General features: G+C 40.9%; 6 protein-coding genes and 1 pseudogene across 7 annotated transcripts; 2 read left to right on the top strand and 5 right to left on the bottom strand.

The window, feature by feature from the left end:
• Positions 1-8,142: 8,142 nt before the first annotated feature.
• On the bottom strand, positions 8,143-14,350 carry LOC115674439 (TMV resistance protein N-like). 2 transcript variants are annotated; one of them, XM_030596833.2, is made up of 6 exons: positions 13,850-14,350; positions 13,269-13,750; positions 11,857-12,976; positions 11,414-11,698; positions 9,783-11,339; positions 8,143-8,855 (listed from the first exon to the last, which is right to left on the bottom strand). In XM_030596833.2, exons 1-6 carry the CDS (start codon positions 14,318-14,320, stop codon positions 8,295-8,297), a joined length of 4,476 nt encoding a protein of 1,491 aa, XP_030452693.1. In that variant the 5' UTR covers positions 14,321-14,350; the 3' UTR covers positions 8,143-8,294. The 2 variants fall into 2 exon arrangements, with proteins under 2 accessions (XP_030452693.1, XP_030452694.1); XM_030596834.2 differs by having other exon boundaries at positions 11,857-12,973; positions 13,850-14,349.
• Positions 14,351-21,418: 7,068 nt separating this feature from the next.
• LOC115674466 (uncharacterized) lies at positions 21,419-21,927 on the bottom strand (annotated as a pseudogene).
• Positions 21,928-28,130: 6,203 nt separating this feature from the next.
• Positions 28,131-33,519, top strand: LOC115674467 (probable ADP-ribosylation factor GTPase-activating protein AGD14). The gene is made up of 14 exons (XM_030596857.2): positions 28,131-28,230; positions 28,399-28,581; positions 28,900-28,961; positions 29,136-29,223; positions 29,322-29,383; positions 29,459-29,555; positions 29,690-30,154; positions 30,558-31,157; positions 31,370-31,519; positions 31,599-31,706; positions 31,793-31,876; positions 32,433-32,622; positions 32,701-32,746; positions 33,022-33,519. Exons 2-14 carry the CDS (start codon positions 28,483-28,485, stop codon positions 33,161-33,163), a joined length of 2,193 nt encoding a protein of 730 aa, XP_030452717.1. The 5' UTR covers positions 28,131-28,230; positions 28,399-28,482; the 3' UTR covers positions 33,164-33,519.
• A 306-nt stretch (positions 33,520-33,825) lies between these two features.
• Positions 33,826-35,582, bottom strand: LOC115674280 (molybdate transporter 1-like). The gene has a single exon (XM_030596630.2). It carries the CDS (start codon positions 35,371-35,373, stop codon positions 33,991-33,993), a length of 1,383 nt encoding a protein of 460 aa, XP_030452490.1. The 5' UTR covers positions 35,374-35,582; the 3' UTR covers positions 33,826-33,990.
• Positions 35,583-40,154: 4,572 nt separating this feature from the next.
• LOC115674279 (molybdate transporter 1-like) lies at positions 40,155-41,809 on the bottom strand. Its single transcript, XM_030596628.2, has one exon. It carries the CDS (start codon positions 41,649-41,651, stop codon positions 40,329-40,331), a length of 1,323 nt encoding a protein of 440 aa, XP_030452488.1. The 5' UTR covers positions 41,652-41,809; the 3' UTR covers positions 40,155-40,328.
• A 15,826-nt stretch (positions 41,810-57,635) lies between these two features.
• On the top strand, positions 57,636-62,959 carry LOC115664633 (uncharacterized). Its single transcript, XM_056311007.1, has 4 exons — positions 57,636-58,560; positions 62,088-62,292; positions 62,371-62,508; positions 62,600-62,959. Exons 1-4 carry the CDS (start codon positions 57,749-57,751, stop codon positions 62,606-62,608), a joined length of 1,164 nt encoding a protein of 387 aa, XP_056166982.1. The 5' UTR covers positions 57,636-57,748; the 3' UTR covers positions 62,609-62,959.
• Positions 62,960-67,351: 4,392 nt separating this feature from the next.
• On the bottom strand, positions 67,352-69,024 carry LOC115674278 (molybdate transporter 1-like). The gene has a single exon (XM_030596627.2). The coding sequence runs from the start codon at positions 69,000-69,002 to the stop codon at positions 67,620-67,622; it is 1,383 nt and encodes a 460-aa protein (XP_030452487.1). The 5' UTR covers positions 69,003-69,024; the 3' UTR covers positions 67,352-67,619.
• Between the last annotated feature and the right edge of the window lie 525 nt (positions 69,025-69,549).

Below are 69,549 nucleotides of genomic sequence, written 5' to 3'. Positions count from 1 at the left end.
GAGATCATTGGACTGTGGTGAAATGGATCCTTCGGTACTTGAAGGGTACCTCTGATATGGCTATTCATTATAGTAGCCAAAATTTACAGTTGGTTGGATTTGTGGATGCAGATTTTGCAGGAGATCGTGATAGACGAAGATCTACCATTAGGTACTGTTTCTCTTTAGCTAGTGGAGCAATTAGTTGGATGTCTAAGTTACAATCTGTGGTGGCATTATCTACTACGGAGGCCGAATACATCGCAACAGAAGATGCTTGTAAAGAAGGCATTTGGTTGAAGAGATTGCTTGATGAGCTAAGAATCAAACAGAAAGTCATCACTATTCATTGTGATAGTCAGAGTGCATTACATTTGGCCGTTAATCCAATGTTTCACTCTCGTACAAAACACATTGATGTCAGGTACCATTTTATTCGTGATGTAGTGGAAGATGGAGTTATCTCTTTGCAGAAAATTCACACCAATGACAACGTATCAGATGTGCTGACGAAGCCTATTGCGAGAGAGAAGTTTTTATGGCGCAGAACTTCTCTTGGGCTTGTAGTTATCACTTGATTGGTGATGGTTGGGCAAATCGGAGTTGTGAAGCCTATTCGAGAATAGTCCTTAGGTGGGAGAATGTGACACCTAAAAAATAGGGAGTAACTGTTGATGCCACTCCTCCACTACTTTAGTGCGTACAACCACCCCTTTACTTCTTTGGGAACGTGAAAAGGAGAGAGAGACTGAGAGGGAACAGTTAAGAGTTAATGTGCTTTAAGTTATTCCTCTGTTTTTTTCTCTACGTTCTGGGTGAAATAGAACTTGGGGGTATGGGTTATCTCTTGTAAGGGAATCTTGGGTGTGCAGTATCTCTGTGATTGTGAGAGTTGTACTGAGAAAAGATTCACAGTTGAGAGTGCGACTCACTATTTGGTGTTTGTCGGGTTGAGGGGTGTGCGTTGTAATTTCTCCTGTTATACAAGTGAGTTCCGTGTGCTTGCCCCATGGATGTAGACAGACTTATCTGTCGAACCACGTAAATTTATGATCTCCTCTTTATTTTGCTGCACTTGTTTTGCTTATCACTTCGTGCAACGTACGTACTGGTTACGTGAGGTGAATTAACACAACAAAACCATCATAACATCATTTCTCCATCTTCTCGACTCCAAGAAGGCCGTGAAGAGGAAGTGACCAAGCCTTGTTCAAAATGAATATACGGTCTCGGTCGACGAGTGAATGGAGTAACGAAGATCCTCGATGCGTTAATGACGGATGATCACACCGATAAGAGCGACTCGAACAGGAGCTGCACGCCTCAATTTCTCAGATGTGTCAACGATGAGAAATCGGCACCGGCGAAAGAGTCTCGATCGGGAACTAGGACGTCGAGCTCCTTGGCCAGAAACAGAGCCGAACGGAACGATACAGACGCGTTCATGGGAGCGGTGGTTGGCGACAGTCAGTGCTGAACGGCGTCCAGACGGGGATGGGAAAGAAAGTCGATGAAGAAGACTCTGGAAGAGGCTGAGAAAAATCGGTGCGATTGACCGAATGAGAGAAATCGGAAATAGAGATCAGAGAAAGAGAAGAGACTTAACTCCGATTCCACCGCAACGATCGGACGAGGAGCAGAGAATGAAGATCTGTAGCTTCCTTCAACTGGATATAACGAATCCGAGAGCAGTTGAAGCCGGAACCACAGCGGAGATTCGTCACCCGGACAAAAAGAACGACGGTGCCGAGAGAACCAGAGATCCAAAAAAGAATCGGCGAATTTCCGGTGAACGACGCGAGATTTCTGTGGATGAGATCGACTCGCGACCTCATTGCCTCTGCGGAATTTCGCTAAACCGACCGAACGATGAGCGCGTCCGCTTTTTTTAGGCAGGAGATAGTGCGGAGCGAGGAGACTGGAACCACGTTCCGATGGAGTCACAGCAGCGCGTCTCTGTTTCCTGCCACCCTTCGATTTGCTTGGCTAACGCGGGCTCCCTTGCTTTACCGTTTGCGGAGGCGAGGGAAAGAGTCGGAGACGGAGCCGGCTTTCTTGTTTTTTAGCCGCATGGGGCTCTTGTTTTTCTTTGTGGGCTTTTAACTCTCTCTTGGCTCAATTTTATTTTTCTTCCGAGTGGGCTTTTTGTTTTTTTTGCTCTTTTTGTGGTATCATTAGGCCTGTCAAATGGGTCGGGTCGAATTTGGATCGGGTCGTTTGATCCGACCCATGTTGACCCATTTATTCGTAGTATAAATTTCTCGATCCATACCTGACTCGTCCAATATCCTACCCATACCCGATCCATATTACTACTCAAATGCTTTCATATTTAATTCAATTTAGGAAAACTTGTTTATTATAATTTTTTCTAAAAAAATGATATTGCTAAAACACTTTGGATAGTTTTATCATTTTTCTAAAAGATTTCTGAATTTTTTTCTTTTTTTTTTCTAAGTCCAACGAGGGTCGCCGGCGGACCCTCGCCGACCACAAGCAAGGGCCGGCGAGGGCGACGAGGGCCAAGACCCTCTCTTGTGGCTGGCGAGGGCTTCACAACCCTCGCTTAGTGGCCAATGGCCCTCGCCTGCAATTAGCAACCCTTGCCGGAATTCGTAGAAAAAAAAGAAAGAAAAAAAAAGAGTAAAAAATAAAAAATAAAAAAATAATTTTTTTTTAATGATAACCTATGATTTACTCAAGCTTAATAGGTAACTAATCTATAACCCATTTAAAACCCTTTTAAGACCCATTAAGTTGTTAAGTAACCCATTTTATGACCAACTTAAGCTTGTTTTTAAAACTTAAAGCAACTCATTTATGACCCACGCCATTAAATATGAGTTAATAAAATATGGGCCATTAAATATGAGTTAATAAAATATGGGTTGTAGACCCATTTTTCCACCTTTAAGATTCTAGGCCGCCAAATTGGAGCTAAGAATTAATATGAGCTGATACAAAAGCAAAAGTGGGTTTGATCTGAACTTGTGTATTATTATGCCAATTTTATTTAATTTTTTTGAGAATAAACCACCAAAAACCCCAAACTATGCCCATTAAGACACATTTACCCTAAAAAAAAATTTGTGGCATCAAAAATCCAAAAATATGCACATTGTGACACATTTACCCTCCGTTACTGTTCCGTCCAAAATCACAATTAAAAAGCTGACGTGAATCCCACGTGACACTTTTAGAGACACGATGTGCCGCCACGTGAGCACCACATTGGAAAAAGAACAAAAATAAGAAAGAAAAAATTGCACTATTCATCGTCTTCTCCACAACTTTATGAAGTACCGTTCATCGTGTTCATCGTCTTCAATCGCTTGACCAAACGCCTCGGATGCTCTTGCTTCGTTGGCCACTGCTACCTAGACATTCGGCGGCTCTCGTCGACGCTTGCCCGACCATCCACGAGCTTCGAAGATCGAGATTAGACCCTTGTTGACACCTAAATTTTGACTAACCATTTAGTGATTAATTGCATAGAAAATTAGGGATTAAATTTTAACCCCTAAACAAAAATATCAAAATCGCATAGCATATAGTTTAGGTTCATATAGGTTAGTCGCATTCCGCATCGGACCGGCGGTGACGAGAAAGCTGAAAATTCATCGCGTAAACCGAGCTCGAGCACTCGGCTCACTCAAGGGATTGGAGGCCAAAATTCACAAGTCTAAAAGGTTTTGGTTGTTTTGATTTGAGCTTAAATTAGCCCGAATTAATTTAGCCCATTTGGAATTAAAATAAAATTAAATGATAAAGCCTAAGTCTAAGCCCATTAGGACTAGGAAGCCCGGTTAATTAACCTAGGGTTGCGATATAAATATGTCGTTATGCGTCATAATCAAAGGAGGCCTCTCATAATTTTCAAGAATACAATTCCTGAGAGCACGAGAGATACACGTGAGCGAGAGTGAGAGCAAGGAGCAAGAGAGAGTCGGTCACGCACGCACCCGCCTCACCGTCGCGCCACCTTGCGACCGTGCCCCCTCGTACTTGCGCCATGACACACCCCGGTTGGCCTGACGAGCAGCTGCTGTCTTGACGAATTGGTTTACTTTGGTCAAATCCAGTAACCATCCCTGCAATTCCAGCGAGTAATCGCAACAGAGCCGACAACCCTGCTACAATAGACTGAGACGACGGCACTTTTTCCTCTCCTCACTGATCCATAGCTGGTTACCATGAGTCCTCCATCACCGAGAAGCCGGCTTATCCAAGTCGAGAGCTGAAAGCCGTGAGTCCAAGAGGTGGGTTTTGTCGCTTTATTCATCACATCTTGGTAACCAGTCAGCAATATTCAGTCAAAGGAAGCCATAGCCGTGACTCCAAGAGAGAATTCCGAAAAAAGAAAAGACAACCAAAAGGGAAGTTGCAATTGAAGACTTCGGTTGGAGCAAGCAATGTCAACATCCACAAATCCGTAAACCCATACCAACACCGCAATACTGGCGACACAGCAGGTTTCCTCGGCGATTGTTTTTTGGTTCTTTTTGCAGGTTCTTTTGGTCGAGCACTCCCCCATCGAGCCATAACCACCGTGAGCCACCACCGCGGCTAGCCGTGTTGGTCATCGTCGGTCATCCGCCATTGGCCATTCCGCGATCCCGATCCGCCGGTGATTCAAATTTGGAAAGTAATCCGCAAATCAGGTAAAAATCTCTATCTGGTATATTTTCAAAATATTTAAATTCTTAGTTTGAATATTTTGAATATTCCGTGAATATTGCGTGATTGATTAGATACCTTAGGATAATATTTGCGATATCCACAATATTCTAAGATACCCTAAATTAGGAATTTTTTCTAATTTGGCAACGTATCTGGACGACTATCCGACCTTATTCATAAGGTAAGATACGCGGCGATATGAAAAATCGTTATCTTATCCATAATCACTTGGATACGATAATAGATTTTATTTGCTTTTCAAATTTGAACAATCAACTTTCTGTCGATATCTATAACCCTATAGATATGACCGTTAGTTTGATTTCTTTGCCTTATCTGAATTTGAAGAATCATGTGGATTGCGTGGATTGTTTGAATGTGATTGTTATCTTTGTTTGATTGTTTTCCTTTTAAATAAAGAAAATCCAAAAAAATTGTTAGTTAGATTTAAATTAGAAATTTTGCATGCTTAAGGAATCCTAAATATATCCAAGAGAGTAAGATAATTATTTGATTTAAATTGGGATTTAGAGTAGCATATTTCCTAGTTTAAATTAGAAATTATTTTAATCTTTGTGGATTATTTAGGATATTTAGATTTCGAATTTCCATGAAAATCCCAAAAAAATGAGTCACTTTAGGACAGATTAAGATAGATTGCATGTTAATTTAGACATTTTTTTAATTCCGAATTTCATTTGAAAATACCAAAAATAAATCATTTGTCCGTCATTAAAATTAGGTCACGTCGTCGCATGACATATAGTTCGTATGCTAGATTGCATTGATCGCATATCATTTTTGCACGTCATTGCATATAGGTTAGTTTGCATTTTAATAAAACGCAAACCCTAAAGAACATCTTGAGTGCCTTGCTTTGTTAATTAGAAATCATATTAGGATTGTCTGTGTGATTTTCTACTTACAATGCAGATGCTAGCGTTGCTCCAAGGTACATCATTCGCCTAATCTTGTAATTTATTTATTTGTTTTCTTGGATGTTAAATTGGTGGTTTGCGCACCCGCATGAACACCTCACATGTTAGTGATTAGGTAATAAAATGGATCCAGACTGCCTGCATAAATATTTTTGAAAAGAAAAGGTACCGAAAGGGCGTTAGACTAGATCTAGCGTAATCAAGTCCCCGAGCTTAGAATCTCTGGTTCGTAGGAATAAAACATATCTCCCTATGTTTTATTTAGGTTTCTAATCGACCTACCACAAATAGATTAGTGGCGACTCCAAGCATGAAAACTTTTGCATGTTAAAAAACTTAAACCTAAGTTGCGAATTGGTAGGGCTTGGGAGGGTCCGAGTTAAGCTTAGTCTTAATAATCCATTAGCCTGGAGAAATTGGAGGTCGCGACAACCCTCAAGCCAAGCTTCGAGCTTGAGTGGCCATGGCTGCTGCGAGCTTCGAAGCTCGACCTTCAAACTGCTTCGAAGCTTGGCCTTGGCCGCTTGCGATCACCCGCGAGCTTCAAAGGTCGAGATCAGACCCTCAAGCCAAGCTTCGAGCTAGAGCGGTCATGGCGGCCATGAGTTTCGAAGCTTGGCCATGGCGGCTTGCAACCACCCATGAGCTTCAAAGCTCAACCTTCAAGTTGCTTCGAAGCTCGGCCTTGGCGGCTTGCAACTACCCGCGAGCTTCGAAGGTCGAGGTTAGACCCTCAAGCCAAGCTTCGAGCTAGAGCGGTTATGGCGGCCGTGAGCTTCGAAGCTTGGGCATAGCGGCTTGCTACCACCCGCAAGCCTCGAAGGTCGAGGTCGCTGGAGAGGCCATGGCGGCCGCTCAAGCTTGACCTTCTTGAAGCTTCGTTTTCTGAGCAAGAAAGTATTGTTCTTGCTCTCGAAGAAGACAACGAACAGTATTTTTTTTTTTCCAAGGCCAAGCTTTGAAGCTCGTGGCCACCATGGCCGTGAGAGCTCAAAGCTTGGCTTGAAGGTCGAGCTTTGAAGCACGCGGCTGCCATGGCCGCTCGAGCTCGAAGCTTGGCTTGATGTTCTGACCTCGATCTTGAAGCTCGTGGATGATTGGGCAAGAGCCACTGGAGGTCTACGTAGCAGTGGGTAGCAAAGCAAGAACGTCAGTGGAATTTGGCCAAGCGATTGAAGACGATGGATGCGATGAACAGTACTTCGCAAAGTTGTGGAGAAGACGATAAACAATGCAATTTTTTCTTTTTTCTTTTTCTAATGTGACGCTCACGTGGTGCCACATTAGAGCCATGTGTCTCTAAAAGTGCCACGTGAGATCCACTTCAGCTTTTTAACAGTAATTTTTGACAGAATTATAACGGAGGGTAAATGTGTCACAATATGTATAGTTTTAGATTTTTGGTGTTATAAAAAAAATTGAAGGGTAAATGTGTCACAATGGGCATAATTTGAAGTTTTTTGTGGTTTTTTTTCCTTTTTATATACTTTTACAAATAAAACAAGCCCAAAAAATTTATAGGAAAAGATAGCTTTTTTAACGGAAAGATGCTTGCCACAAAATGAAGGTCTACTGTTATGAGGAACTAGCATCTTGGACTTTAGCCACATTTGGGACATATTTATAGACAAACCAATTTTTTTTACCACTCATAGCTAGAATTACGGCGAAATGAGACTTTTTACCATACTGTAAGGTACAAAAAAATCTGAAAAAAGAAAATGCAGTCTATGCTTACCACACAATGATCTTTTTTGCCACATTTGACAATAAATTTAAAATGGAATGAGGCTCTTTTTCAATTGGTGAATTAGGTATGTTACCATAAAATTATGTTACCATAAAATTAATATTCACGACGATCGATACAAAATTACCACTAGTAAACGTATTTACCACTTTTGAAATAGAGTTACTACAAAAAAAAATGGGTCGTCTTGGAATGAAAGGGAAGTTGGGACATTCATGCCGTGAAAACAATGAAACTTATCACTATGTCATATAAATAATTTGCAAGGTAATGAGGCCTTTTCTGATGATTTGGACCGGTACACCATGAAGTTCCCCATCAACATTTTTTAATGTGAATTCCAATGTAAAGTTTTCACTATGTATACTTCTAAAACTCTCTTTTTGGTCGAACGTTAATTGAACTAGTGAAATTATGTTGAACATAAACAACTTTTTAACCCAGTCAAATGTTTATAAACTCTTTCTTATAGGTAGTCTTTTATACACGTAAGAGTATTATCTAGAAAAAAAATCACAAGTACATTCTCCAATGCGAAATTCAAAGGACGAATATTAATCAAACCAAAGATTTGTATAAATTATAATGACGGCTAAATTTCATTCTTTTGGATTAACAAAAATCAACATCATTTGTGGGGTGTTCACGAAAATAAATATCAACGTGTCTTAAACCCGCATTGGCGATGATCCATGATTAAAGTCAAATGTGGAGTCCATTTTGAATTAACAAAAAAATCAACATTATTTATTGGGTGTTTACGAAAAAACATATCAATGTGTTAATGTCCGTAACTCTTTTATGTACTTATTTTTTGGGCCGGGCTTTTTTCCATTGAATTTTGACTATATTATTCCTTATGAATCCCAATTTTTAGCAAATTATACCCGCACGGGCGACGATTAAAATTAAGCCCCCAGCAAAAGCACATAGCCTTTAGTTTTACTTTACTCGCCACTCCCTCTATCAAGCATCTCCTTGTATCTCATGAAGGAATTCAGCCTCTCCAACTTCAGTTCCTGCTTGAACCTGTTGATGAATTCCTTGGCCCTCGCGTCAATTTCCTGTTCGTCCACCTCGTCACTCGCCTTGCCCTTCCCTTTTCTCTCCGTTGCTAGCAGACGTGACTCCACAATGTCGTCCTCTTCAACTTCTACTTCTTGCCCTTCTGGTTCTTCACATTCAGCCTCAGCTTGGGGAGGCGCTGAGGGAGCGGAGGCTGATGCAGATAAAGAAAATGGCGGAGAAGCAGAGCTTATCCATCTCCCAAGCAGACGAAGAAAATGGGGAAGCTCCACGGTGGCCTCTCTCGGATGATCATCGAGAACAACCGCAGGCTCGGGCAGTCGACGCTGCGGCGGACTGGGTTCATGGCCCAGGACGACGTGCTGTACCTGCACCTGACCATGTGGGAGAAGCTTGTGTTGTGCGTGCTTCTCTGGTTGCCGCGGGCAATGGGGAAGAGGTCCAGGGCCACAACCTCCTTGTAGATCTTCGACCTCCACGGCCTTGGCCACCGGAGAGAGAGAGAGAGAGATATAATTACTTACATCCTCTATGTAAAAATATGTCAATAAAATCACCAATTCTTTGGTATATAAAGAGATGATTTTTACTCTACGACTAATCAAAGCCGTGATTTTTATTCTGAGACTAATCAAATAACAAATTCACCACAGAAGGGAGCTGTTAAGGATAGAAATTAATGAGAAGAAATTGATATAGTGCGATTAGAGCTGTGAGATTGTGGGACCATTGCCAATTATTCTAAAAACTTCAACTGTTAGATGAAGACGTGATTTATCATTTAAATATTCTAACACTCCCCCTCACATGTAGGCTAGACTTTGGCAATGTGGAAATATTCAATTGGATAGGCAAATAGGAATAAGAAAGATTTGAACTCAAAACCTCCTGCTATGATAATGTAAGATATTATGTGGCCACTACTAATTGTTTTAAAAGCTTAAGTTATTTGATGAAGGCATGATTTATCATTTAAAAATTTTAACAAGAGCAATGATGAACAAGAGGCTCATCTTTATTTTCTAAATAGTAGTGTACGATTTGAATTTAAAGAAAACTCATCATAAGAAAGTAATTAAATTGAAAGAAACAAGCAAATATGAAAACAATCAAGGGCAATTTTGTCTATCTAGTAAAAATGAAGTGAATTTAGTCATAGAAAGTGTGAAAATAGCCTCATCCAATTTTTATAGGTACATTTTCATATAGTTTTTTAAATTTATTAATAAGTGATGATCATTTCTCGCATGTTTGTTTGTGCTTCAGCAAAAGCAAAAAAGCAACCTTCTGCGAAATTTAAAATGTTCTTCGAAGTTCAAAAAATTGTAAAAAAATCATATGTGAATCTACTTATCAAAATTGTATATCATCAAAATTTTAGGTATTACGGAGAAAAAGTCATCATGTACCTCCTTCGGAGAGTCTTCATCCTTGCGTTCACCTACATGCAGCTTCTCTAAGGATGATCTTATTTCTTGCAGACCTTGAATATTTTTAATCTCCCTGCATCGGCGGATTTCTAAAATTTTCAACATCCTCAGATTTGATATGTTAGGCAACTCACGGAGATGATCACAGTCCGAAAGCGTCAAACTTATCAAGGAAGTTAACTGGCCAAGCCCTTTGAGATTCCGTATTTCGCAGTGAGATATATCTATGATCTCCAGGGCTCCTAGCTCTCCAAGCCCTTCAACCTCTCTGACTGCAGAGTGTGAGAGCTGTAATTCGGTCAAACCTTTCAAACATTGAACAGTCGGCAATCTTTTCAATGATAAACAGCCTCGAACTGAGAGGAACAACAATGTCAACGGAAGTTGCAGAATTCTCCTGAGGTTTGCGCCTGACACGACAAGTTTCGTGAGCTGAGGGAGATGTTCGTCCCTCAACCAAAGGTCCGTGATCCGTGAATGAGACAACTCCAACACCTTCAGCCTTGAAAACCTTTTGGGCCAAAGAAAGGAGAGAACCCTCACCCTGGTCATCATCCTCTGCGTTGAGGGTAGTTTTATTTCCTCGAAATCTTCATCGCCAAGGCACAACTCTTCCAACTTTGTCAAGTTATCAATAAATGGCACGACCTTCATGTTCCTAGAGATCACATGCAAGTGAGTCAAGCTAGAGGGGAGTATTGGCAATGCTTCAATTCTGTTGCAGTGAAGTAAATCAAGGGTCTGAAGACAGCAAAGCGACTGGATGCACGGCGGCAAGCTCGAAATACCAGTATATCCTAGAACCAATGTCCTCAGAGATTTCAATTCCCCGATATCACTTGGAATGTCCCCTTCCAAGCTCCTACACCGCAAGGCATGCATCTCTTCGAGGTTGGTTAGCCTTCCAATATCGTGAGGGAATTCTCTTATGAAACAAGAGTCCATTTTCAGTACTTTCAAGCTCCGTAGGTTCCTGATCGAAGCTGGCAATTTAGAAATACCTGTCTCTGACACATCCAGCTCGAACAATGTGCTTCCCAATTTGCCGATCGAGTCTGGAAGCTCCCCTAGACAACGACAGTTTCTCAAAGATAACTGCTTCAGTTGCACCAGCTCTCCAATTGAGTCGGGGAGTTCAACAATTTTTGAACTGTCCAGCAAGAGCACCGAAAGAGCTTCCAGCTGACCGATTGATTCGGGCAGGCCCCTCAGAGAGAAGCAATTGGAGGCACTGAGAATTTTAAGTTTCTTCATATTGGCTAGGGCACTGGGAATTTCCTTTATAGAAGTTCCATCTATTAGAAGCTCTCTCATTTCTTTCATATCGTTAAGTTCTTTCGGCAACATGCTGAGTTCAGCGCAGAACTTCAAATTCAGGGTGACTAAGCACTTTAGCTGAGCAATTGAAGCATCAATATTCACCAATCGAGAACAATGCTCGAGAATCAATATCTCCAACTTCTCGAAACCAGAGAGATCAGGAGTCATCAATAGGCCGGTACATCCCGTTAGGTTTAGAATTCTCAACTGTGGCATCTGCAAAACAAAAGAAATATCCAGATAAAGTTGACATCAAATTGAATCAAACCAAAAAATCTCTTCATAGCTACCTTGATTTGACTCCACCCTTTCCAGTCATGCGCAACCTTACTCCATGACAAATCAAGAATGACCAACTCTTTTAGATGCAAATCACAAGCTCCAAATGTCTCAGGACACCCTTGCCAATCAAGCCACCTTAAATTCGATAGGGCATTCTTAGAGTCTCCTATGATTCTAGCTTTACCCAATTTGAGGAACCTCAAGTCTGGCAGAAGTTCAAATTCTTCACATGTAAAGCAGTCCTGGCGACTGTTATCAAACTTGAGATTGAGGGCTTCAACCAATTTAGTTCCCTGTCAAATGAAACAATAAGTGAATACAACAATATCGTCCTCGCATATCAGTAGATGTCAATCTGCAGTACTTTAAGTATGACATTGAGCCGAGTAAACAAGCGAACTACATATAACTTGCTCAACTCTAGAAATCGTTTTATCACTCCCAGGCGTACCTTCCTTTCCTTCAACAATGATACTGCATCCTCATAATTCCATAGCCTACTGTGCCTTTCAGGACTTTTGGGATCCCCATTGCAGACGAATTGCTGACAAAGATTTCTCAGCTCATCATGCATCCATAGTTTGTTATTTTCTCCAATTTGCACCAAAGACATGTCGAGCAAAACTTTGATTCCACTGAGAGGATCATAGCCGCAAGCACACCACATGAAAAAGGGTTTGGCAATATCCTTTCCAACAAAGAAACACGCTATATCCAATAGCATTTCTTTGGTCTTATCATTAAGACACACAAAGCTTGCTGTCAACATGCCTTCGACTGGATCATCAAGCATTCTCAATTTCTTCAAGATTCCATGCCATAGTTTTGTGGGCATCCTGCATACAATTGGAGCTAGAACCTCGATTGCCAAAGGAATTCGTCCAGTCACAGATATAATTTCATCGAACAGAGAATCATAGCCCTCTTGGAAAGGCAGGACATCAGAAGCATGCCTCCGAAAGAGAAAAAGAGCTTGATCAGGTTTCAGAGGTTCGACTTCATATCTTTCTGCCACTTCAGGGACATTGATAAGACCATAATCTCGTGTGGTCACAATGATCCTACTTCTTGGACCAAACCAACTGAGCTTCCCAATGAATGGTTCGAGTTCGGAATGGTGATTGACATCATCAAGGATAATAAGAACTCTCATGCTATGAAATCTATGTCTGATGATGTGCGCACCTTCTTCATAAGTAAACTTTGGGCAGCTTCGCTTTAGCAGATCGGAAATCAACTGATTTTGCAAAGACTTGAGTCCTTCAGATTGTGTATACCTTTCTCGAATGTCCTCAAGATAGCTACAGCCATCAAAGAGAGAAGCAATGTCTTTATAAACAGCCTTTGCAAGAGTTGTCTTGCCAACCCCACCAGTGCCATAGATTCCAACTACTCGGACATCCCCACCATGTAACCCAACTGCTTGTCCATCGTTATAGTAAACACCAAGCTTTGTCATGACCTCTCGTACTCGATCCTGAATTCCGACCAAATTCTCCTTAATGTCCCGCTTACCGAACAGTTGCAGCACATCTAAGTGGAGTTGCTTTAAAAGCTTGAAACTAGACCTGCTAAATTTGAATTAGGGACAGGATTAGGAATTAAGAATCAATTTGGCAGTTGGAAAGAGAGCAAGCGGAAATGAGTTAAATTATGCACTCAATTGGGCTATCGGATCAAAGCAAATCATGAAAAGAGTGAAGGACGGATGGGTTTCATTGCGTGACCAATATCTTGTGAATGTAACGATTGCAGACGGCATGTTCAATCAAAACCATTCTTCTCTCTGTCAGAAGACTATGAATTCTATTATAGACAAGGTCCTAAGAAAATATCAAGTGAAATCAGCTAGAATTGAATTACCAAGAATTGTTGTCTGCAGAGTAAAATCTCTCCAAACCCCCAACCTCACGAAGAGCCCTTCCCCATGCATGGATTGTCCGGCCATCTGTTCCCTTCATCTCGTGGTCCTTCAAGGACATTTCGAAAGAACCCCTGACGTGTCGAACATCCGATGGATCGACGTCGTAAAAAATGGGAATGATCGTCTGGCCGTCTGTTCTTCTGCACTCCAACATTACCCCCAACTCCACGAGGCAACCTCTGGAGGAAGCGTAGCCTTTGGAGATGATTGGAATCGATACGCCCGATCGCTTGATCACTTCAACTAGGTCTTCCCCTTCAGGCAGCTTTTTCCCATCTCCAAAGACCCAGATCCCGGATCTCGTGAGTTGAGCCATCAGGAAGTCTATAAATACATCAGGGATGTCTGGTCCTCTGTTGAAACTCAAGAAAACACGCGACTCTTTCTTAGCCAAGGTAGAGATCGACGAGGAGGATCCTCCCTGTAGAAAAAGGGGCCAAAAAAAAAAAAAAAGGGGCTCAAGGGACTCCACCACAACAAACATAATTCAGATCGAAAGCGTAAATTGACATCGCGGAACCTCCATGCTCGCTGTATCCGGGCCGTCCCGCTCCAGCGTTTCTAACCGGCTGTAAAAGGCGAGCAGAGTCCAAACCGCAAGGGCCAAAGCATAAGTCTCCATCCTCGGATCATGAAGTGCAAAATACCCAAACAGGCTTATGCCCAAGTCTCGCAGCAGCTCCGCGCCGCCGGTGAACTTCCCCCCGGGGAGGACACGAAGCACCCATAACGCGACCCAGACCGCCAACAAGAAACCATGTGTCTCCACGTCTAGGTACCTTAATACCATGGAGAAGGCCAAAACCATCACGGCTGACCACATCAGCTTGCCCAGGCCCGTGCTCCTTCTCCTGATTCGGCCATCTAAGGCGGATGCAACCGCGCAAACCGCGAGCGCCAACACCCGCCCCTTCATCGGCTGATCATCAAATGCAAGACCTACGGCCAAAACCGCCAAAATCACAACCGTGGTCAACGGTATACGATCCATCTCTCTCTCTCTGTCTGTCTCTCTCTCTGTGGGACTCCGTGTGTTTATGATTCTCTCCGCCTAATCAAATGACACCGGACATCTTCCCACACGTTTCTCTCTCTCTCTCTCTCTCTCTCTCTCTCTGTTGTGCGGACATGTGAAAGGAAGGGATTGCTCGGCTGCAGAAACGGAGCGAGCCGGTCATTGACTAGGGCTTCTCTTTGCAAGTCTCCGTCCCCACCATTTCCAGATTAAAAAAATATATAAAAATATTAATGATTATAGACGTCGATCTCTTTCCTATTATGCATTTCCTCCGATTTTAAACTTTTGCTATTGAGAAAATTTAAAAAATAGCTCTTCTTTATCGTCGCTTCGATAGCAACTTTTATCCGCTCTTTGTCACTCCTACCTTAGAGGCTTGTTTCTGTTTGCGTTTTTGCTTTTGTGGTGAATTAATTTGTTATTTGATTAGTCCGGAAAAAAAAATATATCAAATCTTCTTTTTTACTGTATCAAAGAATTGATGATTGTTTTCCATTATCCATCACGCACTTTTATAAGAAGTTGTAAAGGTATCTAAAAAAAGCTAAAAACCATGACCTATAAAGATTATACATATTGAGGCACTTTATTAATATTTTTTCGTAAACTTTCCATAAATGATATTTATTTTTGTCGACATGAAATGAATGAAATTTAACAGTCATTGTAAATTATTTTCATATTTTATGCAAAGCTTTGGTTTAATTGAATTTTCATCTTTACATTTTCCATTGAGATTGTAATTGTGATTTTATTTTGACAAAATCTTTAAAGAGAGCTTTTTTTTTTTGTCTCATCCAGTCATCCCATTACAGTACACAAAAGACAACTCATAAGAAAGAATTTGATGATGATAGACACCAGAAAAATAAAAGTTTGTAAACATTTGATTGGGTTAAAAAGTAGTTAATGCTCAAAATTTTCTCGATTCTACTTGACGTTAATCTATAAATTTTCTTGACAATTTGGAAAAAAATTATTGAAGATTTCTCTCTTCAACAAAGCTAATATGTAATCAAGTAAAATATAAAAATGAAAAGAAGGAAACATAGTGCTTTTCGTGTACACATTAATATCCTCTTAAAAATATAAAATAAACATGTGATATCCTTAATTATAGCAATAGGATCGTACCAAGAAATGGAAAAACTTAAAAAAAAGAAATAACGTAAATAATTTGAGGTCCACCGCTTAAATTTCAACTAAATTATTAGGGTTGAAATAGCCCCACCAGTCACGAATTGGTCTAATATTAATACCGGTTATGTACTGTAACAACCCGAATTTCGATATAATTCCGGGATCAATAAAATTGACATTATTTCGCATTTCATTTTAGTAAGTCTCGCCCAGAGCTGATCACTCTTGGGATACTAACCAATGGGGTATGGCTAATTAGGAAACGGTAAGTGGACCAAGGACCCAATCGCGAAGCGGACACCGATCACGAGAAATGATGAGAGAATATTATGAACCAATGTGGATCGATCTTAGGAAAGGTGACGGATTTGGTTTGGCCAAGGCCAACGATGTACAATCGGATCGCAGGTGATTCTGCATGACCGAGAGTGCACGTGGTCAACCAGTCCTAAACTTAAACCGGACGATCGTGACTTCTGGGACTAGTGATAATTTCTCATTCTCTCAATGATCGGACCATTATGACTTGGATAACCCTAGGTCGATACGCGTAACCTCTAAACAGCCGCCCGTTAGTGAGAGACCCTGAAATAGGAAATTTAGCGAGTTTTGGTCACGAAATTGAACCCGGACTTCGGTGTCGATCTTCGAGGACTTGTACAGCTATTTTCATGATTCTGACGTCATATTATGCTGGCCACGCACGTTTGGGGATAGTACGGTCAAAAAATGAAATTTCGACCCGGAAGTCAAAAATTACGATTTTGCCCCTCGGGACTCCGACGTTGATTCTGAGGCCGTCTGAGGTTATTTTTCGCGGCCGATGTCATTTTAGGGTGGCCACGCGCATTTAGATTGGTTTCGGTCAAAAATTGGAATTTTGGCTCGGAAGTGAAAAATAATATTATTTTATTCCCAGAACTTTGCAGTCGATTTTCAAGGGCTTAAGAGGCTATTTTCGCGATTCCGACGCCATATTATGTTGGCCACACTCATTTAGGGTTGATATAGCCAAAAATTGGAATTTCGCACCGGGACCGGAAAAATGACCATTTTGCCCCTGGGCCGTTTTCAGTTCCGAATTTTGGGAAAATTTTGGGGTAATTAAATCTGGTTTATCAGCTCAATTATTGGGGGCTAAAGACCCTTTTGCCCTCAATTATTGGATAGGATCGAATGAGGACCGTTAGATTAGGGGTATTTTCGTCAATTGCCCGGATCGGCGACACTTGGCACCTCTTGGCCCACCCTATTTGACCGGTTGGACCGGCCTCCTCTCTCTCTCCTCCCTCATTCGGCCAGACCCCCACCGAGCAGCCCCTCCTCCACGTTTTCCTCCTCCTTCGCCGGTTTTCCTTACCACCCGCCGGAGCATCGCCGGCCGCCGTGCCGCCGCCACGCCGTCTAGCTGCTACTCCGCCTAACCTCACCTCGCCAGCACTACCCTCCCGCCGTTCTCTCTCTCTCCCTCGTCCCCGTTCTCTCTCTCTCCCTTGTTGTCCGTCCGGCCAAGGAACGCCGGAGCACCGCCAGACCGCTGTTCCGTCGCCGTCCAGCCGTCCAGCCCGTCCGTACGTCGTCGTACGTCGCTCCCGTACGTCACTTGTTTTGTACAGTGTCCGTACGGGCTTCCGTACGCCGCCGTCCGTACGGTGTCCGCCGGGAACGCCGCCGCCGGTTCCATTGTTCATTGGTGATCGGCCGCCGTTCCTCGTCACCGTGGTCTAGAATTAAGTGAGTATAATTCCTAAACCCGGATTAGGACTGATAGTGCATTTTCTGGATTGGATTGAGATTATCGGTGTACATTGGGACAAATTAGTGAGTCGAACAATGGTAATAGTGACAAGAATAATATTAGTGAATTATTGGGGTGGCGCGGATTAGTTGAGGATTAAGTTACTGGACTGCCGGGTATGCCCGGGCTGGATGACTTGTTGATTGCTGTGCCCAATTGTGGGAAATTGAATAATGCCATGTCGTGTGACTGAGTGGCCGACCAATGTGGAGTGTGATTGGCCAATTAATGACATGAATTTGACTGGATGCCTGAAATTGTTGTTGCTCATGGAATATTGTACTGCATTACATGACCATGCATTGTGAATGCCGAGAATGAGACGTATGATGAAATTGTGTGAGAATGCGTGCTTGCCATGAGCATGTGATCACCTAATATACCCTGATGCGTGTTACGCGGGGTTCAGATAATAATTGGTAGTGTGTGTATGTGTGATCACAATTCGTCCTGATGCGTGTTACGCGGGGTATGCCGTCCTCATGCACTTTGAAGCAGGACGATGCTCGGTTCGTCCGGAAGACAACCATCCTGATGCGTTTTACGCGGGCTCTGGTTCGTAAGGAGATCAGTGTTGCGCCTCATGTACTTTGAAGCAGGCTAGAGACACTGGGCCAGATCAGTGTTGCGCCTCATGCACTTTGAAGCAGGCTAGACACACCGGGCCGGGAATGGTGTTGACTCGAGTCGTAATAAATATTAATAATTGAGACAGTGTGCAGTGTGAATTGAAACAGGAGCATGGCATAACATTGACATCACATGCATAGAATGCGTGACCCGGCATGCGAGATGAACACTGTGAGCATGAGTATGTGTGTGGCGCACGTGTGATCATTGTATTCGCGCACATATCTTGAGGACATTTAATGAACTGCCTAACCTGCAGGGAAATTCCTATATTCTATCTGGGCCCGAGGGCCCAGGTTATTGTTTGTGTATTATGTTGTTTTGCCTGTCAGGAGATTGCATGTTAGCCTAGCCTAGGCTTAGGGGTTATACTCATTGAGATTCGTCTCACGGTTGTAATAACCCACCTTTTCAGACCCCCAGCCATAAGAGTGTCGTATCCACCGCTTTTTGGAATACCTGTACAGATACATCAATATACAAGTACCTACCCCGCAGGAAATGGGGAATCGTATATAAGATACCGATCCGTGGTGTTTATAAACATGGGTGAATATTTTCATCGGACTCAGGAGTATGTGGCTTGGTGCCTAAGAGATGCCGACGGAAACCTAGGGCAACCCCTTAGGACTTTTGATGCGCCAATCGGTCAAAATGGATTGATGGAACCCATATATGCGGATGGCGAGGTGATCAATCCTCAGGATGTTTACGATGTAGATGGCGTTGATGAGCCTATGGATGGGGAGCCACAGGAGCCACAGGTGATAGCTGAAGACCAAGACTAAGTTGCCGAGGAAGAAGACGAGTTGGAGGACATGGATCTGGATTCTGATGAAGACCACGGAGAGGTAGCTGAGGTAGGGTCAGATGTGGAGATAGGAGCTGATGAAGATGACGAGTTAGGTCTTTACCTAGATCCAGAGTTAGAGCTCGATTCAGAGGATGAGAGGATCGCGGCAGAGGCTATGGACTAGGAGGAGTCAGAGTCTAGTGAGGAGGTCTCTGAGGAGTCGTCAGATGATCCCACCGAGTCCTCAGACCCGGATTGGGAGCCGTAGAGAGAGGCCAGACCTTGATAGGGAGGATCGTTTCTTTTTTACTGCAGTCCCCCTGGTAGGATTAGACGACTCACCCTAGCCACCGGTCCTTTTTGCTTGTGTGGTGTTTGCGGGTTTTGAGCCGGTTGTAAACAAATATTGTAAAAAGGGTTTTCTATAGCAATATAAATATTATGCATGTCCTTCCGTGTTGTATGTTGCCGTCTTGTCCATTGTCTCATATTATTATTGTCAGGGTTTGTTTATTTCTTCCGCTTGTGCTTGATCTTTGTTAGGCGTTGGGTCAGCGACGCTTCCTGGGACGTTGCACACAATCAAATCGACCTTTGCGTGGGATGTTACCGCTTCGTGGGGTACGGGACGTGACATGCACTATATCATTTGAAGTTTTTTGAAGTCATGTGAAATCTTTCCATAAATTTTTGAGATTTGAACTATTTTGTTCATATTTAAAGAAAAACCACGAGAACTCTTGAAAAATCAAAACAAGAAAAAGCTCATCATTAAAAACACACTTTTTTGGCCGTACACCATATGAGTTTAATCACAAGAGATTTATTGTTTTATTTTAATCTAAGGCTCTTTTCGTTTCGCAGAAAACAACTTACACGAAAATGTTTTCCGGATTTTCCGGCATTCAATTGACGGAAAATATACTGGTCAAGGAAAATGTTTTCCCTCAATGGAAAAAAGACCTTTAAAAGTGGAGAAAATGATTTCCTCTTTTTCCTTCATTTTAATTATTTTTTATTAAAATTTTAATTTATAATTATTTTTTATTCTTTTCTTTTCTTTTATTCCCTTCTTCGGCTGGTCGCTAGCCGCGATGAAGGCCGGCGACTGGTCACAAGCGAGCTCAAGCTCACCAGATCGGCGAGGCTCAAGCATCGCAGATTGGCGATGCTTGAGCATTGCCAAAGGGCGGCGAGGCTTCAGGCCTTGCTGGAGGTTGGTGAGCGAGCTCGCCGTCGCCGTGCAAGCTCGCTGTCGCAGTGCGAGCTCACAGTCGCCTTGCAAGCTATAGGCCTTACGGTCTACCAGCTCGCAAGCTCGAGGCCTCAAGCCTCGCCAGACCGTGACTCGCGAGGCGGCTTGTCGACCTTTGGCGAGGTCAAGCCTCGCTGGCCTGTGGTAAGGCTTGAGCTCGCCTATGGCTGGTCGTCAGCCTTCGCCGTGGCCGACAACTAGCCAGAGAAGAAGGTAAACAAAAAAAGAAAGAAAAGAAAAAAGATAATTAAAAAACCGATTTTAAAAATTAAAATTTTTAAAAGTAGTGCATGGAGGAATCAGATTTTCTATAACAAACGGCAAAAAATATTTTTTTGATGCTTTTCAAATTTCAACCAAATACCAGAAAATTGTATCATTTTCCTGGAAAATGACTTCTTGACAAATATTTTTCAGAAACGTCACATTTTCCGCAAAACGAACGGAATTTAAAATAATAGTTTGAGTTCAATTTCATAGTTATGGTAGCTTCGTATTTTTAGTATAACATATTTTAAGATTGCACCAATGTTAAAATTTGATAGGGCAACATCCAAAATCAACCATAAGATATTGCAGCTCTGGGGGATTGTGGCCGTTAAATGCTTTCTAAAATCTGTTGAATGAGCAATGTCTCTTTCCAAGGCTTTTTGTTTGAATTGTTTGTAATGTCAGTCAAGGAGATGTGACATTAATGTCAGTTAATCTTTAATTTATTATATTAATGTTAATTTAATTTTAAATATTTTAATTTTGCCAATACAATATGTTATATCTTTAAATCTGTACTTGAAATTTCAATATGGTGCTTCTGACCGAATAAATAATGTTTAGGCATGATGTAGTATAGAAAAATCTAGTCTAAAAAATTTTTGGGCCCAATACAAAAAAAAACCTCAAACTTTATATTTTGTCCCAATTATATCCAAATTTTTTTTTTGTCTCATAAAAAACTCCAAACTTTTACTTTTGTCCCAAACTTACCACTGTTAACTTTCCGTCCACTATAGCCGTTAATGATCCTACGTGGATTTCCACGTCAACCCTCAATCGGACATGGCTCTGATGTGGCGCCTCGCGAGCGCCACATTGGAAAAAAAAAATTACACTGTTCATCGTCTTTTCCACAGCCGCGAGCACTGTTCATGGTGTTCATCCTCTTCAATCAATTGGCCAAACTCCTCCGGCGCTCTTGCTTCGCTGGCCACTGCTACCTAGACCTCCGGCGGCTCTCGTCGGCGCTTGCCAGACCATCCACCAGCTTTGAAGATTGAGGTTCAAGCCAAGCTTTGAGCTCGAGCGGCCATGGCGGCCACGAGCTTCGAAGCTCGGCCTTCAAGTCGAGCTCGAGCATCCACGGCGGCCGCAAGCTTCGAAGCAGCTTGAAGCTCGACCTTCGAAGCTCGCAGGTGGTCGCAAACTATTTTTTATGAAATTCAACCTACTTCTCGAATTCTAAGGTGCGAAGTGATGCTGGGCGCTAGATCTCGAGTTCTTGTGCAGCGAGCACCAGAACGACCCGGGATGCGTCGTCGGAGAGCACATGCACGTCTTCTTCTGGTTCATCATGGTCGCCGCCTTGCTGCCGCCTTGCCGCCGCCGCCCCCGATCTGGTTCCTGACGGAGATCGAGTGGCCGGGGGACGTGGGCCAGTCGATTGAGAAGCGGACGGACGGGGACGACTGGCTCGAGTGCTGCCCGGACATCCGGACGCGCAGCGGGGAGGCGTCGCGGGAGAAGAAGGTGGACGATCGCGCGGCGAAGCTCGAGCTCGACGAAGCAAAACCTGAGGATGACGAGGAAGCGATTGACAGGGAAGAGGTGTGGAACGTGGAGCAGAGATGGCCCCTGGATCTGCTTCTCGACGAGGACGCCATTGTTGCACCAGTAAGGAAGGAACTCAGTGAAGAAGAAGAAGAAGAAGCAGCAGGTTAAAGGTTCTTTTTTTTTTCTTTTTCTTGAGCGATGGTCGAGCTAGAGCGGTCATGGCGGCTTGCGACCACTTGCGAGCTTCGAAGCTCGACCTTCAAGCTGCTTCGAAGCTCGCGGCCGCCATGACCGCTCTAGCTCGAAGCTTGCGGCTGCCATGGCCGCTCGAGCTCGAAGCTTGGCTTGAAAGTCGAGCGAGCTTCAAAGCTCGCGACCGCCATGGCCGCTCGAGCTCAAAGCTTGGCTTGAACCTCGATCTTCGAAGCTGGTGGATGATCCGGCAAGCGCCGACGAGACCCGCCTGAGGTCTAGGTAGCAGTGGCCAGCGAAGCAAGAGCGCCGGAGGAGTTTGGCCAACCGATTGAAGAGGATGAACGCCATGAACAGTGCTCGCGGCTGTGGAGAAGACGATGAACAGTGCAAATTTTTTTTTTTTCCAATGTGACGCTCACGTGGCGCCACATCAGAGCCACCTCCGATTGAGGGTTGACGTGGAAATTCACGTAGGATCATTAACGGCCATATTGGACGGAAAGTTAACGGTGGTAAATTTAGGACAAAAGTAAAAGTTTGGGGTTTTTTATGAGATAAATTTTTTTTTTTAATATAATTGAGACAAAGTCTAAAGTTTGGGGTTTTTTTGGGTATTGGGCCAAGAAAATTGTATTTGAGGACATTTATTTTGAGATTTGCTTCTTTAGAGGAATTTCTTTTGAAAGAAATTAAAAAAAAGAGTAGATTTTGGATTGAAAATAATAAATTTTCCTTATTTGAATATCTTAAAAAAGTGTCCCGCTGACATTCATGTCAAAATATGTTTTTGTGATTGACTCATGTATACTAGCAACGGGAGCATGTGAGTATTGCTGGTTGGCTTTCTTTTCCATTTCTTTTATTGATAGAGAAAAGCAAGTCAAGTCAAGAAGCACCAGCATAGGTTGGTTCCACGTTGGGCTGCCAAAAAGGCCCGGTCCGACCCAACCCGAACAGAAAAATTCGGATATTTTTCGGGTCGGGTCTCAATATTATTAGGGCAAACGATTTAAAAAACAGGTAATGTACTTGTTTCGGTTCGTGCTACGTTACCCTAATTCTGAGTTTTTTAGTCGAATCATAACTCTGAGTTCAAACACAAATTAGGTTTTTTACAAGGACATCCAAAAGTGTGACTCTGATTTTGGTTCGTGTGTAATTTGTGGATATGATTCGAGATGAATTTCGTGTGCTAAGCTGATTGATTTTGCTTCTGTTATGGCGTTTGAGTGGATTTGTCCGAGTTCGTCAGTGGCATGTGCTTGATTTTCGTCAAATTAGGGATTAAAATGGAATAGTATTTGGATTAGATTTGCGAAATTGAAATTCAGCTCGTTCGGATCCTGCTTGGCGACGGGTCAAAGTCAAATACGAAACTGATACTACTGATACACCGGGATGTATATAGTTGCCTGATGGGTTTCTGACTGAGGGCTTCCTGTTACAAGATTAGCACATTGACAGTTCGCTTGTGTTGATTTCCATGTTGTGTATTGATGTATGTTGATAGTTTTTGCTGCATAGGTTTCACTTAAGCTCTGTCGTCTTTCACTGAGTACGAGTCTAGGAGCTATGCACTTCGAATCATGTAGCAACCTGTCTCGATTCAGATGTGTGTTCAGCGTTCTTTTGATATAAATTCGATTCTGGAGTGTTGCTGGATTTGGCCACGAATCTCTTGTATGGAACCGATTTGAATCTTACGTTTTGTTTTTGTCAGGTCACGTCACATTTGCTGGAATCTAACTTTGGTTTAATGATTGCGTTTTGGGAGGAATTCTAGTTTCTTTGCGGATATAATGAGCCGATGAAAGACCGATGGAATCTGAGTTTTGCTTGGGCAGGACACGTTTCTTTTTGTTGACTGGGGTCCACCTTATGTGGGGCCCAGCCAGTAAAAAAAAAAAAAGCAACAAAAAGAACAAAAAGAAAAGGGGCAGCCACGTGCGGTCATGGAGCCCACAGATAAGAAAGAGAGCACCGAGAGCGAGAGAACAGGGGAGAAGAAAAGGAGCGCGTCTTCGCGGTCCCGATTCGAGCGTCAAACATTGTCGGAATTAGCTCAAATTTTAGTATGTTGTTCATGAGACCGAGGGCTACGATTTGATCAGTTTCGTTCGTTGAGAATCTTCTCCGAACTCTTCAATCACGGCTAGGATTTTATTCTCCGTTTTGTGTAAATCCACCTTTGTGGTGATGGAATAATGTCAAAATGTTGATGTTGTACCTCTAGTGTGTGACTAGAGAGGAAACTAGCGTGTATCCTACTATTCTTGGTGATTAGTGGAAGTTTTATGTGTGGGGCGGTCACTGGTTTTTTCCCTCATTGGGTTTCCACGTTAAATCTCGGTGTCGTTGCATTCGTTTTCTTATTATTGCGCGATTATATTGCTGGAATATCATTGGTTGTTGTTGGAATTAAGTCGATTTCGATCGGTTTAGTTTTGGGGGAGATATTGATCCTGGATTGATTGAGTTCTTAGTGAATTGTTGCCCGCAGTTCTCCCCAACACTATTGAGGAAACCAATCTTGAAATTTTTTTGTACTTTGAAGATCGCAAGTCCCATATGTAAAGTGTCTTTTCATACACGGTGAAAATAAAGGCAAGCCTGCGAGTGTCGAGTGGTTCCCATGCATAAAGATGCTTCTTTCAGCAATGCATTTACAGGTTCTTCTTGGGTCCGTATGCGTTAACACATCTTCGAGATAAATATTGACTTTCCTGTTTTATGCGTCTCTGAACACAATAGAGAAGATACCAACAATGGTGTTCAGTTTTGCTTTCGAAGCTAAAGTTGTTAGTTGGCATGTCTTTGTCGTGAACCAGTAAAGATTGTTATCCTGTTCAATATGGAGAAGACCACATAGTGTCTTGAACTTAGCTTTTGGCTTTGGCTAGGTAAATATATCTCACTTGGTCTTTGGAGTTTGGACTGCCGACATTTTACTTCAATTTCAGCATCGTTGCACCTATTTGTCCATCTTCTTCACTGATCCACAGAGTCATTTAAACTGCTTCTTTCAGGGAGCTCCTGGGGCTCTCTCTTTCTTCTTTATGTCTTTACTCAAGTTGCACGAGCCATAGTTGTGGTTACTTTTATCCTCTCATACAGTATTTTGGATATGGTTTGAGCTGGAAAGAAGCTGTCATTGTCTTTTGGTCTGGTCTGGGAGGAGCGGTTGCATTATCAATGACCCTATCGATCAAAATAAAAAAAAATTTAACCCCATTTGGAGTCATCAGTAGACTAATTTGTGCGTCATCTGGAATGTCCATTACACGATTCTCTGTTCTCCAGAATTGTATACTGTGATGTGCTAGTGCATCAATAATCTAGAAGCTTTATGTTCTCTAGTCAACCGGGATGTCAAAGTGCGGTTAGTGGAAACATGAATGAACTTCATGTTGCCTCATTACTACATTCATTTGGCTACTGGCGTTCTTCTGTCTCGCTAGGTTAAGGTGCTTTGATGAGCGTAGCACAGCTGACTGTGAGGAATAGATTCCTTTTCCTCCTATTTCTATGTGAACTTAATCACCAGATACAGATGAGTCACAAAGTCGAGGGTTATTAGCTTAGATTAGCACAAACTGAAAAAAGATCTCGAATATTAATTATCGTAATTCATGTTAAATTTGGGACAGTGCAGTTACACCTCAAAAACTATCTTCACATAGATATCTAATTATATGATAGTCTGTGGCTTAATGATTAAGTACGAACAAGGTGAGGGATATTATTGTGAAAAAGATGAAGGATTTGTCTGGATTGAACGCTAGCAAACCAGAGACGTGCAAAACAAGAAAAATGGGAGCTGTCAGAGAATCGAAAAAGGAGTTTTATGTTGGAGTGGGGGTCTATAGTCTATGTTTACTTTTCATTCATGAATCAACGTTGTCAAATTATAGATATAAACTTGTAATAGCCTCCATCACGCCAGAGGATGGGGCGCCACCGCCCCCGGAATTCACTGGTGAGGGCCGGCAACTCTAGCCCAGATCGGGGTGAGGGATTGCAGGCCCTCCCTATATCATGCTGTGAACGAGGGCCAGCAAGTGACAAGGGCCAGCCGCCCTCGCCTACTCGCCGACCGTCGCCGACACCCGGATGAGGGTTGCCAGCGATGCCAAAGCAGAACAACCAATAGTCTTCCTTATTTAATTTTTTAAAATTTTTAGCTTTTTTGTGTTTTAATTCTTATTTTTTTTTCAAGTTTGTTTTCTACGTGGCTTTGGTGCCATGTATCTTAAGAAAGTAATAAAAAAAAGTACATCAATATTTTTTGTAATCAAACTGGACAGAGTTAATGAATAGATTTAATCGCACAAATTTGGAAAGTTTTAAGAATTGATTGCACAATTTGAAAATTTTAAGACTCAATTGCATTTTCATTACAAATTTTAGAAATTTTAGTGCACCTATCCCATTAAGTTAAACACTAAAAGATTCCATTTTATTCATAGGTAGTTAGTTAAGGTAAAGCTCAAGATTATAACTCTTCATCAATTATTTATAACTTATTTGAATTGCGAGATAAATGAAAAAGTTGGAGCACAACAAACTAAACCTCATATCATAACAAATTAAGCGAGATTTTAGATTTAGTTATTTTAATTATTAATGCTAAATAATGTGAATACGCCATGTCTTAAGTAAGTTGTGAATTTTAGTATTTTTTATTCTATACGTGTATTGCAATTTTAAAATAAAGACTGATTTTACTATTATCTTGAACTAACAGGATTTATAATTCTATTTAATTTCTTGTAGTTAAAAACAGAAAATATTATGAAATGTACTAAATAAGTCGTAACTTATTGAAACTATATTTATTTTTTAATCACTGAATTGACCTACTTGAATAAATAAATTATGCTAACTTATTCAGCAAAAGAATATAAGTAAACTGTCACGGCCATAGCTCTTTATCAATTATTCAAACTTTATGTGAATTGGCAAATGAATGGAAAAAGTTGTGGCACACCAAACTAGCTCATGAACTTTATCCTTATCAATGTTTTTGAGAAACTTTAAGGTCAAATTACTGAATTTATGAATTTAGTTATTCAAATAATAAAAATAAATGAAATCTAAATACTCTATGTTTTAAATAACTTGTGATATTTAATATTATGTTAGATTTTAAAGATATATTGCAAGTCTAAAATGAATAATAAGTATACAGTAATCTCAAAGTAACGAGAAATGTAAATTTAACATGGAATTTTATTTTTTCTTTTATTCAATGAATTGAATTAATTTAATAGAATTAATTGTACATCAAAGTAGCAATTATTTATTTAGTAATAAAGTAAATCTTTGGTTAGTTTCAATTTATTCACTTTAAATTAAGTGAATTTTGATGAAATTTTCTATATTTTAAACACAATACTTTCTCTTTGGCTTTATTTTGAAATAAAAACTAAATAAGTTCAAAAAAGAATGACTTAATAAACTATATCATTTGATAAAATATATTTGAAGATTCTTATATTTTATTCAATTTGTGAAGTTTGAACTAAATAACATATGAAATACAGGGATGACAAATCAATAAACTAATGCTTATGGATGAAATGTGGACCAATCACAGAGACAAAGTGAAGTGCCGCGCAACGAGCAAACATTCTCTCGGTTTCGACTTTAATTATATAATATAATCTAACTTTTATTTGATGTGCAACTCTTGAAATCTTTCGAAACATATAAATAGTTACACTTGAAATAACATTGAATTATTTTCATAAACTGTTCAATATTCGAGACATTTGCTGGCTATCTTAAGATTTTAAAACGAAAAGTCATAAGTGCTTTAAAGAAAGTTACCACACAGAATACCGTTATGGATCTTGCTGACAAGTATGTTGAAATTAAAAGAGAAAAATACTTTCGCAACGCATTGAAAATCAGAGAATTATGCATTTTAAGAAATTCACTTGCTCAAAATAAATAAATAAAACATCATTATCTCCTAAACATATTAAATTAAGACTTGACTATTTAGTAAGTCCTTTTTTTAACGTTGTTGTTAGCCAATGTCCTAAAAGCCGTTAAGAGAGGGTCTAAAAAGTCCACGCATCCTAACCGTCATAAGCGGCAAATTTCCCTCTCTTCCACCTCTCTAGCTCGGAGAGATGCTGTTCACCGGTGGTTTAGTTTGGTACAAATGTCTGGCTTCAATTCCTCTCTCCCTCCCTCAAACTATCGCAATTCTCCTTCAGTTTCCATTTCCGAAGCTTCAACCTCTCTTCAAGCTTGCGATTCGGGTATGTTCGAGTCAAGTCTATGGTTTCATTAACCGAGTAAGCGCGAGCCTTTCGTTTCGGTTCTCATGCTTTGGGAATGTTCCATAGTTTTCGAATTGTAGTTTGGTGATCTGGAACTTGGTTTTGATCTCTGTTTCTCGCCGTGTGAGCACGGATGATGAATGATCGCGACATATGAAGAAGATGGTTCGCTTGTGTTAGTAGATGATGGGCAACGACTGAGGCGTGATTTGTTTGGCGGTTCCTGCCCCTGCAGCTAAACAGGAGGCGCATGGAAGCTGGTGAGAGATGGCGCCCAAGGTGAAGGAGGATGAGAAACTCGAGAGGACTGTTCGTGGTCTCTCGAAACTTCCCGAGAACCGAAGATGTATTAACTGCAACAGTTTGGTATGTTCTCTGTTTCTTTGTGATTCAGAAATTCGTCTCTGTCAAATTATGGTGAACACGGGAATATGTTTCCCAAGACAAAAAAGGAAATTGGTGTCATCATCCTGACCAGCATTGTCAAGTTCCACTGTTCCTTCATCAGAAGTCGGCAATGGATGAATTTGTTTATTGAGCTCAGCGGCCAACTAAATGTTATTCACCAGATAGTATCCATCCATTATTTTTTTCATATTTTTGGACTCGCATCAGCAGCGTCCATCATAATCTGGTATTATGTCAATCCGCTATACTGGTACTGAGACATTTGCTCTGTTACAGGGACCGCAATATGTTTGCACCACTTTTTGTACATTCATCTGCATGAACTGCAGTGGGATACAGTAAGTAGTTAGACTCATTTCTTATTGTATAGGCATTGATTTGTTTCAGTGTCAATTATATATGGTCTGGTACGTGGACTAGTCGATCCCGGCTTACTTTGGCACAGACTTGCCTATCTGGAGCCATAGCCAGCTTATTTTTGCTGATCAATGATATGTTCCGACATATTGCAGCCGTGAGTTCACGCACCGGGTAAAATCGATATCAATGGCTAAATTCACTCCTGAAGAAGTGAGCGCACTTCAAGCTGGAGGAAATGAGGTGGGGAATTGAGTATGCAGTCTCTTTCACAACTTGGTGATTTCATTGTACTTATTTACGTCTTGTTTCTCACTCGTGTCCTGGGACTTCGTTTTAAGCAAGCGAGGCAAATATATCTCAAAGAATGGGATCCTCAACGCCATTCTCATCCCGACAGCAGGTCTGCACACGCTTCTTGAATGTCACTTAGCAATTATAGAATGTAATATTGTCTGATACACGTATGTTCTTCCAGTAACCTTTATAAACTCCGGGATTTCATCAAGCACGTCTACGTAGATAGGAAATTTAGTGGTGAAAAAAGCGAGGAGAAGCTCCCGAGGCTGAGATTGGTGAGCTAACTAGTTATTCCTTGAACAAACCAAAGGTCTATGGTTTGCCTATGTTCTCTAATCTTATCTTGAGCATGTACAATGTAGTTTCGCTTATGAAGCTCCGTTGATTTTAATGTCCTATATGCATGCAGACCGACAAAGAAGAGTCCTACGGGGGCAGAAGTTCTAATGCATATCGGAGTGCATCTGGAAGCCCTAGTTATGAGGACAGATATGAAAGACCTCATAGTGGAAGGTCTAGTCCGAGTGGACGAAGCGATGATGGGATTTTAAAATATTGTTATGATGAAAGGAGAAGTCCGAGATATGCCCGAGAAATCTCGAGATACGGGGGTTATAGAAGGAGTCCTGTCCGTTTTGAGGTTGTTGATGACCGGTTTCGAGATGACGTGCTAGGAAGTGGCAGGCGATCTCAGGGTCAAAGGCTTTCAAATGAAGAATCAAGGCTGGGGAGCAGGTCACCCGATAATCAAAAGAACATGGATAAGTCCACTTCCACTGTAACTCGACCCGCAAAGGAGATTTTAAGGGACGATGGTCTTTCCCGCAGGGTAGGCGAAACAACAGAAAATTCTGATGGTTGTGCCAATGTCAAGGTATCCTGGTTGCTTTGTGAGTTCAATTTACACTTCCCTGTCACTTACAAGTAGCATTTGATTGTAAAGCTGGTATTTAAATGTAAACCTGCAACATATTCCTTCCTAGTTCCATGAATGCAACATGCTCGTAGGACTATGCAGTATCACATATATGGGACTTCAGGAATGGCACGATGAGATGATGGTGTATGATTAATGTCACCAATGAGACAATACAATTGCAGCACAGTTTTCCTTGTATTATTTAGCACCTTAAAGACCTTTCTGCATGATATGTTGAAGAAGATTCAGCAGGTTTCCATAAACTTAGACTATTATTGTTTGTGTCCCGGGAACTTTCATATTTACCCCTGCATGAACTTAATATGTGCTCTGATCTCTGAGGTATTTCTTATTGTAGAAGGTCCGTTCATTAAATAATTTGGGCAATACCGATGGCAGCGCAGCGGAAAGAAAAGAGGCCAAATCCCAAAGTCTGATTGAGTTTAGTACAGACGAAAAGCCTCCCGATGCTTCAGCTGAAACTCAGAGACAACAAATGCCTTCCTCCACTGATGGAGGTAACTGGGCGTTGTTCGCCCCGTCAGAAAAGGAGAAGGCACCATCAGCATCAAATGCAAATACCCTGGAGATGTTGTTGCTAGAATTAACACCGGCAACTGTAACTGTCGGTAATGTGTCTGAAGGACCCAGCGGCTATGATGCTCAGCCAACTGCATCTGTGAGCAACACTTCACCCACTGGCATAGCCTCTGATGTTCCTGCGGAACAAATGTCAGCACCAGCTGATGTTCCTACACAGCAAGCTTTGGTCTTGGCTGATGATCCTACTACATCAACTTCTGTTGCCACAACAGAACATATTAGTGAAGAGCCTTCCAAAGTCACACCTGAGAGCCATGTCGACTTGTTAGCGCAGTTGCCAAGCACTCAGCAGAATCAGCCTCCAGCATCCCCTTCTAAGGACGAGAGTTATGCGGTAGAAAAGAATGAACAATCGGTAATTCTAATACATGTTTGTCTGAAAAAAAGTTATGCAATTCTCCACCTCATACATCCTTGTCAACTTTGTCTTCCATTTTCTTGGTCACTCTGCAAGAGACAACCTTGGAAAATGCGAAGAAAATGACTGATTGTAGAAAATTTATTTCTTCTGGGTTCTTTTCATGTGATGCTTGTATCATAATGATTATTACTTGTGCGTATATGCAGCCTTTAACATCACTCCAGCTTAATGAGCAAGGACCTTCTTGCGATTCATCTCAAACTGGCAACGCAACTATCCAAGAGGCGAGCTCTGGATTGGCATCGCAGAACCTTCCCATTGAGCTGAACCCCAGCAGGAGAAAGGAACTTCCAGCTGTAAGTGAATTGAATCTGTTTTCTTAACCAAAAAGAAGTTGCAACAGCTATATTTTTTTGAAGGCACATATTCTTGCAGGAACTTTTCACTGCATTTTACCCTCCAGCACCAGCACCAATTCAAGGCTGGCAAACAGCTAGACCTCATGCCATGGGCTTCAACATGCAGTACTATCCTAACATTACGGTATCACCAGTTCTCAAGAAGAGTCAAAGTCTTTTACTCGACACTCACAGATTACTCAAATATTCTTTTCTAACCTTGTTTTCCAGCCTATGCCTGCATACCCGAGCTCTGCAAAATCAACAAACCCATTCGATATCGGTGATGGAACTGATCAACCTCAAGGGCCAGCGGTAGGCACAACTTTCTGAATAAACACTGCCTTCTGTGGTTTCCCTGTTGACCCTTGTGAACTTATGCCTTTTACAATTAGAATCTAAGTTGGATGAATTGGTTCGGCGGAGTGCTTCCAACAATGGGGAAATAATGAAATGACCAAAAGAGCGCTGCAACCTAATCATTTCAAAACTCTCGGCAGTTTTATGAGTTTTATAAACAACTTAAGTGGATGGACTGCCTGAACTGCGAGGATGGGAACATGTCACTCGTTTCCTAGTAAGCTATTGAGCTGCCCATCTGAAGTTCATAATACAGATCTGAGAATGCACTTATTCTCTAAAGCTCGGCATTTGGAACACACTATATTTAATGTAGTCTAGAGATCTGGACATTGTTACTAGTCCAGTATAGATAAAATCCTCCTAATTGACGGAATGACATCTGATATCTGAAATGTTCTTTTACCCATAATACTGAAATGCCCTTGCCAGGAGTTACAGTAGGAAAGTTTGAATATAAACACGAGAAATATGATTAATATCTAATATTTTTCTGCTTGTTACCATGAAGTTTCCTTCCATGGAACCTCTGCAAGGAGCACTGTCCATTGTCTCAGCTTCTTCTGGGTTTGCACATACTTCAAGCCAGGGTGCCCAAGCACCAGGAATGATGCCGCATCAGTCTCCATCACATGGATCCAATGCCGTCTCGCCGTTTCAGTCACCATTTCAGTCACCTTCTTATGGAGCCTTGCCGATGGGTAAAATGATTAGCATTATTTTTGCATAACTATTTAATTTAAATTGTTTTACCCTTCGCTGATGTTTAATTCCACCAGGTTTCCACATGGAGCAACAAGGGCAGGGTCATATGCCACCTTCAAGGTATATTTGACTGATGGCTATCTTAGGAAATTATCAGAATCTCATAAAGGGAATAAATAATCAATGTTAGGATGAATGGGTTTTGAATTTCACTTCTTGGGAACTTTAGGCCCTATACGTATCCCTATCGTCTTGCTCTTCTTTCAGCAGCATCAACCGGCAAGAGGCATTTTCAACTTACTTCCCCTCTGCAGTCTCTCTCGGCATGCTTATTTAGAACTTTCATCTAGCAGTTGCGTGATGACTGTTCTCATCGCTCTTGTTTAACATTGCAGAGCGCATGGCTTCGGTGGTTCTGGAACTGATTCGTCTCCTTTTAGTTCCTTCAACACTAATCAACAGATGGCAACAAGCTACTCGGAACCCACAGCCCCAAATTATTTTCCGTCTTTGGGGCAAGGAAACCCATTTGGGTAGATTAACAATAGATCGTTCACATGAATTCATACAGAGTCTTCTAATGTGCCGCTCTGCAACATCTTTGGAGGGGCTTCACCCTGCAGTCCCTAATTGAAGGTCAGTTGAAACTGACCGCGTAATCAAGACTGTCCACATGTATATGCTTTGCCAGGAACTCCACAACTAGATCGTGGTAAATGAGTTAAACCACACAGTACCAACCCATATGTCATTGAAAGTTCAATAGTTCATAATACAACTCTGTAAACTAATTTTAGCAATCATCTTATTGACCGTCCTTACAGGATGCTGCTTTGAGCTGTGACAAGAATTTGCTTTGCCAAATTAGAAACTGTAGCTCGTATTCTCAGTGATATGAAGGAGTAAGACCGTAAGCATCTTAAACTTTGGGAAACATTCGACTTAGTGAGGAAATTCCGTGCACGAATTCAACGATCCGATGATGCCCATGTGAGGAAAGGAAGCAAACTTTTTGCAAGCAAATGGAAACACGTAGTTCCCTTTTTCACTTTAATCAGCACAAAAGGGGAAAAAAAGGATGAGAAGGACAAAAAGAATATGCTAATGGAGAAGCACTGACAATTTGAAGCATTAAGGCTGCATACGGTGCAAGTGACAACTATGAATAATGCAATGCAAACCGGAAAAAGAAAATCAAGAAAAGCAAGCAAATGAAATCATAGTGAAAAGTCAAGTACAAGTTCATGAAACACACTCAAATCAAACACTTGAAAAATTAATACTTTAGTAATTTATTCGGGAATTGCAGTGCATGAGACGCAGCAAAGTGTTTCATGCAACCATGTCTTCTAGCACGAATTAACTCAAGGCGTTCCTTGCATCCATATCGTTGAGCAAGAATGAACACTACTCAAATTCCTCAACCTAAGCAGCACATGAACCAAAATCCCGCAAAGAAACCCGAGTGCCGCACTAGATCCAACGAGAGAAATCGCCGCGCAGATCAGCATCACAAAAGCTTCCTCCTTTGAATTCATGTCCCTAGCAGCCATGGCCAGCTCAATCCCTGCAAACAAAAGCAGGACACCAAGCACACCAACAGGGAACTGGTCCAACACCTTCACTATAGAACTCCCAAGGACCAAACCAAGAATCAATTTAGCAACGCCCAGGATAGCCACGCAGCCGCCGCTCCTGCCGCCAAACTTGTACTGCCCCGCCAGGCCGCCAGCGCCATGGCAGCAGGGCATGGCCCCAAACCAGCACCCGACCAGATTCATCAGCCCTACTGTGGCCGCTACCGACACGGCAGAGAAGTCCTTCTCAGGGAAGAGATCATACGACAGCTTGCACACCGCAATAACCGAATTCAATATCGTCAATGGGAGTTGGGGAATTGTGCCTCTAATGAATCCCTCTTTCCAAGCATGCCTTGAAATCTTCACAACTTCAATAGAGGAAGGACCAAATTTAATGTCCCTGACCACTTTAGGCTCTCTAATGAAGGCCAAGACAACGCCTAGCAGGAAGATAATGAAAGCTGATGGAAGAGCCGCCATGATTCTCTTCCATTTTTTCTTCTTACCTGAGCTTTGATTCTCGATATCATCACCCAATTCTTGGTTGTTTTGCCTCTCTTCATTCTCTTCACCAGCACCATTGATGATCACAATGAAACAAGCACAAACAATGGCCAACACCAGGCCATCCAACCCGAACCAGTGCCTATTCCCAGCCGCTTTCGACTTTGAAAAGTTCTGAACTTTCCGGATGTAATTCACAGCAGTCATCGCAAACGACAGCCCTTGCGAGAGCTGAATCCCCCTAACAACAGACAGAGGGATCAGCCTATAAACGAGCTGCATCAACCCGGTGATGCCCAGGAGGACCAAAATCGCGCCGGTGCAAATCCCAGCTGCCATGACCTCGGGGATGCCGAAATCAGCGCTCGATATCCCGGCCGCGGCGATTGCCTTCATGGGTTGCACCGGCATCGGAACACCGTATACAGCGCCAGTGACCATGTTGTACACACCGGTGAATATCAGGGTCGTGCCGAGGTTGAGGTCCTTGGCCAGCGTCATGGCCAGGACTATGGGGATGTACGTGCCTAAGTCGCCCATAGCTCCATTGATTTCACCCCATGTCGAGCGGATGGCCAAGTTGGTCATGAGCTTTTGGAACATGTTCGATGGTGACGGGAACTTGGGTGCCTGAGGATCATTGGTGCTCGAAGGGTCCTCCATGGCTTTGACTCGGTGCAGTACTGCGTAGCAGCATGCAAAGGGGAAGAGAGAACTCGATGCTCTCTTATAGATTGGGAGCTATCAAATAGATTGACAAGCGTATCCTTTTATCTCTAGGAGAGTACGTTGTCGGGGTGGCTATCTGCGTGCCGATGCTTGTGGTTACCGAACAGATCATAAAGAAGGAAACAGAATCACATGAGGTAATTAATTTTCATAGCTATCTTATTGGACAACTGCATTATTTCATGGACAGATGCGGTGGACAGAATCAATCATCGCGTAAAAACTATACTGTGATGGGAGTTTGTGTTTTATAAAGAATCAACAGATTCTTAAAATGCGATTGACTCGAGCTAATAGACTCGGTTTATGCAATACTTGCCTACGAGCTTATAATGCTTCAGACACGCGCTCGTCGCGAGCATTGGAAAAAGTGAAAAAAGAATCAGGAAATTTAAATAAATTTAGGGATTGAGATCGAACGGGTGTAGATCCAAGATGATGAGAATTAAAAGTTATATTGTGTGGGAAATTTAAAAGATATTCCTAAAAGTTCTCTTGATCCTTTTTTTTTAAATCATTTCCATTAGGCATAAACAAACATTAATGATGCCACATTGATAAGCATTGACGAATCTGACAAAAAAAAATGATAAGCATTGACGAAGAAAAAACAGGAATTGCGTCTTATCTTGGTGTAACATGCATAAAAAAAAAAGTTATTACGCTGTCTCTTTGCATAGCACGGGAGTTGAACCTCGCACCCGTGATATTAGCATTCCCACCCCCAATCCCTTATCACCAGACCGCATACCCAATAATCAGAGACATGGATAGCGACGGAAATAGGAGATCTAGTTTATGGAAATCTCATTAGGCTAATAAGTAAAATGACCCGTCTTTTTATTTATTTATTTATTTTGTCTTTTTATTGTTATATCGACAATTAGAAGAAATAATCCTAATAATAAATTATCTATCTGTTCAAATTACAAAAACAGTTTATTATTTCCACGGATGACATCCGAGATTTTATGTGCATCGTAATTATCACTAACTCAGTCCAATCTATGGGCTCTTGCTTAGTAGAAAACTTCCCTCCCATCAATTGTCAACCTCTTTGAAGTTCATTGTTGATGGTAACAAAGATATTGCCTCAGAAAATTCTTCGTTACATCACACTTTTGAGGTATGTATTTGCAATTGCAAGTAATCGTTCCGGTACATATGTGACTAGAAGCGGTTTTTGTATTTAATTTCCTGAGTGACCGAGAATTAAACGATGATCTGACAAGAAACTACATGCGTCGTGAAATGATTTAGGGCGCGGATAATAACCATTCTCTTTCTTTATTTTTCTATTTTTTTGTTTCCAAGAATAGGTTTGGAATAGAAATCCGTTTGGCGATGCAACTTCATTTTTCTATTACCGGGAACAATTTTTAGCCTAGACATAAGATTGGAACAGAAATGAAAACTATAAATTTTCCAATTTTTTGTTTCTGGAACAGAAACAGAAATAACAAGTCTTCTCATCGCTCGCCCTCGCCGCCCGTCAGCGCCGCTTGCCACCAGAAACATAAATTTAAGAAGGCCTATCAAACGAATTTTTGTTTCGAGAACGGAAATTTTATATCGTTATCAAAACGCTACTTTCTGTGCAAAAATTCATCCATGAAATAGAAATGGAAAAATATTTTTCTTTCCAGAAATTGTTCTCGGAAACAGAATGGTTATTATTCGCGCCCTTAATAGTGTGGCCTCAGGTCCCCCCCGCTCATTGATCAGGTCTAGACCAATCCAACAGTTATTATGCAACATGGATAAGCATATTCACAAGTAGTAGCCAGCAACTTTTGCGATGACCACCGCCTTACTTAGTGGCAATGACTGATCGCCGAGACGAAAATCGCATGATCATTTACTGCAGCTCGTAGAAATTACTTCTCGTTTTCTCTCTTAAAATTGTCAAAACGGGAAACAAGCATGCATACTTTCAAAAAAACAATAAAAAATAACTTCTATATGGCTATATATCTAATCCATGACCGCCTTAATTAGTCTCCGTTTATTTCGTGGTAAATTAATAATTTAGAAACTATTTTCTTAAAAATAATTTCTTGCATTACTTGAAATAATTAGTGAATGATTTTTTTTAAATTACCAATAACAATAGACCTAATGATTTTCGTGGGCAACAAAAATACTTTTCGTCCATTCATATTTGTAAGTGGTACCGGCAATCATTTTTAAGAAAATGTTCTCCAAATTATTTATTTTTCGTGAAATAAACCCACCCTTAATCTATAGTTAATTTAACATGTTTTTTTTCCCTTTTTGGCTAATTGAGAGGAAACCCACTCCGCATAGCCTATGCACTAAACAAAACTCTTATCAGCTTTGGGTATTCCATGTTATTTCACTTGCGCATCCTCTCGAGACCATCTCTAGGAGTACAGACTTATATGTTTACGTAATCACTGACGTGTGTAAATCTGATGAGGCGACTACCATAACTGATGGGTAGATTAACAACAATACAATGCTCACATGAATCCAGACAGTCCGCACGTATATGCTTTGCCAAGACAGTACCAACCCATATGTTCATTGACAAGTTCAAATAGTTTGTAATACTACTCTGTAAATTTGGCAATCCTCTTATCGACCGTCCTTGCAGGATGATGCTTTAAGCTGCGATGAGAATTTGCTTCGCCAAATTAGAAACTGTAGCTCGTATTCTCGGTGATATGAAGGAGCTAGATGATAAGCATCTTAAACTTGGTGAAACATTCGACTTAATGAGGAAATTCCGTGCATGAATTCAAAGATCCGATGATGCCCATGTGAGGAAAGGAAGCAAACTTCTTGCAAGCGAATGAAAAGATGTAGTTCTGGTTTTCACTTTAATCAGCACCAAAAAAGAAAGAAAGAAAGAAAGAAAGAAAGAAAGAAAGATTATGCTGATTGAGAAGCATTAATCTATCAAGCATTGGTTGTAATAGTGCTGGTCAACAAGTCAAAGGAGAAAAAAAAAGGGAAAAAAAATTGTTGAAAAGTTAAAGAAGTAGAAAGTTGATGTCTTCAGCTTATAAAAGGGACCGAGAGCACTAAAAGAAACAGGGAAAAGAGAAGGGCTCACCGAGAAGAGAGAGAGAGAGGGAAAGAAAGAAGGGGTACTCGCCACGGACGCCTCGCCTGGCCATTTCAACTTTGATTCGCAACGCCCGTAAGTGCTCGCGTCCTTTGTTCGTCCAATCCAAGTATTTTTCGGAATTAGGGCATAATATCAGAGTTTGGTGAAATTCAAGCGGCATAGTCCGATTTTTGAGTTGTCTAGTGGCGTATATATATAGAATTGGTAGTTTAGGGTGTCGTAGAACCGTGGGATTTTACAGAACTCGATTTGGACTTACAATTTGCCCGAAACGAAATTTTGAAGTTGAGCTTGCGTGGTGAACGGTGCGCGACCAGTAGCTTTCCATGCCGATTTTGTTGCTTTTTGGCCCGAGTTTGGGTTGGCCAAGCTGGGGATCTTATAGTTCTTTGAATGAGCTTTGTTTTGACTATAAGCTCGCTTGAAACGGGATTCGAAGGAAAGAGTTTTGGTGCAAACAAATTTTGCGCTCATGCTTCACGTTGTGGAACGTTTTGGATAATCGCTTTGGACAAGTGATTTGTGGAAGGCTTTAAGTTATTTCGTTAATGATTAAGCGTCATTTGGCCGTTTCGTAGCTATCGTAGTATTTTACTTGGTTTTGATGTCGATTCTTGTTTAATTGTTAAGATTACGAGATTGTCGGTTCAAGTGAGCGTTGTTTGGTTTTGGGACATTCTCAGGTGAGTGGTATTATTTCTTCCATGAATTTACAAACTCATGTCTTGAAAATGGTAGAATTTTAATATAGTATAAGTTATTAAGAGCATGTTTCTTATATAAATTGGATCGAACTTTTATTACATTTTTAGTCGATTGAAAAAGGATTGAGAATGTTTAATGAAGTGGTCTAAAATGACCAATTTTGAATGCTTTGGTTAAATGTTTAGTGAAAGGAATTTCCAAAAGTAGTTCGTATCAATTACGAAATGTTTTATGAAATGCATTTTAATTGATAAATGGAATTGTGAAAAGTTATGTGATTCGGTTTGTAAAACCGTTTCATGAAATAACTTTCTGGTGTTGATTGTGCATTGTTAGAGAAATGTTTTGGTTGATATGGCTCATATCGCTATGACGAAAACCCATTGAGGGAGGAATATGCATACTATCAGGACATCTTTCTGGGCCGAACCGCCGGCTATAGAGGTAGTAGACCTAGCCAAGAGGGTAAACTTGGTCGCCTTTGTCATGGCGTTAAATGTGACCATAGTTCGATGATGAGCATAAAATTAGTCAATGGAATGGACCATCGACGTATGATTGATGAGATTAATCGATGGAATGAACCATCGACGTGTGATTGATGAGATTGATATCATTTTATAACGATGCATAGTGATTATTCGATCCGCTTGGAAGAAATGTATTACTCACTGGCCCGTGGTAGCCCTTTCCTTTCGTCTTTCGTGTTTTTCAAATTTCTCGATTAGTGGTCGATAATTCGAGAGCACTTTTGATGGGGACTTTTGAAAGTTGATTCTTTTGGTAGGGTTTGAGGCTACGTCCTTCGTGAGGAAGGACGGCCGTGTCACTACCCCTATTCCCGTAGGATTTGGGGTGTGACATTGGAGCTGCATATGGTGAAAGTGACAACTATGAATAATACAAAGCGGAAAAAGAAAATCAAAGAAACAAGCAAATGAAATGATAGTGAAAAATTAAGTACAAGTTGATGAAACACGCTCAAATCAAACACTTGAAAGATTACTACTTGAGTACTTTATCCGCGAATTGCAGCGCATAAGACACAGCTAAGCGTTTAATGCATTCACATGTTTTAGCACGGATGAACTCAAGGAGTACCTTGCCTCCATATCATCGAGCAGGAACGAAAACTAGTCAAATTCCTCAACCTAAGTAGTACATGAACCGCGATCCCACAAAGAAACCCAAGCGCCGCACTCGATCCAACGAGAGAAACCGCCGTGCAGATCAGCATCACAAAAACCTCCTCCTTTGAATTTATGTCCCTGACAGCCATGGCCAGCTCAACTCCCGCAAACAAAAGCAGCACACCGAGCACACCAACTGGGAACTGGTCCAACACCTTCACTAGAGAACTTCCAAGGACCAAACCAAGAATCAATTTAGCGGCGCCCAGGATCGCCACGCAGCCACCGCTCCTGCCGCCAAACTTGTACTGCCCTGCCAGCCCACCGGCACCATGGCAGCACGGCATGGCCCCAAACCAGCACCCAACCAGATTCATCAGTCCTACCGTGACCGCCACTGATGTGGCGGAGAAGTCCTTCTCGGGGAAGAGATCGTAGGACAGCTTGCACACCGCAATAACCGAATTCAATATCGATAATGGGAGTTGGGGAATTGTGCCTTTAATGAATCCTTCTTTCCAAGCATGCCTTGAAATCTTCACAACTTCAAAAGAGGATGGACCAAATACAAAGTGCCTGACCACTTTAGGCTCTCTAATGAAGGCCAGGACAACACCTAGCAGGAAGACAATGAAAGCTGATGGAAGAGCAGTCATAAATCTCTTCCATTTTCTCTTCCTTCTCGAGCTTTGATCCTCCATGTCATCACCCAATTCTTGGTTGCTTTCCCTCTCTTCATTCTCTTCACCAGCGCCGTTGATGACCACAATGAAACACGCACAAACAATGGCCAACACCAAGCCATCCAACCCGAACCAGTGCCTACTCCCAGCCGATTTCGACTTTGAAAAGTTTTGAACTTTCCGGATGTACTTCACAGCAGTCATCGCAAATGACAGCCCTTGCGAGAGCTGAATCCCCCTAACAACAGACAGAGGGATCAGCCTATAAACGAGCTGCATCAACCCGGTGATGCCCAGGAGGACCATAATCGTGCCGGTGCAAATCCCAGCCGCCATGACCTCCGGGATGCCGAAATCAGCACTCGAAATCGCGACCGCGGCGATCGACTTCATGGGTTGGACTGGCATCGGAACACCATACATGGCACCAGTGACCATGTTGTAGACACCGGTGAATATCAGTGTCGTGCCAAGGTTGAGGTCCTTGGCCAGCGTCAAGGCCAGGACTATGGGGATGTACGTGCCTAAATCGCCCATAGCTCCATTGATTTCAGCCCATTTCGAGTGGATGGCCAAGTTGATCCTGAGCTTTTTGAACATGTTGGACGGTGAAGTGAATTTGGGTGTCTGAGGATTGTTTGTGTTCGAAGGGTACTCCGTGACTTTGACTTCTTGTTGTACTGCGTAGCCCACACAAACGGGACGAGAGAATTCGATGCTCTTTTATAGATGCGTGCTACTAGTTTGTCGTCAAATGGATTGAAAGCCGACGAAAAATAAAAATGTAATGAAAGCATCTCTTTTATCTCCGCAAGAGGACGTTGTTGGGGTGGCTAAACGCCTGCCGATGGTTGTGGCCTTGGGCATAAAGAGAATCACATGCGGGTAATTACTTTTTGTAGCACCATCCGTGTAAAGAGACAATGAGAAACCATCGGAAGATTTAAACAAATTTAGGGAATGAGATCGAAAGGGCGTGGGTCGTGGAAGATGAGAATTCAAAGTTATATCGTGCGGGAAATTTAAAAGATATTCCTAAAAGTTCTCTTGATCTTTTTTTAAAATCGTTATTTTTTGTCCATTTGGCATAAACATACATTGATGATGCCATCTTTGATACTAAGGAAAATTTCAAATAAGGACCTGAAGTGCCATCATTTTTTTAAATAAAGATCTGAAGTGGACCTTATCTTAAATAATAGCCTGAAGTGACTTATTAGTCTCAAATAAGGGTCTGAAATGGCTAAATCGTCTCAAATAAGGACTTTTAGCCGGCTGGTGACTATTCCGATGTCGGAAAAAGGGTATTTTAGTCAAAAAAAAGTTAAATATATTTTTTTACTCTCCTTTTCTTTTTCTTTCTTTTTCCTTTTTTCTTTTTCTCTCTTCCCTCTTGTGGCTATCCGGCAAGGGCGGCTGTAACATCCGGAAATTTCGAAATAATATGTATGTGACGTTGGAAGTTTTCCATGTTCGAAAATGATACTTAGATAATAAAGCTAAGTATTATTCAAGTTAGTATTTGTGCGAATGTGTAGAAATCGTTGTTGGACCATAAATTGCGAGGCGCGGATTCGGGAACGTAATCGTTCCGAGCTCGGCTTGTTTAAAATTGTAAACATTGTTGTGTACGTTAATAGTAGTGCGGTATTAATTAATTTACCGTTGTCTTGGTGATTAGTGGGTAATATTATTGGTTAATTTTTGGTTAAGTAGTGTTAACCATTTTATTAATTTCTAATTGGTGTTAAAAAGGAGGGAGATATTCTCACCAAAATATCTCTTCAGACTCTCCTCTCGTGTGGCTTACGAAGGAGTAAGCTTGGCCACATGCCACTTGTCCTCTTAAGCCAAGCTTCTTGTTCTAGTTTGACACCTAGCTTTAAGCAATCATTTTTCTTGACCATTGCTCCTCCTGATTAAGCCCTTGATTTCTTATATCTGGCCGTGATGGAAAGAGGAAGTGCCACCTATGAGTGCAATATATTTGTCCACCTCAACGTCTACTCCTCTGGCTCATTTTCATCTTAGTAAATACCAAAGGGAATTTTCACCCAAACCATAATTCCCTTATTCACTTTCTACTTTCACCTTCACCGATCCAAAATCTACGGGAGAGCTTTAACCTTTGGGTGTTCAAATTTTGCACAAGGTAAGTGGAAACTCTAGATTTAAGCTAAGTAAATCTACTTAACACTTTTTAACTTGGTTGCTTGAGAAATGCTATTCTGATGTATGTTTATAGTGAAGATATAGTGATGGTTGGATCTGCTTTGCTGGTTCTGTACATGTTCAAATGGATGTAATTTGTTTCTTTAAAGTGTGTTGAAAATTGGTAATTGCAATAGTTAAATCTGAACGTGTAAATGTTATCTTTGAGGTGATTGTGGAAATTGTCTTTCTGTTTTTATGTATGTTTAAAAGGGTAGAAAATCAGTTTGCTCAAAGTGGAGTATATTAGGTGAGTGTAAATGATAATTTTATTTGCTTCTGAACTGAGCAGATTTTAACCTCAAATTCTGATTCTGTTTACTTTTGAACTGAGCAGGTTTTAATCTCAAATTCTTATTCTGTTTACTTCTGAATTGAACAAATTTTAGTGTCAAAATCTAGACAAGTCTATTTTTAAAAATAAATAGATTTTCTGTCAGAGTTTGGACATGTCTATTTTTAAAATCCGATAGATTTTACTATTAAAATCTGGACATGTCTATTTTGAAACCAAACAGAATTTATTTTCAAAGTCTAAACGTATGTATTCCTGAACTCGAGTAGACTTTATTTTCAAAGTCTGAACGTATGTATTTTTGAACTTGAGTAGACTTTATTTTCAAAGTCTGAACGTATGTATTTCTGAACTCAAGTAGACTTTACTTTCAAAGTTTGAAAGTATGTATTTTTGAACCCGAGTAGACTTTATTTTCCAAGTCTAAACGTATGTATTTCTGAACCTGAGTAGACTTTATTTTCCAAGTCTGAACGTTTGTATTTCTGAACCCGAGTAGACTTTATTTATGTATTTCTGAACCCGAGTAAACTTTATTTTCAAAGTCTAAACATATGTATTTCTGAACCAGAGTAGACTTTATTTTCAAAGTTTGAACGTATGTATTTCTGAACCCGAGTAGATTTTATTTTCAAAGTCTGAATATATGTGTATTTTCAGAACTTGAATAGACTTTAACCTTTTGAGTCTGAATCCGTATTGCTTCATACTTATTTGCTTGAATGATGCATTTCATTGCTTTAAAGGATATGTGATGTAAAAAGAATGTCAGTATATGCATGCAAATACTTGGTTGCCATGGCTTGCATGAGAATAATATAAATTCCTTCACCCACAATTCAACGGTGACGATGCCCCGTGTGTCGAGATGCCCCATTGGTCAGGATGCCCCGGGAGTGTTCGAGATGCCTCAGGAGTCGAGATGCATTGTTGGTTGGAATGCCTCAGAAGGTGTACCGGAATGCCTCGGAGTTGGGATGCCCCGTTGGTCGGGATGCCCCAGGAGTGTTCGGGGGAAGAAGTAATGAACCTAACACATGAGCATGAATGTTTCACATCATATGCTTGCGTTTGAGTAAAATTATTGTGAAATGTTGAATTGATCAGATTTTGTGGCATATCCAGATGGAAAAGGTATAACATTCATTCAAGTTCTATGCATACTGTTTGTTATGCATGTATGTTGTTTGTACCAAGTGAAGTAGTAAGCTGATTTTCCTAACTGAAAACTAGAGATTTCATTTACTGGATTTCGGCTCATTTCTTTATTTTTCAAACATATAGGATAAATGTTCCACAGCCTCTGCGTTTTGGAGCTCTTGTACATCATGAAGCTATCCATGAAAATGTGCTTGTGCTTGAGTCTGAAGCAGTATATACTGAGTGTAGCTCTATGGTCTAGATTGACTTGAGTTTGGCAGAATGGGTTCCTCATCTTTTTGTTGCCTGGTACTTTAACTTTGATGCCGAGTTAGTTGGCTCATTGAGAGGGTTCGACTTAGATGATGGTGGTTCCGCTACGGAGAGTGAAGTCATCGATCCATGACATCACCAGACTTTTGTTCAAACGGACTTTTGGAGTATAATCTAGTATGTAGATAGGCAACCTCGACCTACCCAGTCTTTTATTTTTTGTACGTATATGATGTTTTGTCTAGGCATTGTAAATCTGACAAGTGTTGTTAATAAGAAGCAAAAGTATTTTGACTAAACTTGTGTGATACTCATGTTTAAAACTTGTTCAGACTTTGACTTTCGCTGGCTAAATTATTAATAAAAATTAGTAATAATAAAATACTCGTGTCGCACATGACGTTCTGGGGCGTCACAGCGGCCCTCGCAGGCGTCGGGCGAGGGTCGCCCTCGCCAGCGGAGGAAATAGGGGAAAAAAAAAGAAAAGGAAAAGAAAAAAAATAGAAAAAGGAAAAAGGGAAAAAAATTCAAAAGAAAAGGTAAATGATGAAAATGCCCTTCATCCAACAAGATCAGGTCTTTTTTTGAGACTAATAAGCCATTTCATGTCCTTATTTGAGACAATGTCCACTTTAAGCCCTTATTTAATAAAACAATGGCACTTCAGGCCCTCATTTAAGACAAGGTCCACTTTAGGCCTTTATTTGAGAAAACAAAGACACTTTAGGCCCTTATTTAGAATTTTTCCTTGATACTATAGACATGGACATGCAAAGTTCCACTTCTCATGCCACCAAGCGGCAGTACCATATTTGGGTCATTTGAATACATGAGCATTGATAAGCACTGACAAAGTGAAAAAAGGGGATTGCGTCTTATCTTGGTGTAACCTGATTGATAACTAGTTCCTAAACTTTAGTTAAATATGCAATATAGTCTTCGAACTTTTAATTTATTCAATACGATCCCTAAACTTTTGGTACATGTTCAATTCAATCTTTGAACTATATGAAAATATTCAATAAACTTGAATTAATGGAAGAATAACATTAGATATTTTTATATAGTTTAGGGACTAGATAGAACATTTACCAAAAGTTTAGAGACGATATTGAACAAATTAATAATTTAGATATCACATTACAAATTGGAATAAAGTTTATGGACCATATTGAATAAATTTAAAGTTCATGGATCATGTTACACATTTAACTAAAGTTCAAGGTCGATTTATGTGATTATCCCAAATAGTTATTGGCAGAATCGTTCATCTCATTAGTCTTGTCCTTAATAGCCATTCTTAGTGCCCTTTTTCTCAAGGGAGGTACCAAAATGACCTTTCTATACATTGCCCCTTCGTTAAAGTGCCCTTTTTCTCAAGGGAGGTACCAAATGACCTTTCTATACGTTGCCCCTTCGTTAAAGTGCCCTTTTTCTCAAGGGAGGTACCAAAATGACCTTTCTATACGTTGCCCCTTCGTTAAAGTGCCCTTTTGAACAAAGTCAAACGCTTTGAAAATGATTTCTTGCGAGCGTGGTTAAAGCTCTTGGACAGAGGATTTTTCATATAAGTAAAGCATCTCATGTAAGCATCTTTAACGATCTCAACTGTCTTGTCATATCTGGACGAATTTGAAAATGCGCCGCGCTCGTATAAATTAGCAATCGAGATTCTTAAATGTAATCCCACGTCGCTTATTATGTGGCTATAATGTACCTTATAGGCATACAGTTTTTCTCTCCCTAAAAAGCAAAAAAAGTTGTGCATCTTGAAAAGGATAATTGTGACGTGTTTTGGGGACATGGATAGCGACGAAATAGGAGACCTAATTCATAAAAATCACACTGGACTAATTTGAAAAATGAACCCTTATTTATTTATTTATTTTTGCATTGCTATGGTTATGTCAACATCGAGAAGGAATAATGCTAAATATAATTATTCCCACGAATGATATTCGAGGATTATGTGCACTGTAATTATCATTGGCTCAGTTCCACTCCGTGGCCCTCTTGCTTTAATAGAGAACTTCCCCAGCATCAATTGTCCACCTCTTTGAATTTCATTGACAATGGTGACAGAGATATTACCTGACAAGATTCTTTGTCACATCACACTTAGGTATGTATTTGCAATTGCAAGAAATCGTTCGGGTGCAAATACATATTTGACTTGGAGTGATATTTGTGTATAATTTCCCGAGTGACCAAGAAGTAAATGATGATATGACGAGAAACTACAGACGGCATGCAACGGTGTAGTGATGTGATCTTAGGTCCGCCTCACTCATTGATCAGGTCATTCAAGACCATTCTAGCAGTTATTTCGCAACGCGTATAATTTTTACTACCATGTTTCGCCAAAATTGTATCGTCAACGAAATACATTTCACCGAAATTCGTTCTTCGGATTTTATTAAGAGGAGACAGGTTCTGTGGCAATTCCCGATGTGTATCAATGGAACACAAGGAATAAAAATAAGTTTCAACAGAATTTAATCAACGATGAAACCTGATGACATAAAAAGCTTTGCGGGAATTTAATTGACGACAAAGTGTGATCACCAAGATACAATGTCGGAATTTAATCGACAACAAAGATATGAAACTATGACTGAGAAACATGCTGGAAATTAATCAACGACGAGATATTTGAAACTACAACTAAAGTACAGAAATTGAAAGATATTCAAATTGCAGAAAAGAGAAATTGCGAAAACGTAAAGATAATAAATCTGCGAGAACGTTGAGTTATTTTATTGATTGATTGAGGGGGTTACAAAAAGTACGATGCGGCTATTTATGGCCCACAATTGACGATTACATACAACGGTTACAATTTTGAAATTCAAATAACAAAAAACTTCCTAATGGCAGTTATAAGAAGTTGTGTTATCCACTGCCTCCTATTATCTAGAATAAATATACACAAGAAGTTCATAATCCCTAAATTAGCGACAACAAAACATAACTACCGAGCAGTTACAACTTCTATCGATTGCCTGCTGTCGATAACTTTGTCGATCAACTTCTCAAGTCTTGATAAAGGCTCTCGTCGATAACTAATGTTGTCGATGACTTCCTTAGCGAGTTGTTGATTCCCTTCAAGTTGTTGATTATTCTGTTCATTGTTGACCGAACTCTACTCTTATCAACTATGTCTGATACTTGTCGATGATAACCAAAAAGTTGGTCATTTTTTGATGTCAAGATATGCTCCCTTTGAAAGAATTGAATGATTAATGGATCATTGGATTCTCTTAAATTATATAATCATAAGTCATCATTTACCCCCTTGTCATAAGCAAATTCGATTTTTCTTTGCCAAATGTTATCTTGGCCAGATTCATCATCTAACACATTTTTCCACGAAAGCCATGTTTTGTGTAAAGTTTTCATGTGGCCCTCTCTCTCTCTCTCTCTCTCTCTCTCTCTCTCTCTCTCTCTCTCTCTCTCTCTCTCTCTCTCTCTCTCTCTCTCTCTCTCTCTCTCTCTCTCTCTCTCTCTCTCTCTCCTTAAGTAGTTGCTTATACTTAGACATTTGCGTTGCCAATTGAAATAAATCTGCAAAATTTTGGCCTTCAAATTTTTTTCTTAAATTGAATTTCAATCCATCGAAAGCCAAATTTTTGTATTCTTTCTTTGAGACTTAAGTAAGGCATCTATTTATAACCTTTTTGAATTGACCAACAAACTAATTGGCTGACTGGTTATTGTATTGATAGAATGTGGCCAAATCAACAATCAATAACTCAGATATCGTTCTATAAAATTGAGAATTGAATTGCCTCTCCATCTCTACCCAATTACACACCGAATTAAGTGGTAAATCATTGTACAGTGTAAAAGCAGTTTTCGACAAAGAAAAAGGATATAACCTAAGTCTTAAAAACTCATTTGTCCATGCTTCTCTGCATTGGGCTATAAATCGACCAACGTATTCAATAGTTGATTATTTATCTTCGCCAATAAAAATGGCAAATTCAGGAATGTCAAAGACTCTTGGAAAAGGATGTTTATCGACTCATTCAGGATGTAGTTTCCAACAAATAGGTATGATAGCACCCCTATCTGACCCTAATCGTTCTAGGTCACTTTGCCCCCTAGGTGGTAACGCTGGTCTTGCCAGATCATCGACGTTAATCGGTATATTAGGCTTAATAGGACTTTTCATATTGAGTGGAACCGGTCTTAATCTTCAACATTTGAAAATTGACTGGCCTGTTGACCAGTTTGATTTGCCAAATTAGTGTTACCAATTTGGTTATTTTGACCAACATCAGCATGATTATTCTCATCACTGTGACCTTCATTAGAAAATTCGGGCCTTTGCATTATTCTTATAGGGGTTAACTACTCTAACCAACATCATTGGCATCAATAAATGAAAAGGGACTACGAACGTACCCTGTTACCACGTAGTTAATTGGATGATCTTCGCCTCGAGAGAACATCATCCATGGCAATGATGACGATCGGCTTGGTCACTTCTAACAAGTGACTCACAATGTAATTGGCTATATCACTCCACTGCTCTTTGAACAATCTCTTCACAGTGGCCAACATATGAGGATGGTGTAATTTCTCTTGACTGTTTTTCAGTGAGACGTTCGGGAAGGCATGCCCCCTCACGTTGGCCTTCTTCTGCCATTTGGTCAATGGCTGAAGATTTTGAGTGTGCGGCCATGTCACTGCCATTGTGATCATTACCCACAGCGTTGTTAGAATTTGGATGATTCCTTGTTTTCGCCATTGTTAACCCTCAAATCAAACCACAAGTCATCCCACCAGACGTGCCAAAAAGATGTTTCACTGAAATTGTATTGTCGACGAAATGCCTTTCACCGAAATAAGTGGAGACAGATTCATTAGCAATCTTGGACAGGAGTTATATCAATGGAACACAAGGAACAAATATGCTACAACAAAATTTAATCAACTATGAAGCCCGATGATGTAAAAAACTTCGCCGAAATTTAATCAACAACGAAGATCTGAAAACTACAATTAACTTACTCGTCGGAATTTAATCGACGATGAGATATCTAAAACTACGACTAAAGTACAGGAATTGAAAGATATTTAAATTGTGAAAAAGTAAAGATAAAGATAAATTTACAAGAACGTTGAGTTCTTGTATTGATTGATTAAGCAGACTTACAAAGAGTACAATGTGGCTATTTACAACCCACAATCGATTGTTACAAACTATCACACCTTGAAACTAATAAGATAGGGAATGACACGGCCGTCGTTCCACTTGCAGGACATAGCCTCAAACAGAAACCAACAACCTGTTATCAAAACATATATGATAAACCAACAGGTTGATTACAATATCAGAGTTTATATAACCCATCAAAAGAATATATACAACTTAGAACTCAGTCAACCCAACAATTATCAACAAATATACAATTCCCTTAAACCATACCCAAAATCTAACTCCCAAAAGTCTCCGGATAGCGTTCTCATACTATCGGTCCCTAACCAAGGAACCTAAAAAACAAGTAAGATAAATGGAACGAGCAACCATAGCCCAGTGAGTGGTACATCTCTTCTAAATAGATTGAGCATCCACGATAAACATTTAAGACTCAAGACATGGCTCATTTATACCAAAACCATAATCCAACAACTTACAAGAATAAAATAAGTTATATCTTACTTCAACATAACTATATTCATAGCAAAAATACTAATTTCATCAATAATATCAAAACAAGTATCAATGGTCCAGTTCATTACTCAATCTTGTCAAATCACATGTCAAAGGTCCATTCCATACTCAATATCCAACTCAAGCCTCTAAAGGTGGCTCTCACGAAACTTACATTATCGTGTAGAACTTAGTCTTTGACCAACGTATGTCATAGTACAATGCCCTAGAGGTGGCTCCCACGAGACTCGCATCACTATGTAGCACTCAGCCCTTGACTAACACATATCAATAAAACAAGGCCTTAAAGGTGGCTCGTACGAGACTCGCGTCGCCGTGTAGCACTTAACCCTTGACCACAAAGCCCTAGAGGTGGCTTCCATAAGATGCACGTCATTGTGTAGCACTTTGTCCTTAACCAGTTCGTATCACAATAGATATATATATCATTTCATAATTCTTTTCATAAAACAATTCTCAAACCATTCACAAATACTAAAAGTTAGTAAATGCCTAAGCTAGACTTTTATGCAACAAAAATGCTATTACTTAACTCGTAATATAACTAATCCATATCGCTTTCAAAAGATTAGTTTACAAACTCGAAAATGAAATATCATTATTCACCTGGGAATATCCAAAACCAAACGACGTGTAACTAAATGAGCCGACAACCTCGTAATCTGGGCATTGCAAATCGAAGTAAATCCGACTTGGCAATGTCCCCACAGCGCATACGCATAAAACCCTCTCTCTTTTCCCACTCTCTTCTTTCTTCTTCTTCTTCTTTCCATTTCCCCTTTTCCTTTCTTTCCTTGCAAGCTCTTGGTCTCTTTTATTCTAAGGGTGCGCATGATAACCATTCTGTTCCGGAATGAGTTCCTGAACCAGAAATAGATTTTTCTATTTCTGGTTCCTGGATGAGTTTCTGAGAAAAAAAACCCGTTTGATAACGACCAAAAATTTCTATTTCTAGAATAGAAACCCGTTTGATAACAGCACAAAATTTCTATTTCCTGAAACAAAAACCCGTTTGATAAACAACAGAAAATTCTATTTCCAGGAACAGAAATCCATTTTTTTAGAAATGGAATAAAAATAATTAAAAAATCTAAAAAATTCATAAAAATCTAAAAAAAAAATCAGAAAATCCCAAAAAATTGAAAAATTCCAGAAAAAATCATCAAAATGTCAAGAAAATAAAAAAAAATTCAGATTTCGGGAAAATAGAAAATTTGTTGAATTTTAAAAAAAAAAAAATCAAGAAATGAAAAATTTCTAAACTTCATAGAATTACTTAGAATACTTGTAGCCACCCACTTTGAGTAAAATTTAAATTTTTTGAGGTGCCCAAAAAAATAAAAAAAATTTCAAAATTTCACAAAATGGCTTAGAATATCTTTGGCAACCCACTTTTTGAGTAAATTTTAATTTTTTTTGAGATACCCAAAAAAAATTTTAAAAAATTAAAAATTTCAAAACTTCACAGAATGGCTTAGAATACCTGTGGCCACCCACTTTGAGTGAAATTTTAATTTTTGGAGGTGAAAAAAAAAGCAAAAAATAAAAAATTTCAAAACTTCACAGAATGACTTAGAATATATGTGGCCATCCACTTTGAGTGAAATTTAAATTTTTTTAGGTGAAAAAAAACATAAAAAATCAAAAATTTCAAAACTTCACAGAATGACTTACAATACCTCTAGCCACCCACTTTGAGTAAAATTTAATTATTTTTAGATGCCCAAATGGTATTTTTGATTTTGATTTTATTTTTTTTGGTTCCTAAAGAAAATTAAATTTCACTCAAAGTGGATGGCCACATGTATTCTAAGCCACTCTGTGAAGTTTTGAAAATTTTTCTTTTTTGCTTATTTTTATTTTTTTTTCGACACCTAAAAAAAATTAAATTTCACTCAAAGTGGGTGGCCACAAGTATTCTAAGCAATTATGTGAAGTTTTTTATTTTTTATTTTTTTTATTATTTTCGGCACCTAAAAAAATTTAAATTTCGCTTAAAGTCGATGACCACAGGTATTCTAAGCCATTTTGTGAAGTTTTGAAATTTTTTCTTTTTTTATTTTTTTTTTATTTTTTTCGGCAACTAAAAAAATAAAATTTCTCTCAAAGTGGGTGGCCACAGGTATTTTAAGCCATTCAGTAAAGTTTTGAAATTTTTACTTTTTTGCTTATTTTTATTTTTTTTGGCATATAAAAAAATTAAAATTTTGCTCAAAGTGGGTGGCCACAGGTATTTTAAGCTATTCTCATGAAGTTTTGAAATTTTTTATTTTTTTTATTTTTTTCGGCAACTAAAAAAATTTAAATTTCACTCAAAATGGATGGCCACAAGTATTCTACGCCATTTTGTGAAGTTTTGAAATTTTTGATTTTTTGCTTTTTTTTTTTTATTTTTTTCGGCACCTAAAAAAATAAAATTTCGCTCAAATTGGGTGGCCACAGGTATTCTAAGATATTTTGTGAAGTTTTTAAATTTTAGAATTTTTTATTATTTTTGGCAACTAAAAAAATTAAATTTTGCTCAAAGTGGGTGGCCATAGGTTTTCTAAGCCATTTTGTGAAATTTTTATTTTTTATTATTTTTATTATTTTTATTTTTTTCGGTACCTAAAAAAATTTAAATTTCACTGAAAGTGGGTAGCCACAGATTCTAAATCATTCTCTTAAGTTTTGAAATTTTTGATTTTTTGCTTTTTTTTCTCACCTCAAAGATCGTGACTTCCATATGAATATGTGTGTTGAAGAAAATGAATTCCTCAGAAATGGTTCTCACTTTTGTTCCAGAAATGAAAAACCAACTTTTTTTTTGTTCTCATTTCTGGTTTCAGAATCAGTTTTGGAAGCAAACTTGTCCCGGAAATAGAAAAATGAAATTGCGTTATCAAACGGGTTTCTGGTCCAAAACTGATTCTGGGAACAAAAAACCAGTTCTGGACAGAACCAGAATGGTTTTCATGCAGCACCTAAGCGTCCACCGTTTTACTTCTTTATTGACCGGTCAATTTTTTTGGGTCCCACCACCTATTGACCTGGTCAAATAGGATGGCCAATATTACAATTTTGGAATACAAATAGCAAATAACTTCCTAACGGCGGTTACAAGAAGTTGTGTTGTCCACTAAATCCTAGTATCTAGTAAAAATATCCACAAGTTAAAAATCCCTAAATTAGCGAAAACAAAACATAACTATCGAAAGAAGGACACTAGAAGTGCCAAATGTTGTGTTCGGCGCTTACTTTAGTGCCAAAAATTTTCGCTGGCTTACTTAAGTGCCAAATCGGAGAAAAAACAATCATTTAAGTGCCAACGGCGAGAAATTCCGGCCAAAATAAATACGTGGCATTTATAATTAAAATTTTAATGTAAGTTGGCATTTTTTAAAATAAAACCGGTCCACTTAGCATTTTCATGTGTAAATTTCTCTTCATCTCCCTCCACGTCATTATTTTTCTCTTTTTTTTCTTTGTTTTCTTCTCTTCTCTCCATAATGAAAAGGGGTTGGGATCGGAGGAGCTCGTCACTGATGAAGTCGAAGGTGGAAGAGGGGTCGGGATCGGAGGAGGAGGGGGCAGTGGAGGGCTTGGCGTACTAGAAGCGGGTGTGGCGGGAGGCGAAGAGAGTGACGAGGGCACGGGCAAGTGGGAACCACTCCCGAAAGGCGTCGGTACTATATCAAAGAAATGGAGGAGAGAGAGAGAGAGGGGGGAGGAGCAATCGCTCCGGACGAACCAAACTCGACGAAATACGAAAGACACCGGTGCGATATCAAATTAGAAAGCCACGAAACACGTCCAGCAATCAATGAATGCCCAAATTGGACAAAAAACCAAGAACAGGTGCGCGAACCTCACCTAGACATTTCATTGAACACCTAAGGTACAACAGGCGAGGGGAGAACTAAAAAGCATTCAGCACACAAACTCATACCAGAACTAGCCATAACCAGAAAAAAAAAATACTAGGAATACATAGAGAAAGGTATGAGCAGGCCCGAAACAAGCGCGAACCGAGGCCGGCAAGCCTCGGTCCGCCGATTCGACAAAACAGGGGAAAACTTTGGCATACCCTATGAAGGGAAAGTTGCCGGACGTGATTTCTAGGTAGATCAAAACAAAACGGCCCCAAAAACCTCCTCGAGGGACTTGGCCGGCAAAAGAGGCAACACCAACCGCGATTCGAACTCCACCATGTGTGGCCGAGAATGGATACGGCCAAGCCTTTGGTTTGCGGCCAGGTTTTTCAATGAATCGACTCCGTTGACGGCGAACATTAAGGCGGTTTTGATCAATTGCCTGGACAAGAAGCCAGGGAGAAATTTCCTTTACTCTTTCGCTATACTCCCTTTTTCCCCCTCGGGGTAAGTACACTGTAAGTGCCATAACTTTTATACGGAGGACACTTAAGTGCCATAACGTTTTTTTGGCTCACTTGAATGCCACATCGGAGTAGAAATAGAACACTTGAGTGACATTTCCGGCCAAATGTGCTACATGGATTTCTGACTTAATTTTTTTTCATACGTGGAAATTAGAAAAATAAACGGACGTCCAACGTGGAAAAAGGATATCCACATGGAGAGAAATGACATCGTTCGTTGGATCTCTTTGAGTGAAAGAAACGTCGTCGTTTCTTTCGTTTCTTTCCTCTCCAACGCATGAGCTGCTTGTATACAACGATCGATTAGGGAAAAATTAAGGCATCTCTCTATCTCTCTCTCAAATCGATCGATCTCTGTCCCTCATTGATCGTCCTATTTAGTCGCGAATTAGGGCTTCGATTTTCGTCAACACTTCGACGAAGGAGCAAATCGAACTATCCCTTGCTCGTATCTTGTTCGTCTGTCAATTTCAGAAGGAAATTGGGTCTGTCGCACGCCGAGTGTTGGTCGACAGTGAGTAAAGGTTAGTGAGTGATTTTGTTGTGTCCACTGGCCAACCAAATGAGCTTCGCTTTATCCTTTGTCGTCTTGGTGTTGTTGACAGATTGTAAAAGCACGTTGAACGGCCATTGACCGACGCTCCAGATTAGCGTTTGGTGCGAAAGTGTAAAGGTGGGTGCTTTATTTTGTTCATCGTTATATTTTGTCGTCTTGTATCCATTGAACAATGGCCAGAATTATCGTTTATTGAACGTGGGGACCGATCGCAAACTTGTCTTGTCTCTGTCTATTGTTTACTTAAAATTGGGTTGAAAGTGGGGACCGAATCGATTGCTCAACTTGTCCTCTTGTGTCTATGTATTATTTATTGAAAGTGGGGACAAATCGTACAACTTGTCATCTGTATGAGTTGTGGTCCCGGACAATAGAATAATTTTTTTTTGTCTTGACTACAGTGTTAAAATGGATGATAGCACTGCGCCCATTACTATGTGCTATGGTGGGAAGCTTGTTACTGGAGAAGTGTGGAAATATGTTGGAGGAAGTGTTGCTATTGTTAGGGTCAGCATCAGTAATCTATCATATGAAGACCTTGAGAAAGATATATCGAAACAGTTGCGGTGCAAAGTAGGAAATTTGCACTATCAAATACCTGGTAAGAGTCTGAAAGATGGATTGAGATATCTGTATGATGATGGTGGTGTGAGAGATATAGTTTACCATTTTCTTCATCGTCATGAGGTTTATGTGTATGTTGAAACTGTTGGTGCTGAGTATGAGGAAATAGTGTTGGAAGTTGGTATTGAATCTGAGGTTGGTGATAGATCTGTTTTAGAACAAGATCGGATATCTGAGGACACCGAGGCTTCCCTCACAGCTCGTGTGCTAGAGATATGTGAGCAACTTAGAAAAGTGGTGGCTTAGGTGATGATGAAGAGGAGACACTACCTGAATCATCGAGTAGAATCAATTTGGGTTCTTGGGATGTTGCATTGTCCAATGATGACGATGAGGAAACATTACTGCATACAATTTACGAGGGCGATGTTGATGATGAAGACATTGCAGTTGCAAGGGAAGAAGTGAGGGCATATCAGCAAGGAAGGAAAGCATCAATTGGGGTAGTGGATGAGGGCACTTCAGTAAACCAGGATGGTAGAGCTCCAACGGCAGATCGTGATGATACGGAATATGAGCAAAGTGGTGACAACGGCAGTAGCTCAGAGGATTGTGATAACGAAGATGTTGCATCTCAGCGTACAATGAGAAGAAGGTATCCTTCTTATAATTCAGCCGATACAAGTCCTATGCTTTGCTTATCGATGAGTTTTGATGATGCCAAACAATTTAGAGATGCTATTGTGAGGGACTCAATCACTCATCAAAGGAATATCAAATTCACTAGAAATACCAAGGATTATGTTAGAGCAATATGTGCACAAGCTAATTGTCCATGGAAGGTATATGGTGCATTCAGTAAGAAGACTGGGTCATTCCAAATTCGGTCACTTCAGGAGGAGCATAATTGTGGCATTGTATTTGATAACAAAAGAGTGACTAGTGCGTGGTTGGCTAAGCAGTTCTTTGACACCATTAAGACCATGCCAGAAATCAGGACTTCTCAATTGAAACAACTAATGAAAGAGCAAGTAGGTGTGAATGTGTCAAAGAATCAATGCAAGAGGGCTAAGTCTAACGTCGTGAGAACATTGATGGGTGCATACAAAGAAGAATACGCTCAGATTTGGGAGTATGGTAGGGAATGTAGGCTTCAGAATCCACTCAGTAGAATTCATGTAGATATTGTGGAGAAGCCATTGCCTGATCATGGGACACAATTTGATAGAATGTACGTATGCTTTGATGCATGTAAAAAAGGGTTTTTAGTTGGCTACAGAAGAGTGATAGGGTTAGATGGTTGTTTTTTGAAGGAGTTATGCAAGGGAGAGCTATTGGCTGCCATTGGGAGAGATGGAAACAACCAAATGTTTCCATTAGCATGGGCTGTTGTGGAGATAGAAAACAAGGACACTTGATCCTGGTTTTTGAAGAATCTAATGGCTAACCTTGGCATAAATGATGGAAGAGGTTGGGCATTCATAAGTGACTAACAGAAGGTAATGTCACTAAACTATTGTATTTTTAATATCATTTACATATTGTTGCTTACATATGTTTGTTGGTTTTGTAGGGACTTGTCCCGGCAATTGCTGAGTTGATGCAATATGCTGAGCACAGAATGTGTGCTCGGCATATATATGCAAATTGGGCAAAGAAGTACAAAGGTGATCAACTGCAAAGGCAATTCTGGCTGATTGCAAAGAGCACAAATATGACAGAATTCAGAATTCACAAAAAAGCTCTACATGCCTTATCAGCTGAAGCTTTTGATGCATTGTTCCAAACTGAAGCAAAACATTGGTGCAAAGCCTTTTTTAGTGAAGAATTCAAGTGTGATGCCGTGGACAACAATCTTTGCGAGGCATTCAATGGCAGGATCATAGGAGCTAGGTGTAAATCCATCATAAGTATGCTTGAGGACATTAGGATTTTGGTAATGACGAGACTGCAAAAACAGAGAGATGAATGTGCCAATTGGCCTACACAGTGTGGGCCTAGGATTGTGAAAAAATTGGATGACAACATTCCTGCTAGTAGGTTTTATCATCCAATTTGGAATGGAGACGATGGATACGAGATTATGCATAATGGTGACAAGTATGTTGTTCACTTGGAGAGGAAAAATTGTTCTTGTCGAGCATGGCAGTTGACTGGGATACCTTGTTGTCATGCCATTTGTGCCATCCTGCTCAAGCAAGCCAATCCAAAGGATTATGTAGATGACTGTTACAAGAAACCTAAGTATCTTGCTGCATACCAATTCATGATGCAGCCGTTGAGAAGTAGCAAGTTCTGGGATAAAACAAATCATCCACCCCCAGAACCTCTACCACTGAAGAAGCTGCTTGGCAGGCCCAAGAAGAAAAGGAGGTTGCAGGAAATAGAGATTAGTAGTAACAGAATGAGTAGGTGTCACGCCCCGAACCCCTACGAGCTCGCGACATCCCCTGCTCCGGTCGAAATGATGCGACGTCCCAGGAACGTCGCCGACCCAACCCAAACATCAGAGCCACATGCGGAAGCGAATAACAAAACCCCGGACAAATAATGACGACAACGGGGTAGAATAACAGAACAATCCAGCAACCACATATTCATACAACACCAAATATACAAACATCATATTACAGACATAAATACAGACTAACATCCTCAGTCACCGTTTAAACAAAAGTTCAGGGGTTTGGTTATCTTAACTTCACTATCGGATAACCCCTAAAATCACCCTAGGGAAAAACCTAAGGGTCGCCCTCTTCTATTCTGCTTCTGAATTTCTGGCTTGAATCTCTGGAATTCACCTGCAGCTCCACTGGGCACCAACAGCAGCTCCCCGGACTTCCAAAAAGAAAAGGCGCACTTCCCGGGTTTAGGGCGGTTCAAAGTGGCGGTTATACAACCGTGAGACGAATCTCAATAAGTGTACAACCCCAAACCCCACGTAGGCACTCACGTACCGCCAGACGAAAACACACATAACACACAACGATCGGCCAAACTAACAATCACATGTGACCCTACCTGGAATCCATCACGCACGTTCCTGCACGTTAGACAATAACACAGCCAACACATCACAGCAAGGAATCACAGACGCGCGCGTGCCTCAATTATAAGACAGAAACCACTTGGGCACGTCCCATACCGTGCCTAGCAGTTTCTACCCCATAATTAAGCATCACATCACGCGATACAAACACACTCGCACGCTACTCACACCATGCGTCACTTTCCACAATCATCTCGCTTGTCTTGCCAAATCCCACTCATTTTCAACCTTTCCACCACTACCGCGCCCGCGTAAAACACATCAGGCCAACGGTCTTCTGACCTCGTCAGGCATCGTCACCCCGTCGGGCCGGGCATCGTCACCTCATCAGGGACGGCATCGTTCCGCGTAAACGTACACGCCTCAGGACGGAATCCTACACACACTTTCCTTCTACCGCGCCCGCGTAAAACGCATCAGGCCAACGGTCTTCTGACCACGTCAGGCATCGACACCCCGTCGGGCCGGGCATCGTCACCTCGTCAGGGACGGCATCGTCCCGCGTAAACGTACACGCCTCAGGACGGATCCTTTCCAACCAATCTCACATTTCCGTACCCTCGTTCCACTCAAACCACACTTGCCACGCCACCACACAAATACACTGCCAAACATACACACTTCACATACATTTCACATTTACACAACCTCGTCACACAAACACCGCACGAACACCCAATCACACATTGTTGGCACGCGAATACAATACGCGAATGCACTACCACACCACCACACTTCACGACCACACACACGCGACACATGGCCAGTCCACAATCAGCCCAAGCACAATCCCAAATCAGCCACAACCACACAGTCATATCACAACACACACGATCAACACACAAACTGGCATTTCTCCACACCCAAACGTTATCAAATCAGTTCAGGCCCTTCACGACAATTTCACAAAATCTCGGGCCGGACCTAACAGTACTAACCACACGACAAACAGCACCCCACAGCACCTAAAACCACGCATCACAGCCATCAATCAGTCTCTTTTCGCCCTCAAAATCACCATATCTCACTCCCGGCTCTTCACGGCACTTTCATAAAATTACGAGCCGGTCCTAATGGTACTAACTGCGTATCGAACAACCACTCACAGCACATCACACGGCATATCACAGCCAGCAAACAGTCCCTAAAATCACTTAAACCGAACTTCAAACGAGTCTAGAAATACCCGAGGTCCTAAATGACATTTGGGGAAAACACTTACTCAAAAGGCGAGACAGAACGGGGCTGGAACGGGCCAGGACAGCGGCAGCAGCGGAGCGGCGTCGCTGGCGATGTACGGACGGCGTGAACAGCGATCCCCGTACGGCGCGGTGAACAGTACTTTCGTACGGACACCGTACGGACAGGGGTCGGGACGGTGGCCGCGAGTGCCTGGTGATGCATGCAAGGCCCGACGGTCCGGGTGAACAGATCCGTACGGATCGGTGAACAAGACCCGTACGGACACCGTACGGACCGTGGCCGGACGGCGACGCACGGCGAGGCTGGACGGCCGGGTGTCGACTTAACGGCGATCGGAGTCTCCGGCGACTGTTTGCAGACCGGAAAGAGAAAAAGAGAGAAACAAGGCTGTTTTGGATAAGAACCGGGTCGTGGTGGTCGAACAGTGAGAGGAGGTCCAAGGGTACTGTGGCGACTACCGGTGGGCGCCAGCCCGGCCAGCATCGTCTCTGCCAGTGAATGTGATCTAAATGGCGTAAACGTAAACCGCAAAATAGAAAACAGAGAAAGGAGAGAAAACTTGCGGGAGAAATGGCCGAATGGTCTGCTGGAGAGAGAGAATAACCTGGTCAAATATGGGTCAACAAGTGTGGGTGGATTCCAAGTGTCAAGATCTAGGGCCTTAGGACAATTTTGCCCCTAATCCAAGGGCCCAAATTTGATCCAATCCAATAATTTAGGGGTAGAATGGTCCTTTGTCCCCAACCATGGTTGACCAGACCTGGTTTAACCTTAACTCACCTTGGTTAATCCCAAAATTAAATCCAATTTTCGGAATTAATCAAAAATGGCCTAGGGGCATTTTCGTAATTTTTCGATCCCGAACCGAAATTCCAATTTTCGCACATACGTGTTCCATATGTGCGTGGCCAACATAATATGGCGTCGGAATCGCGAAATTCATCGCGCAAGCCCTCCAAAATCCACTTCAAAGTCTTGGGAATAAAATAATATTATTTTTCCAATTTTTGTCGAAATTCCAATTTTTGGCCAAAACCACTCTGAATGTGCGTGGCCACCCCAAAATGACCTTGGCCGTGAAAAATAACCTCAAACGGCCTCGAATCCACCTCGGTGCCCACGGGGGCAAAACCGTAATTTTTCCTACTGATCAAATCCATTTTTTTGCGAAAATGGGTGGCCCCAAGGTTGGCCAAGCCAAAAACGTCATCGGCCGTCCAAAATTGTCACTTTCAAAATTCTCGATTCCCGGGCCCGAACTCCAAGAAATGACTAAAATTGGACAATTGCAACTTTAGCTTATCTCTGGCTAACGGGTGGCTCATTGGGATTATGCGCTCTCGACCCGTGACCGACACTAAGTCAAATCACGTTTAAGTTTACTCCACCCGAGACGACCTCGATTGTCATATAATTGCGAGGGTCTGTCACTAGTTCCCTTTGGACACGATCAATCAAGTAGACCGTTCTCGGTTGGCTCAAAACATTCCCTCGTCAATCGATATGGTCGAAGATCGAACCTAGGTCGAGTTCTTTGGTCATGCGAACTCAATCCCGTAATAGCCCTACCCCTAAGGTTAGCATCCCGAGAATGCGCATTTCCTGGTGAGACCTCACTATAGTGCATTGGTCAAATTCATTTCTTAAATCTCGGGAAAAGGATCGAAAATTCAGACTGTTACAGTAGGGCTGGTGGAATCATACGGTGCTCACTATGCCATCGGGAAAGGCACAATAAGGTTGGTTGTCCAAATAAGAAGCAGCAACAGCGACAAGAGCAGACAACACAGGCCAATGATACAGGGGTACCTCAGGGAGCCACACAAAGTAATGATGGGGAACCAAGTGGGCCAACTCAGTCCAACATTGTACAGCCGAGGAGCAAAATTCAAGTAAGCTCTTTGTTAAGGATATTCCACGTGCATGTAGTTGTTTGTGAATTAACCTCATTCTGTTATGTCATTTTGCAGGTTAGAAAAAGATCAAGTGGAGGTGTTTCCACTGATAGTTCTGCACCACAACGTACACGTGGTGCACTTGGGAAAAGGCTTAGGAAATATGGCTATGGGTTGTTTACAGACATGAATACCGGCATGACCATTTTGAATGTAAGTTTTTTAGTTGTTATGCATTTAACATATGTCATATGATTGACATGGTAACTAATGGTTATATGATTGCAGCCTGGGAGACCTTCAGAGGTGCTGATATCTCAAGGAGGACCAAGTCAAGAATCGGCTGCACCACCAAGAACAACAAGAAGTCAAGGGCAAGCACTGCTAAACCAATCAATGGTAACTCGAGCACAATCTAAGAGGAAGCAACCAATGGCACTACCAAATCAGAAGGTGCAAAGGCCAGCTCGAAAGCAGGCACCCAAAAATGCCACAACAGCGCTTGCGTCCGAATCAAATGATCCTGGAAATGTCACTACACATCAGTCTGAACAACCTGCTACCACAGTGGCACCAATCACAAGAAGTTCAGCAGGAGACAACACCAACAAACATCAAGGACCAAGCAAAAGAATGTCTCCTCCAAAAGCTAAGCCAGCTGAAAAAGAAACATGATCGATGAATATGCCTAGAGTTCCACTTCGAAAGAGTGCGAGGATCATGAATAATATGAAGAGTTGTCCGTCGAACAAAGGAAGTGACCAAGTTGTTGACATTGACTAATGGGATGATGGGAAAGGCTGTCTATTTATGTGTGTTTAGGGGGATTTTGTTAGGTGTTTAATGTCATTGTTGTATTTTGGCTGGTGATGTGTTTGGTAGCAATGTTGTGAGGCGTTTATGTTGCTGCATTTTGGCTGGTGATAACTTCATTTTAGCAGCAATGTTATTCGAATTTATGTTTTGATGTTGACGTAAGATAACACCATTTTGAGGTGTAAGGATTATGTTATCATGTTTGATGAATGAAATTGCCATTTGGTGTCAAACCAGGCTAGGTTGATGGCAACTTGTTACTTATAGTGCATGTTACAGGATAACGATGTCTAAGAATCTTTGCTTTAAGCTAACTCAAGATGTGTTTAAGAAAGTGAAACCAACAGCTTACAAATTTTTTTGTTTATGAACCTAAGTGCTCACTTTTAAAAAGTTGAGGAACCTAGGTTATAACTTTTTAAAAATTAGTGAACTTAAGTGTTCACTTTAAATAATTTGTGGCACTCAAACGATCATTCGTAAAATTATTTGGAACTTCTACTGTCCTTAACACCATACGCAAGATAGCCAACACCAACCACAAAATCCAGGTTCATTACAGCTTGCTGCAAAAACTGCAGCAGAAATTGCAAATCATCTTACTCTTTATAAACCCACAATAATGGACAAATTGCATCCTAAAACACCATTTATCAAATCGACCAAATATGGTCATTCGACGCAATCAACAATAATGCACAAATTGCATCATAAAACACCATTTCCACCAAATCAACCATACGTAGCTATTCAGCCCAGTCAAGCAATCACAAATAGATCATTAACTCAGATACACAAAAATTACCATAACTATTCAAGCATAAACACATTCCAAAGCCTAATATTAATTGCTCCAATTATCACAATACAATTCTTCAACTATGGTAGACTCATAAGCTTCTTCTCATTACCAACGTTACATATGACCAAAAACCAGACCAAACCCGACAAGAACAACACAAGCAAAACTCGATAAATATCTCTTTGAATTTTCATCCTTGATACTTTCTTCTTCAAATGTTTCACCAAAGATTCCAGACCATTTATTTCTGCTTGCATTGAGTCAGCATCGTCCAACTCGTCCATCAATACAGGCCGAGCTTCATGTCTTCCTTGAAGTAGTTCCAAGATCACCGACGTTGCTTGATTCGAAAATTTGGCGTCAACCCACTTGAAATATCCACAATTGAAGTCTTCTCTATACTTAGCGCATCCATGGAACCTTCTCCCCGGATTCTCTCTCGTCCAAGCCGTTCTTGTTGGACTTCGCAACCCACAATAGCAAAAATATCGACTTTCATCTTCGCTTTGTTCATCAACTCGTGAGCCACTTCTCTTGCTTTTGCTCCCCATTGCGAATTTCATGAGATGATTTGCCTCAACTTGGACGATTGGAAATTGGGGATTCGGTTAGGGTTAAGGTTGAAGAAGACAATTGCTCATTTTGCCCCAATTTATTGAAGAAGCCGACGGTTTTTCAATTTGTGATGGTGTACGATGTCGTTTTGAACTTTAAATGCTGACTTCAACTTTCCGGCAAGCCACGTAAGATGAGTTAATATTTTTTTAAGCCATGTCGGACGTTCCAGTGACAATGGCACTTATATGAGCGATTTTTTTGAAAATGTGGCACTCAAGTGAGCCAAAAAAAAGTTATGGCACTTAAGTGTTCTCCGTACAAAAGTTATGGCACTTGCAGTGTACTTACCCCCTCCCCCTCTGCGTCCCCAATTTGTTGGTCGTTCAATAAGAAAAATCAATTTTCTTGCTGAACGACGTCGTTTTTGGTCGTGCAGGTAGGTGAACTTGTCAAACGACCTCATTTTTGGGTTTTTTATGCTGATTGAGATCTTCGGCGAGCCACGTCAACAAAAAAAAATTAAAATAATGCCACGTCGGATTTCCGGCATTCGAGACCGGAGTTGGCACTTAAGTGATTGTTTTTCTTTAAAATTGGCACTTAAGTAATCCGAAAAAAACTTTTAGCACCAAAGTGAGCGCCGCACACAACTTTTGACACTTTTGGTGTCGTTCTTTCCATAACTATCTAGCAATTACATCTTTGTGTAAATCGCCCGCTGTCGATAACTTTATCGATCAACTTCTCTAAGGATGCGTTTGGTTCAGCATTTCCAAGGGACTTTGGGGAAATGCAAAGCAGTTTAGCCCAAAGGGCTTCGGGGAAATGCAAAGACTATTTGGTAAATTTTACTTTGAGAAGCAACTTTGAGAGAAAAACTGTTTGGTGGAAACACATTTGAAAAGTCCCTTTGGATGATTAATTAAGCTTTTTCATTTTTAATTGGTTTAAAATTGAAAAAAATGTCTGCAAATTTAAATATTGACAATAATGTTAAAAGATACCGTTTAAAAAATTTTATTAAAAATGAAATTTCTTTTTCTTGCTAAACAAATTCAAATGGAAAAAATTCACCTCAAACTGGTATCTTTCTCAAATTAAAAAATAAAGAATACTTTCATTCCAACATACGTGGTAAATATGTTCCGACGAAAGAAATTCATTATCTTCAAAAATTATGAACATCCTTGTATATTTACTAAACTCATAGTTATTTGATCACGTAAACGGTAAAGTTGGGTTTTCAATGAGTTTTTGAGGGTAAAAAAGGAAATCAACAAAATTTCATTGAAAAAGGCTTCAGCATTCCGAAAATGCTGAAAGCTCAATGCCAGTCTCTACTAGCATTGAGCTTTCAGCCTTCTCAAGGCCAGCTTTCACCTCAAAGCCCCTTGGGAAATGGTTGTCAAACACCCCAAATTTTCCTCAAAGGGCTTTCAGGCCTCAAAGGGCTTTCAAAATGCCGAACCAAACGCACCCTAAGTCTTAGCTCTTGTCGCTAACTCATGTTGTCAATGACTTCCTTAGTGAGTTGTTGATTCCCTTCAAGTTGTCGATTGTTCTATTCATTATTGACTAAACTCTGCTGTTATTGACTAAGTCTGATACTTTTCGATAATAATCAAAAAGTTGATCATTTTTTTTGTGTTAACAAACTCGCATAGATAAGCATAGTCACAGGTAGTAGCAAGCAACTCTTTGCGTCAAACACCGCCTTAATTAGTAGCAGTGATTGAACGCCGAGACGGAAATCGCATGCTTGTTTGTTGCAACTCCCAGAAATTACTTCTTGTTTCCTCTCTTAAAATTGAGCAAAAGGACACTATAAGTGCCATAAGTTGTGTACGGAGATCACTTTGGTGCCATAACTTTTTTTCGGATCACTTTGGTGTCAACTTTTTTGAAAAACGATCACTTTAATGCCAATGCTGAAATGGTCGCCGGAAATCTGACGTGGCTCTTTTTTTATTAATTTCCGATGCTGACATAGCTCGCCGGAAATCTGACGTGGCTCGTCGGAAATCTGACGTGGCTCTTTTTTTTGCCGGAATTTTGGCCGGAGCCACTAAAGTGATCTCTTTTTCTCCGACTTAATACCAAAGTGATCCAAAAAAAAGTTATGGCACCAAAGTGATCTTCGTACACAACTTATGGTACTTATAGTGTCCTTTTGCTCTTAAAATTGTCAAAATGGGAAACAAGCATGCATACATTCGAAAAAATTATCAAAAATAACTTCTATATGGCTATATATCTAATCTATGTATACATGTGGAAATTGTTTATGTTAAATAAAAGTCAAAGCCCGAATTCGTAAAATTTTGAGAAGAATAAAAACGGAAAACGTCGTGAGTGAGAAGCACCGATGAGCCCAATTGCCCCAGTTAGGTCAACTTAGAGATCATTGCCCACGATGATATATAGTTAGACACTCTTTATTTCAAGAAAAATAAATATTTTTAAAAATATTTTTTAAATAATCACTTCAAATAATCAGCCAATGAAATTTTTTAAATTATTGACAACAATTTATGTTCATTGACAAGTTCAAATAATTTGTAATACTTCTCTGTTAATTTGGCAATCCTCTTATCGACTGTCCTTACAGGATGATGCTTTAAGCCACGACGAGAATTTGCTTCGCCAAATTAGAAACTGTAGCTCGTATTCTCTGCGATATGAAGGAGCAAGATGATAAGCATCTCAAACTTGGTGAAACATTCAACTCAATGAGGAAATTCCGTGCACGAACTCAAAGATCCGATGATGCCATGTGAGGAAAGGAAGCATCATACTTCTTGCAAGCAAATGGAAAGATGTAATTCTGGTTCACTTTAATCAGCACAAAAAAAGAAAGAAAGAAGCAGAAGACAAAAGGAATATGCTAATTGAGAAGCATTGATCTATCACGCATTGGGGCTGCATATGATGAAAGCGACAACTACGAATAATACAATACAAACTGGAAAAAGAAAATCAAAGAAAAAACAAGCAAATGAAACGATGGTGAAAAATCAAGTACAAGTTGATGAAACACACTCAAATCGAGCACTTGAAAGATTAATACTTGAGTACTTCATTTGCAAATTGCAGCGCATCAGACACAGCTAAGTGTTTAATGCATCCATATGTTTTAGCACGGATGAACTCAAGGCGTTCCTTGCATCCAGATCGTCGAGCAGGAAGGAAAGCTACTCAAATTCCTCAACCTAAGTAGCACATGAACCACAATACCACAAAGAAACCCGAGCGCCGCACTCGATCCAACAAGAGAAACCGCCGCACAGATCAGCATCACAAAAGCCTCCTCCTTTGAATTCATGTCCCTGGCAGCCATGGCCAGCTCAACTCCCGCGAACAAAAGCAGCACACCAAGCACACCAACTGGGAACTGGTCCAACACCTTCACTATAGAACTCCCAAGGACCAAACCGAGAATCAATTTAGCGATGCCCAGGATCACCACGCAGCCCCCGCTCCTGCCACCAAACTTGTACTGCCCCGCCAGGCCTCCGGCACCATGGCAGCACGGCATGGCCCCAAACCAGCACCCGACCAGATTCATTAGCCCCACTGTGACCGCCACCGACGTGGCGGAGAAGTCCTTCTCGGGGAAGAGATCGTAGGACAGCTTGCACACCGCAATAACCGAATTCAATATCGATAATGGGAGTTGGGGAATTGTGCCTTTAATGAATCCCTCTTTCCAAGCATGCCTTGAAATCTTCACAACTTCAAAAGAGGATGGACCAAATTTAAAGTGCTTGATCAATTTAGGCTCTCTAATGAAGGCCAGGACAACACCTAGCAGGAAGATAATGAAAGCTGATGGAAGAGCAGTCATGATTCTCTTCCATTTTCTCTTCCTTCTCGTGCTTTGATCCTCCATGTCATCACCCAATTCTCGGTTGCTTTCCCTCTCTTCATTCTCTTCACCAGCACCATTGATGACCACAATGAAACAAGCACAAACAATGGCCAACACCAAGCCATCCAACCCGAACCAGGGCCTACTCCCAGCCGATTTCGACTTTGAAAAGTTCTGAACGTTCCTGACGTACCTCACAGCAGTCATTGCAAAAGACAGCCCTTGCGAGAGCTGAATCCCCCTAACAACAGACAGAGGGATCAGCCTAAAAGCGAGCTGCATCAATCCGGTGACACCCAGGAAGACCAAAATCGCACCGGTGCAAATCCCGGCCGCCATGGCCTCCGGGATGCCGAAATCGGCACTCGAAATCGCAACCGCCGCAATTGACTTCATGGGTTGGACCGGCATCGGAACACCGTATATGGCACCAGTGACCATGTTGTAGACACCAGTGAATATCAGCGTCGTGCCAAGGTTGAGGTCCTTGGCCAGCGTCAAGGCCAGGACTATGGGGATGTACGTGCCCAAATCGCCCATGGCTCCATTGATTTCACCCCATTTCGAGTGGATGGCCAAGTTGGTCTTGAGCTTGTGAAACATGTTGGACGGTGAAGTGAATTTGGGTGGCGGAGGATTGTTGGTGCTCGAAGGGCCCTCCATGGCTTTGACTCGGTGATGTACCGCGGAGCGCGCACAAAGGGGAAGAGAGAATTCGATGCTCTTTTATAGGTGCGAGCTAATAGCGATAATTGAATTATTTAATGAATGATGCAATGGACAGAACTAATCACGGCACGGAAACTATAAGATATGTAAACTTGCGTTTTTTTTAGCGGGATCTGGCGTGAGTCTGTGAATTCTTTGAAGTTCTATCGAGTTGATCTAATAGAGATGAGAAAAAATTTGAAGAGTCAAAACAATTTTGGGGAATGGGATTTAAAGGGTGCAGGTTAAAGAAGATAAGAATTTAAAGTTACGTTGGGCGAGAGGTTCACGATCATTATTAGGGGACATTTAAGATGCCGTCTTGATGATACACTTGGGCATGGATTCGAATGAAATTGTCTCTGTAAAACAACGAGATTGATGCCATGTGATTTTGGGATTCTTCGACAAAAAAAAAGGTTCGATTTTCCATTCCATCAATTTTCAGTACCATGTTTGGATCATCTGCTCGAGTTTCACACCTTGGCTTTCGTTTTCTTCT

This window comes from Syzygium oleosum, unplaced genomic scaffold (assembly GCF_021117445.2).
Source record: "Syzygium oleosum isolate NSW1041296 unplaced genomic scaffold, Sole_v2.1 Sole_v2.04, whole genome shotgun sequence".
NCBI classification, from domain to species: domain Eukaryota; kingdom Viridiplantae; phylum Streptophyta; class Magnoliopsida; order Myrtales; family Myrtaceae; genus Syzygium; species Syzygium oleosum.
Note: the sequence above shows the minus strand (reverse complement) of the source record. Positions and strands in the feature narration are given on the sequence as shown.

Excerpts from the sequence above, each read along its gene's own strand:
- LOC115674439 (XM_030596833.2), bottom strand. The coding sequence starts at position 14,320 with ATGGATCGTATACCGTTGACCACGGTTGTGATTTTGGCGGTTTTGGCC. Across the intron at positions 12,977-13,268 it reads TCTGCAGACAACAATTCTTG|CAGGTCTAGTTTCAAGCTTT; the intron begins GTAATTCAATTC and ends ATTCAAATTTAG. Across the intron at positions 11,699-11,856 it reads CATTGTTGAAGGAAAGGAAG|GGAACTAAATTGGTTGAAGC; the intron begins GTACGCCTGGGA and ends TTCATTTGACAG.
- LOC115674467 (XM_030596857.2), top strand. The coding sequence starts at position 28,483 with ATGGCGCCCAAGGTGAAGGAGGATGAGAAACTCGAGAGGACTGTTCGT. Across the intron at positions 31,520-31,598 it reads GGAGAAAGGAACTTCCAGCT|GAACTTTTCACTGCATTTTA; the intron begins GTAAGTGAATTG and ends ATATTCTTGCAG. Across the intron at positions 31,707-31,792 it reads AGTACTATCCTAACATTACG|CCTATGCCTGCATACCCGAG; the intron begins GTATCACCAGTT and ends CTTGTTTTCCAG.
- LOC115674280 (XM_030596630.2), bottom strand. The coding sequence starts at position 35,373 with ATGGAGGACCCTTCGAGCACCAATGATCCTCAGGCACCCAAGTTCCCG.
- LOC115674279 (XM_030596628.2), bottom strand. The coding sequence starts at position 41,651 with ATGTTCAAAAAGCTCAGGATCAACTTGGCCATCCACTCGAAATGGGCT.
- LOC115664633 (XM_056311007.1), top strand. The coding sequence starts at position 57,749 with ATGCAATATGCTGAGCACAGAATGTGTGCTCGGCATATATATGCAAAT. Across the intron at positions 58,561-62,087 it reads AGTAGTAACAGAATGAGTAG|GGCTGGTGGAATCATACGGT; the intron begins GTGTCACGCCCC and ends CTGTTACAGTAG. Across the intron at positions 62,293-62,370 it reads AGCCGAGGAGCAAAATTCAA|GTTAGAAAAAGATCAAGTGG; the intron begins GTAAGCTCTTTG and ends GTCATTTTGCAG.
- LOC115674278 (XM_030596627.2), bottom strand. The coding sequence starts at position 69,002 with ATGGAGGGCCCTTCGAGCACCAACAATCCTCCGCCACCCAAATTCACT.